Here is a 65741-nt window from a genome sequence, read left to right as displayed (position 1 = left end):
TGAGGTCAGGATAATGCGAGAAAAAACAAACAGGAGGAACTGCAGATCAAGGTATTTGAAGTGATCTGTGGATAACAAAGAAAATGAGCAGGTTGCAACTAATTAAAACAGTTTTTCAGAATAAGCAGCAAATTTAAGAAAATGTCCGGAGGGTTAGGGAACAGGTATGCAGTAGGTTGGTCCAGGAACAAAGATTTTTATTATATACAATCAATATATCCTACAGTGGAATTGCTGATAAGCCTGCAAATATTTTGTGTTTGGAATTAAAGAGGACCAGGCAACTAAAGGAGGAGGATCAAAATCTTTTAGTTTATGTATAATGAACTGCTGAATTAGTCTTGACAGTGCTCCCCTAGAAAATGCTGATTTAAGGAGGTGTTCTTATTTGGATATCAGAATCTCTTCTGCCTCATAGCAAAAACTGGAACATTTATAAAAATCTACCTTCAGTTCATCTTTCTACAACAATCACACAGAGGTTCACTGTTTGTTACATTCAAATGTTTGTTGTCCAGTATACTAACCATCTTCTTTGCGATTTTATCCATCTGGGTAGCTGCTATTTGTAATTAGTGAAAGGGTAGTCACCAGTAGATCATAGAGTGAAAGGTCCTATTTGCAGATTGGGAAGTGCAAAAGGTTAAATCCTTGCTTGGTGCAATCATTTCTCAAAGCGGATGTTGTCAGACATAACAGGTGTGAATATTAGCCTGAAGTTAGTGGGACCTAATGAAACAGCCACCACTGAAGAACAGATTGAATTGGCTTTAAGTAATGAATCAGATCATTGGTCCATTAAGCCTAGTATCATCTGCTCAGTGGTACTGTCTCTCCAAAGTGTCAGATAATTGTCTCCTCCAGTTCTACTGCATTAAAGCCTTTTAATACAAGGGTGAGGCATGTATGTCTTTCAGATGTTGGATTATAATTACCATTATTCTTGACAAACAGCTAGGGCTGATGTGAATCTGGAGTCCAACAACATCCCATCTGATGGACACAAGGTCCCCACTGAAGGTGCCAGGGACTGAGCCTGGGACCTCTGTATGCAACACATATGCTGTTATGCTGAACTATGGCACTTCTTGGCCTCCTTCTTGTTCTCATCTGAAATTCAGCATGGAGTTAACTTAGCTAGTATTTTTTTGTTTTAACTTACCTTGTTCTGTGCCTGTACAAAAAAACCCTCTACTGGATAGAGTTTTTCTCCCTATATGGTGCCACTAGTTAATTTATTTTATTGATGGGTACTAAAGATGGGTAATGGTAAAAGGTGCTGGGAACTGTAATTAAGCAGTATAGAATACTACAGGTTCACAATTCCTGGATAGCACAAGCAAAATAAAGACATCATTTCCTTTCTGTGGTTTCACCAAAGAAGGAAAAAGGGGTCACATGTCCAAAGGTTTGTTGAATTCTGCTGTATATAGATTTCTTCATTACCCATTCTATGTATACTCTTATAATTGCTTCCCAACCAATCAAGGAAGTTATGTAAATAGAGATTTGGGCACCACAGTGTAGTGAAAAATGTGACAGGAAAGTGGTTTTGATGACAGACATTTTAACTTTGTCTAGTTTCAAATTTATAGGGCTTTTGCTGATGATGGAAGGCCAGGGGCAGCTTCAACCCTTGACAAGCTAAATTTTATTTTATTTTTGATGCTGAGATTTGCACTTTTAAGAAAATATCTCCTTTCTCACCAAAATGAATAGAACATAGACATCGAGGAAACAGTTTGCTCTGAAGAAACTGAATTCTTTATTTATTATTATCTTTTTAGTCTGCTACTAAGAATGTTAGGAACACTCTAACAGGAAAACCAGGTGTGTACCAGATATTTAAACTGAGTTTAAGATGATTTGTCATTGTAACAAAACATAAAAACATAATTACTTTGTATTTTTTATTTATGATTACAAATTGTTATGTAAAATACTTTTTTTTTCCGTTATAGAAACATATATTTATTTTGTTACTGAATTTTTATCCTGCTTTAATGGGGGGGGGGGATCTCCTGTGACTTTATTCCCAGAACAACAGCAAGCCTTTCAGGTAGATTGAACTGAGAACTAACAGCTGAAAGTCACCCAGTATGACAGGAGACCTGAACCCAATTTTCTTTGGTCTGGCCCCTAAACTCCCGCAGTATGTGTGTATGATAAAAGCATACAGTGTATGTACTTATGGAATAATACAGCTACTAGCTCAATCATCATTGAGTTTAAATAATGTCATTGCAGCCAGTACTAAAAAAGAGATAAAATATGAAAATATTGACATGCTGACATGAAGTGGGTATATCAGAATACATGTGTTTGTGATATTTACATATTAATCCATTTCTGAAGGAGAGCATTATTTGCTTTTACATTTGTTGCTTAGATACCCATGTTGCAGAATGCATCAACTTAGAAGAGGCATTCCAACTTACATATATATAAAAAAATATGAATGATGTTTCTGATTGTGCATGCCCTCCATATTTTTGTAAGTACTTCTGAAAATCTCATGTTAAAGGTTCATTTTTTAAAAATGTCGATCAATGAGAAAGTTTCAAATTACTTATTCAAATTAATAAACTAGAATTCCTGTTGTGTTTAATTCTTGGTTGGTAGATAGGCAGATGAATAACCAAGCCACTATGTATCAAAACACAGAAAATAAATATTGAAATATACATTTCTATACTTGTTGTATGCTTAAAAATTCCCACATGCCAACAAATACATATATAAATAAATGAAAATAAGGAAAGAAAAGAGTTGATCAAATGAGAACAATGACATGTGGGGTGCTTATATACTTCAAGCATCCATTGCCAAGAGATACTAAATGCTCACACTCTCTCTGTGCGTATCTCTCTCACAGCACTAAAATACCCAGATATTTTATACTGGTATTGATTGTTTATTGTTATCATGCTATATTATTAAGCAAACATGAGAAAATATCCTTAGAAAACACCTCTATGTTCACTGCACACCCATGTACTGTACAAAATGTTAAACGAGTCTTCTTCAATTTGCAGGAAAAGTTTCTTACCATTTGCAGAGGAAACATATTTTCTTTGCCAAAATATAGCTGAACATTCCCAAGAACAGCTGGGATGACATTTTTTAGGAGGTTTCAATAATACTATGCCCCTGCTGTTTTTTCCTTTTCTTTATCACTGATTTCCTTTTCTTCCCTGTAGACAGAAATTTAATTTTAGCCCATTTCCTTGGTAGAAAAGTTACTTTATCAAAATACAACATTAATACTAAGCTGCACTCTCTTACCCAGTGCAGCGTTTTAAAGAACTTAATGGCTTCTCCATATTTTTAATGGCTCCAATATTATGCAGCTAATAAACAATTTCAGAATTAAGTTGCCACAATTAGGAATCAGAAGCAGGTGGCCCAATAATGTTGCTTTTTCATTTCATTTATTAGAAGGACGTGGCGGCGGAAGAAAACTCCCGCCCCCACCTCGCCCAAATAAACAATGTAGAGGTTCAGTTGTTTCATCAGCTCTGTGGTAAGAGGGGCTCGGCAATTCGCACTTCCCCCGTGGATTCCAGTCAACTTCATGCCCGCTTTTCCTTTTCTGAGTCTGCAAAGCTTCTTTGCAGCCATCCCAAATGTTGAGGAGATACTTTTATTTCAGATTTACCAGCACAAATGTGGACTTCAGCTATTAGATGCCACTCACAATCCCTGTTTTGTCATTTCTAAATATAAAAACAAAAACAGGAGCAGATGGGTTGTATTTTCCCTGTTAGGTGATCCCTGAGGTAGGTGTCTAAGTTATATATAATGCAGACACACACATGCACATACACGCCTGTGTGTACCTTAAAATCTTGCAAAGTGCTATAAAACAGCACAGAGACATTCCTCTAGTTTGCTTGTTTCTGCGCTTTTCAGTCCCTTTGCCTCTTTGAAAAAGAAGATGTTAAGCTGAAGCTGCAGTTGTCCCCAGGTTCAGTGTTACGAACGAGGCAGTAAGCAAGGAAATATGACCTATAAATGCATCGCTTATATAAGGAGAAATTGTTGTTCTCAAGAACAGGGAAACGCGCAACACGCCTCTCGTTCTCTTTCCCTGAGCGGTACATCCATTCTTTCCGCGAGCAGGGCAGGAAACTGCTGTGGCCCTGGCACGCCCTCTAGCGGTCCGAGGCTCAGCAACATGGCTCTAGGTCCAGGCGCAATTCCTGAGAATTAAGAGTCAGGTGGAAAAGCTGGGCGTCCTTGAGAGAAATTCCGGACTTTATATATAAGAGGAAAGCATTCATGCTCTCCTGCGGTCCCATGGGTAGACCTAAACTGCTTTAAAAATCCGTCTTTTCTTTAGTTTTAAGAACTATCCATTGTTGCAACATTTCTTTTCCTTTGTGAGTTTCCTTTGCTTTTAAAAACTCATTGTAACCTTATTTTTGGCACACGTTACAGCAGAGATTCAAACTGTGGGCCATGACTTTGGGAGGTCAGGGTAACTTAGAAGAGGACCCACAACATGGGTTTAAACTGATCAGTCTTGCACAGAAAAAGTGGGAGTGCAGTCAAAAGACACTCCTGTTTTGCTTGGGTTAGACTCAGTGGGTCCTGGAGTGAGTTTTGAGAGATGGCTAAGTCCGCAAGCCAATGATCCACCAATCATAGTAGTGCCAGTTAGTGACTTTTGGTTTAATAGGTAGTAGTAGATTATTTTAAACATCGCACCTTTCACAGTGAAAAAAGGTTTTATGGGGTGGGGGGGGGAGGAAAAGGGGAAACAGGACAAGAAATCCAGCAATGTTTTTTTGGCACCTCTCAATGTGAGGGATGCAAAAAAGGCTTTTAGGGGCTCCATGTGAAGCTGAGCCTCAAGTTGTACTCTCCTATTATATCAGTGTTGTCCCAGAAGTTCTGAACACTTCCCATACTCTGTACACAAAATGAGACTTACTGCTCAGGAAGTAGGCAGAACATCATAGGAGTGCTTGGTAAATGTCATCTTGAATACCTGGTATTTGTGATGTGTATGTAAGATCAATATATGATTGAAGGCACACTCTTTCTTGCTTTGTCCTGTACTAATGATAATTGTAATACTTGCAAATTTGCAAAAGAGTGACTCAGTTTTTCAAAGCCTCTAGAGAAAACTTTCATCATTCATATCACTGATATCTGTTAAGAGTTGTGTCTGTAGGATGTGATCCAATGCCATTCTTTTTGTTGCTCCATTTTTCCTAATATTTCTTATTACGATCTTTTTCAGCCCAGTCTTCCCCTTTTCCTAGGCTTGTTTCACACACAATGGCTGGACTGAATGCTTTGTATTAAATCATAACTGTTACTTAACCAAAATTTAGTGAATGAACTGGGTTTGCAAAGCACACTAAGTTATGCATTAAAAGTAACTATCTTATTCTGGGTCAAGGGATACAATCTGCTTTTGAGCAGTGTCTTGTGGACTGCAACTAAAAACATAGGCTGATACAAAGAAGTGGGCAAGAACAGTCATTATGTTTAATACAATCTAATTTAATGATACATTGTTTTAATAAAATAGAACAGTGTTTCTCAACCTTAGCAACTTTAAGATATGTGGACGTCAACTTTCAGAAATCCCATGCTGCCTGGGGAATTCTGGGAGTTGAAGTCCACATATCTTAAAGTTGCTAAGGTTGAGAAACACTGAAATAGAATAATGTGAAATGGATGCAAAACACTGAAGGAGTGCTTTGAGCAGAGCAATTTTCTCTACTGTGGTGCATTCCAGATGTAATGCCCAGTCCCACAGCCAATATTAGTGCTGGATGGGCATGCTGGCAATTGTGCTACCAGTCTGGGGGTGGGGCAGGGCACCAGACTGGGAATGCTAATCTGAAGGAATGTAGATAATGTCAATGCTACATTACACTAAATTGTCCTCTTCAGTTGAATCGATAGTGATTGAAAGGCATATCACCATTCCAATAGTAAACTATGAGAACACAAGGGATAGCAACAAATAAAGAGGAAAAATAGTATTTGGGATAAGAAGGGGTTCAAAAGATGGGAAAAATAGTTTGGTGTAAATCTGAGTCTTGTTATTTTTTTGTCAATTTGCATGGCAGAGTTTTACACCAATGGATATGTGTGTAGTGCATGGGGAATGTTTTTTTTACTAAAACTCCTGGCATACCTTCTCTGGACAGTTTATTTCTGAACCCGTATAAGGTGGCTGATTTTTTCCTTTTCCTTTCATAATAAAATTGCCATGTATACTCAGTGCAGCAGGGGACCTGTGCAAAGGCTGTTTCCATGGTCTTCCTAGGCAGACCGTGCAACTATACACTGTGTGATCAGTTTGTCATTCCAGGAAGTGCTGCAAAGGAGAAATAGTCTGTTCAGAGAATTCTACACTTGGCATTTTTCTTTTCACTTTTGCTGTGAAAAGAAAAGCCCAAGTGCCTCTACCATATTGTGTTGGATTTTCTTTCTTTCTTTCTTTCTTTCTTTCTTTCTTTCTTTCTTTCTTTCTTTCTTTCTTTCTTTCTTTCTTTCTTTCTCTCTCTCTCTCTCTCTTTCCTTTCTTCCTTTCTTCCCTCCCTCCCTCCCTCCTTCCCCTCCCCCCCCCTCTCTTGCAAGATGAACATTAGCTGGACTGATCCCTCCTACTGTTCATCCTGTCATGAATCTGCTACAAGTGAAAACCAAATCTGCTCTCAGCAGGATCTTTGGCAAACTTTTCTATATCCCTATCAGGAGATGGAATTGACAGAAAGACAATTGTGTTGGTACATTAGTTAAGTATGTGACTGCTAGGTGTATAGGGCCTACACAAATACACATATAATATGATATGATGGGTTGGACCCCACTGGTTCTAAATCCATTACCACAACACTGCTGGACCACAATGTCTGCGAAGAGCCACTTTAATAATGCTGCCACCACTTTTTTCCAGAGAAATCCCTCTCTATCCTGGTTTATTTGGAAGGAAGAAAGCAATAATCCTCCTTTCATCAGTATCCTGACTGGAGGGTAGAAAAATGTGCAAAAGGCTTTCCTCAGAATTAGTATCAGTGATTCCTTAAATATTCAATTGTTTATTATGAACATCAAGGTTAAAGAACTAGAAGGGATTTAAAAAGACACAAAGAAGAAGAAAGAAATGATGACTTCTGGACAGGTTGATTCAACTGCTGGTTCTCTGGCCAGAATTCCTCCCTCCCTCGCACTCTCTCTCTCCCACACACACATACAAGAGAACATAGATGTCTGCAGCTAGCCACAATGGTGTAGTGCCACAAGACAGACTCCACCGTTCATACTTGCATCGTGACATCACACCCAAGCATGTAATAGGCAAAGCATGGGTGCCTGTTTCATCATTTTCCCCTTTTCCCTCCTTCCTGTGGATGCACGTGATAACAAACGTCCCACAGCTCAACTTAAAAGAAAATCATTCTAATCCACACCAGCTTTACCAGCCCTTAATTCTCTGGGCCATTCCTAAGTCTCCAACCAGGATCTCAATGGGTTGAGGCATCTTTTCTTACCTGGCTTTCTGCCAGCCTCAAGACAGGAACCTACTCCCTCTTTTTTTTAAAATCCCATCTGAGAGGAAAACTTCATGCTCCTGATCCATTCCTTGGCATTTGATTTTCCTGGGTTTCACTTGTCTCATCTCACTACTGGACTGATAGCTGAGCTTGTTTTTCCTCAACTATTTCAGTAGCTGAATCATTTGGAATGGGATTTCTTCCTATTCACTTTGTAGAACTGATGTGTAAATAAGTATTGTATACTAGTAAAGTGTATTGAATTGAGATGAGAGAGAGAGAGATCAATGAATTAAGGAAGAAATTTTCCAAAAAGCAAATAATCCGCAAATTTGTACAGGACCCATTTTTTAAACATAAGCAGTCAAGTTGTGAAAGCTTTCAGATAGATGACTTCTCCTACTCCAAATCTTCAAGCCATTCTATAACTGCTTGTCTTTTCCTCTTAAATGGAAATCTAGGGAGGAAAAAAGAGAGGAAATATAATGGTGCTTCAAAAGGCATGTAACATCTGGATCTACCATAAAACTCCATGAATGAGGCAGAGCACCTGCATCAGAAACACTTTATTTAGAAAATCCCATGGCTCTTTTCACGTACTATACTATGTCATGCTGTAATCTGTTTAGTTTTGGCTTAGTGTGTTGTGTGAACCTATTCATTGTGGTTTCCAAACTGTGGTAGATAATTTACCATCCATAATTGCAGAATTGTGGCTTATTCAAGAAGCCATTGTTAACAAATTAGGGCTACCTAGTGCAATGCATGAATCCAACTTGCATTTCCATACATGTATCCCACCTGAGCTCAAGTGATCTGCAAAATATAAGTTTTATGCACATCTTATTCATTACACTATGAATCATGGGTGGATACTCAACGTCTGTCAGAGTGCAATGGTTGACTATGTGCCCATCTTTTCTCCCCACAGTTCTAGCATTCACAGACTTTCGTGTTTTAGCACTTATATATTACTGAAGCTGGATCAACACCTAAATATTTAACAAAAGGAAATGAGGTTATTGTGCCAGCTGCAAAATAAGTTCTTGCAGGAGAACATCAGATATATTACAAAAGAAGAAATATTTCCAGTGTTCCTTACAGTTAATGCTGGATTGCCTGTTCTTGTGATGTGGAGCTCAAGAGCCTTCATTAAGTCAGGAGAGCAGTAAGTGCCATATTCACATATTACTTCTGTGCAGCTTTATATCTTGGCAGAAGCATTTCACACTCCTTTTAAAAGTACATTATTATTTTTGCTGCTTGCTAAAATAGACTCATATACAATATAACATGTTTATATGGTAGCAATTACACCAATTCAACACTTTTAAGAATTGAAATTAGATTCCAGATCACTCCAGAATGGTTTCAAATGGATATGCCTACTTTTCAGAACAAGTTAAGGGTCCTCTCCTCTCCTCTCCTCTCCTCTCCTCTCCTCTCCTCTCCTCTCCTCTCCTCTCCTCTCCTCTCCTCTCCTCTCCTCTCCTCTCCTCTCCTCTCCTCTCCTCTCCTCTCCTCTCCTTTCCTTTCCTTTCCTTTCCTTTCCTTTCCTTTCCTTTCCTTTCCTTTCCTTTCCTTTCCTTTCCTTTCCTTTCCTTTCCTTTCCTCTTGATGTCTGCAATTTGATTATTAGCAGAGAAAAAAGCACAGATGGAAGTGATATTTAAATTTCAGCTATGTGTTGATATTACTTGGGGGATGACAAAAATGTTTAGGGGACCATTTTTGTAATATTGCCAGTTCTGTTTATTTATCCCATGTCAAAAATGCAATAGAAATTGTTAAAAAAATGGTAGCGTGAACGTTCCCCAATTCTTTAAGGAAATATTAACTACTGTGCTACAAGCTAGTTAATGTATTGTGAAACTATCCAGCTACTTTACATCAGAGGAACTGCCTTTGCAAAACCTTTTCTTAAAAACAGAACTTATATGAAGGGTTGCACCAATTGCATTCCAGTTTCTGAATGATACCAGGAATATCTCAGTTGGCTCTGGCCCATTTCTTTGCTGTACCTCATTCCACACTTGTGGAAGAACTGGGTATCTTAATCTATAGCAATCGGGCTACCTCCTCCAATTAGATTTTAGATCAGGCTTGGAAGATCACACTAACTCCCCCCCAAAAAAGCCCCAGAAAATAGTTCAGTTCATTGCAAGTCAATATTGGGGCAATGCGGATATCATCATGTCTCCCAACGATGATGTCATTGGGAATGTAATGGATTCTGATTCCTCTTGCAGCTCCATTTGTCTTGCCATAGAAGTGGGGGAAGTGCATTTGCCCATGATCCTGGTACTTGGTTCACAGCCATATTGTATGTTAGGTTCCAAAAAAGGAAAGGCATGAGAATTATCTTGCTCTTCTGGGATGACACTAAGCCCTCTCACTTACTCACCTACTTCCGAGGCCCTAATGCTATCCTTGTATTCAAAGTGAGCCTTAAAAACCACAGGAATGTGAAATTTATTTATAATACCCCTAAATGAACAATTATAGTATACGACAAGCACATGAATTGTCAAAGTGCACTTACTGAAGAACTTTAAATGTCTCAGTGCATTAATTTGTACATCAGACATAATGTGCTCGGCCTTCATGTGTGTGAACCCAAGCACTGTGGTTTGAAAACCTTAGTTTATGGCTTAGCTTCCACTTGCTGCGTAGAAAAGGAGATGAAATTTGCATACATTCATCTGGTATTCATCCTGTTTTCTAGGAGATAATATAATAATACTGCACTATTTCAAAATGCTTGCTTCTTTCTGTTTAGTGGGATTGGTGTCTGAAGTCCACTTCTACAGGCCCTACTAGGGATATAGTAATTGGATGTGATTAGCTAACCATTCATCTTCATTTTCTGGATCACATGCATTCCTGGTTGGCATACATTCTTTGTGATTTAATAGATCCAGGTTTAGAGTGAACTCAGGTAAATCAGTGGGATCTGGTTGTGACTAATAGAAGATCCACTGATTTCAGTGAATTTACTCTAAGCATAACTAAGTTTGAATCCAACCAAAAGAAAGTCTACCCTGAGTCATCTTAATTTATTACAACTTAATAAAATGAATAAATAAGAACCATGTGCCTAAGTAATTATTTGTCATTGCAGGTAATACCTCATCAATCAGTTAGAAAGTTCTAAAGGGAACAAATATTATTTCCTATAGCATAATCTGGTGAATAATTCTCTTTGCATCTTCTTCCTTAAATCTCTTTTTTAATCTAATTAAAAAGGGCTGGATATTTACTTTCAAGAAAAAAGAAAGCTGAACATTTTAGAAAAGACCTGGAATATTCCAGAAGAGAATACGACCCGCTTCTGCAAATAACATGTAAACAGGACAAATATCTTCCTTCAAAAAAGAGGCTGGACATCAATCTCCAGTCTGTTCAGTGCCCAGCCTCTTTTGTGGGGAATGGCTGGAGTGCCAACAAGCACAGTTGCTGGTGTGAGAGGGGACATCTGTCTACAGAGAAATCTGGAGTGGGATGACAAAATTATTTCCTGGAAGCCACCAAAATGGTCATCAGATTGTAGTAACGTCTTCCTATTACTAGCTTGGTTCTGCTGCGACCCATTGCCCTATCAAAGGAGGAAAAGATCTACTCCTCTGAAAAGTGTAGTGTAGTATGTAATGTAGTAATTTATGTTTATTTTTATTTTGCTAACAGGGGAAGCAATCTTTTCATTGACAGATGGATAGCTGTGTCAACAGTTTTTTGCTTCTATATTTTTTCATGTATTGTGAAGTGTAGGGCATACGTAAATATGTAAAAAGATCCTGGACCATAAATTTCACTATTCAAATACACAAACACCAACAAAAATCCTGGCATGCAAATCCTTGTTTTGGATGTGAATTCTATTGTACCCCTTGTGGTTTGTGATCTCAGGGATATCCTAATCATTCTTGAGATCCTTTCAGAAGCTATTAATAGTTGGTATCCTGAACCAAGAATTCCTTACTAAAGAATGCATTTCAGATTTTAACAGGAAGTAAAATCTTGATTTAATTTATATATTTCTTCCCAGCCCACTCCCTGGGTGTGTGTGTGTATTCGTGTCTGATTTCAAAACAACGTTAAAAATAGCAGAATAATAATTACACACACACTTTTCAGTTGCTCAGAGCTAGAGGCACAGCAAGATCCAAAATTCCTAAGGCCCACATTTAAAGAAAGCACATTTTAAAGCTGTTCTCACAGCCAAAAACAACTGAATTATATTAAGCTTAGCTGTTGTGTTAACTAAATCAGGGCAGTTGGCAAACTATAGTTTATAGCTTAGCATTGTAGCTGCTGCTTTAACGCAGAACCCATCCTGAGCTGGACTTCTGAGAAACTAGAACTTCTTTCATACACCCAGATATGTAACAGATTGACAGTCTCCTGAAAGGTGCAGTACATTTTAAACAAACAAACAAACAATACCCCTACCCTATCCCCAAAAGCACAAGGCAACAGTGGGGATGTATTACATCCCACCTTTGCCTGGCTGCTTGATCTTCCCTTCTGGGTCAGATCTCCCTCATCCGGCCCCCCTGATCCTGTCCACTCTCCTCTTCGCTTCTTAGGTCGGACCCTCTCCCACTTGATTCACTGGTGATTTACAGCCTCTTTCCCTCCATTGCTGGAGCACTGCTGACTGATATTCCCGATTCCCTTGCATCCCCAGCTGCCTCTCTCGTTTACTGCAGCAGGGAGGGGAACCCTGGCTGGACGATGTGATGCGGAGAGGAAGGAAGAGCCTTGTGCTTTCTTTTCCACCTCTTTCTTGCTCGGAAATAGTTTCTCTTTGGTGAGAGAACAGGCCACCCTGCCTATTGTTTAATTCCCCTTATCTTCTTAGGCTTCCCCCTTCTAGGCTAACCTTTACAAGTTGTTCTTTTTCCTAGCCATGACGTCAGGCTAAACTTATTCCACCCCATTCTGCTACACTGTCCAGAGTCAAAGATGTCATCTCTCCTGACCCTGGGGGCCGAAAACCTAGAACACATTAACTGTAAATAGAACAGAGCTAGTTTGAGACTTGGCAGAATTAATTTTAATTTTTTTTCTTTCCTAGAGCTTCCTACTTCTCCTTCTGTTTTTTGTTTGTTTGTTTGCTTTCAAGACTAGTGGTATACCATTTCATCATTTTCCAGTCAGCTGAGGTTAGAACAGTAACTGGTGTTACTTTGAGCTTATTCGCAGTGCCTGGTTGCCCCATTGCCAGAACAGGTCAGCAACCAGGCTTTGAGGGCAGGAACAAATGATATTGCTCTTTACTCACCTCCCTCACATCACAAATGCAACCTCTGAGCACATTCTCAAGTACTGTTTTCCCCTTACATCACTTCAAGTGTTGTGGTCCCTTTGGCTTGGTGTGCTCTACAAGGCTAACCTCAACTGACTGGAAAATGAGGAAAGTATATAAGAGGCAGTCACTTTAGTGTCTAGAAAGGGATTTTTGAAGAACGGGTTGCATGTCAGTGATAGAGCACATGTTTGGGCTTCAGGGGATTTTGTATTTCCAGTCAGAACACAAACATATTTTTTTTCTAGAACCCTGGAGAGCTATGATCAGACAATCAATCTAGGCAAATCTCGAACAAGATGGGCCAATGGCTTGGCTAGGAATACAACTGCTTCCTATTGAGCTAAATGGGATACATAAAGTTCTTGGTAATCTTTGCAGTGCCACCCATTTATAGGGCAAAGATGCTGATACTTCCCAATCATCTTAGCATTTCTGAAGGGAAGCATCATTTTTTTTGTCAGTTCTCATTTTTGTAACGCAATATCAATCTTTTCATCTTGGTGTTTTAGATGGGTTGGGATGGGGGGGACTGTATTGTAATTCTGTCAAAAAAAATGAAACATTTCATGATGTGATTGGCAGGTTGATTACAATAGCGCATGTGATTAAACCCTTGGTGTTCTCCTGGAATGAATGAGAGGATGTCAGTGGTGATTAACTAAGCATGTGTGTATCTGAGTGAGCTTGTACTTTAAGTTTCTGAGTTTGGATAACCTGTGCACACATACTAGTAGGACACCTGTGGAGGAGCCTTGCAGAGGTTTCATGTTTATCTGAAAAAGAAAAAAATAAAGACGCCAAGAAACAAATCTGGTAATTAGAGAATCAGGAATTCAATGAAATGAGCATTAAGTAAGAATACTTTATTTACATGTGATATAAATTATTATGGGTGAAAATAGAATAACACAAGATTACCTGCAGGCTATACTTGAGGGTAGGGGAAAGCAAAGTATTGGTGTTTGTCCCAGGCCAGTCTGTTTTTCAAAGATTTCAATAGGATGCACCCACATGGATGTTTTTTATGTGGTTAGACATCCAGTTGTGACACATTCAAGCTGTGAGGTTTTAGTTCCTCTAAAACTGGGAGGCCACAAGCATGTGTTGCTGGAGGTGGCTGGCTGTTGTCACATTTTCACTGCAACTCTAGCTACCAAGTCCAAATGGGTAAATAGAAACAAGACAAAAAAGAAAGATAACTTGGAGAGAAATACTTTAATCTTAGACTCTCAATGTGGAAGCCCGGGATACCAACAACCTTATAAATTCTTTCCTTGGCATATTAAAAAAGTGAGAGTGCAGCATACTGAAAGCAAAACACCAGGCTTTAGTATTCACTTCATTTCCAAGAATAGCATAGGGCTCCAGTCAAAAATGAAGCATAGCTATAGCCCACTGCTTTGCTGGGAAATGAGGGAAAAGCTAAACAAAGATGATAGGTAGTGGTTAGCAGGTAACATTTTGGGGCAGTAATTTTTTTATGGTCTGGTGGCAGCCATTTTGTGAAGTGGTCAGCCCCCTCCACAGTTGCTTGCCTATGTACGGAATGGTTGCCGTGTTCTCAATATTCCAAATGTTGAATGTCTGAGAAGCTTTCTTGCATTGAAATCAAGGCAAATACATTCCGTTCTTCAAGTAGAGTTACAGATGAATGATTAACTCAAAAATAATTTGATCATTTAAAGAATAATTACAAGGATGCAGGTTTTTTGGGCCTCTTAAGTGGCTAAAGTAATGTTTATTATACAAAGATTAAAAAAACGAACCTCCTCGCTGTATTGTGCTAGTCCTAATTATCTCAAGGAATCAGTCTTTGACCAGCAAAACTTTAGCACCATAAGCCAAATTCAGTCCATTCAAGAGCCTTATATCCTGTTGGCTCTAACAGGTAGTACATGATTTTTTTAAAAAATAGTTTGTATAAAGAATACTGCTTGCATTAATATAGTGATGTGTAGAGGTATACTAATGGCCCCAAGAAGTTTTTGAAACCTTCATAATGTGTTTTAATCACTGGCTGGAGATCAAACACCGTCTTGTGATTTTATACAACATGGGCAGCTTCTAGGACTGCCTTACATGAAAACCAGTCAGTGACAAAATTGGTAGATATAGCAAAGCATTTGCAATAAAAGCATTTTATGTATCTTGTTCAAAGCATGTTAGTGCCTTTTAGATCACTGATTGAACTGTAGATAGTATGAAGTGGAACCTTTTAATACCAAAATAAATTTCCAGAGAAAAAATTCCATTATAAGAAAAAAGTGTTTTTGCTGCACTGGGATAGATAATAATTCTTTCATATGTAATGGGATTCATGAAATATTTGATAATAAACAACTCGTTTGTACTTCCACAGCGTGTCTGTATTGCTTGTGTGGGACTGTAGAAGATACATGTGGGTGCCTTTTTCAAGATGATTAGAGGAAATGACTAATGATGGGGCAGATAAGAGAATAAGAAACCAAAGTAATCAAGGCAAATCTGGAGCAGTAACCAAAGCAAGCAAAACACCTTCCAAAGTCACTCCTCCACCCTTTAATTTGGATTCATTTCACCAACTTCACCTAGAGGGTGTGTCTGTTGGACTTGCTGTGCTTAAAGCCAACTTAGCCACCAACATAGATGGCTTTTGCTATAAACATGGAATTTCTAATCAGAAATACCATCCCCAATCTTCCAGCCTTCCTGTTCCCATTTCCTTTTAGCTGGCACTTCTTTTCTTGAGGTAGGAGAAGGAAAGCCCTGGGAAGATAAGGGGACAGAGGGGGCTGATTGGATGTGCTGCTGTTTAAGGCAAGGGTTTTGATGGGAGAGAGGGAGAGAGGCCTAAAGCAAGCAATGGGAAGACTGGTATGCAAGCTAGCGCAGAGGCTGTACGGAGGAGGGAGAAAGAGGGGTGCGATACATCGACTACTCACTCCATAAAACCCCCATGGATTTTATTTTGGCTGAAAACAGTTCTGACAAACTGCAATCCCATCTGGAATGTTTTGGCAGAACTTCTAAAAGAGAAAGTGTTTGTAATATCTTCAGAACAATATACGTTTTCCATTTCATGCACATGGTTATTTCAAACCAATTTCTAAACTTGTAATACTTAAAAAAGAACATCCAGTTGATACTTTTGAATGGAATCATTCATCTTCTGGTATCAGAAGGAAAATGTGATTTGGACTAGTGCCATTGTAAAATGTTGTAAATATACGACAGCAATTGCCCTGTTTCTTCCCTGCTTGTATAAACGTGCATAGAAACAAAGGTTGTGGTCCTGGAGCATCACTAGCTGAGCACTTAACTAGTTCAAGGGTTTGTTTGCTTTTTGTTGACTTGCCTTTTTGCAGTACTGTATGGCAGACTACAGTCCCAGGAATTTCCCCTTTTAAGAGTGGCCTGCAGGGATCAGTCTTGGATCCTATTTTGTTACCCTTTATAGTCTTTCATGAGTGCCCTAATTCATGATCAGGGTTTTCAGTTCAGTGTTGTACTGATGATACTCAGGTCTTTGGTTTTTGTGGTCCTTATGATAATGCATGGTCAACTGTGAAGGAATGTCTTATTAGAATTTTGTCTTGGATGTCTTCTCATCACTTCAACTTGAATAAGGTATGTGGCTTTATCGGTAGTTTTCCGGCAGATGTTGCTGATTCCTTTCTTCATTACCCGACTCTAATCTAGAATAGGGTTGTTCTGGACCTTCAACATTATTCTCCTGTTTTGTTACTTCCCAGGACTCTTTAATGGCTCCCAGTTTAAGCTACTGGTCGTTATATTTATTGCCCTCTGGTTGTAACACCTCCAGTGTCTGTCCTTATTGCTTCCTACATATTCTTCTGCACAGACTCTTCTGTTTCTGATTCCAGGATTGGGGTCTCCAGCTCTGGGCTTTTAGGGAACTGGCCCTGTGATGTGGAATCAGCTCCCTCCTCACCTCTGTGAAGGTTTGATGGCCTTTAAAAGGTGTTTCAAGATCTTTTTATTTAATGAGGAGGTTAGTGCAGGGTTTGGTTATTTTATCTACCACTGTATCATTAATTTTGGTAGTTTTCAGATTGCATTTATTTTATATTAATTATGATTGCACATGCACTCTACAATATCATAAAGTATTTCTTTAAATAGATATGGATATTTTTGTTGATTTAAGTTGTAAATATTGGCTTTACTGGATTTGTTAAGGTGTGAACTAATTTTATTGGAATTTTGTACCTAGTATGTTTTTCTGTTGTAGGAATTCAGGCATTGTGACTTACAGTTTACTATGTTGAACAACCTACCCAACTGTGCTTAATTCAATAAACCATAGCTTATTGGCATCCGTGAAATAGTGATGAAAGAATGTGGAGACCTGGAATGTCTTACTGAGAACTGGGTGGGCAGCAATGGGGATGTAGCCTTATCAGAAATATGCTTAGCTGGGTTTCAGTTCCTGTAACACCAAGGCTGGGGAGAAGAGATTGTTATGATGGTGCATGAGACTTTAGCAGTTGTAGAGAGTACTGCACAGGAGATAATTGGATATGTGTATTTGTGCATGAAACAGGGCTGTTCAGACAAGCTATGGCTGCTGCCTAGCTGCCTCCTAACAGGCCTCCATGAGTCCTGATTCTCAATTCAGGGCTAGTATTTGAGTTCCCAAGACTTCTAGTTTTCAGTGGTTTCAACCTCCTTGCCATGGAGGAGGGATCCAGTGTAGCTTGTGTGTTTACGGCTCCCAAAGCAACGATGGGCTTATAATAAGTAATAGTGTCTCAACTCATGTGGGAAGATCTGGTCTTTACTTCAGAGCAGAAGCAAAGGACCTGAAAATGAAGGACATTATGATCATTCTTTTGCCATGGTCAGTTCACTCCCTCATCAAATTGCAGATAATGAATAACCTGGACCTCTGAAAGGGTGGAGAACCAATTATAATGGTCCATCCCAGGTACCGTTATAAAATGTAATAGCAGTAATACAACAGTACACTAAGAAACAACCACAACATACAAACCCATACCAAAAGACTTTCCCCTCATCACTAGTATATTCCCAAGTCTCTCTGGAAAACCCAGGTTTCAATGACTTTCAGAAAAACAAACAGGGTGGGAATGAATCTAATCTCAGATAGAATGCTGTTCCAAAGAAGGGGGCAGCAACAGAAAGGCTTTTCTCTGTGTTTCTTGAGGAAGACATTCTGCCGCCATCACTCTAAGTCAGTGTTGTCCAAACTTGGCCACTTTAAGATGAGTGGACTTCAACTCCCATGCTGGCTGGGGAATTCTGGGAGTTGAAGTCCACTCATCTTAAAGTGGCCAAGTTTGGACAACACTGCTCTAAGTGCTTCATTTCCTTGGCTACTCAGTAAACCAAGGACCATTCTCATCCCTGAGAGAGTATATGGGGACTGGACTAAGGCAGCAAGCTTTCTCCATGGTAGTCTCCACATTGTGGAACGCTCTTCACCCAGAGTTACTCATGGCCCCTTCTGTAAACAACTTAGCTGTTTTGTTTCTGTGTGTCTTCAGCCTCAGGTGATTAAAAGATGGTGTCTATCCATAAAATTAGAAGTGCTGTGTTTACATAATACGCTATACTCTATAAGCAAATCATATTACAGCTCAATGTGATGGCATGGTTTATACAATATAGTAAGACTAAGATTAGGTTTCCTACAACATATTGAACTAGAAACTACTCAATTCCATTTTAGCCAGATCAAGAGTGTTGTGCAAATGCAGCCACGGCATCTGGTTTCCTATATTATGCTAAGCCACATTTATTTCACTTATTTGTTAACAGTATTTATAACCAGCCCTGATCCCAAAGGACTCTGGACAGCATGAAAGTACAAAGACAAAATTATAAAATTAACAGTACAAATGTCCAAGCTAATATCCATAATACAGTATTTTAAACCTCTGTCTACTGTACCTTGCTGGTTTCATATTGGAGAGAGATGCACATAAAATAATTTTCCTACTTAATCTTGCCTCCACACACAGAAGCTCCTTAGCTCTGGAGATTTTTTCATAGTTTTTGCACCAAGGCTATTTAGAGGATATCTTCAAGTTTAAATATAAACATTTGTTAGGGTCTTATAGAAATTACATGTAGGCACCTTTTGATATAAATTGCAGAAATGGGGTATTGCAACAGCAGGATTTTTAAAATTGTTTTTCAGTAAACTAATTCAGGACCAGCTTTGCTGGATGACACTAAAGCAGTATCTTGTGCATTGACATATCACTTTACTGTGAAATGTAACTGAAAGTTCATAACAACTCTCATCTTAGCACTAGATATTTTGAAGATGCAGTATCCTGAAGCGTATATTTAGCCAGCTGATAGCAAAAAGCATGTCTTCTAAGCATATTTACTTACAAAAAAGGCCCACTATGCCCATTGGAACTTTTTCCTTAATAGGAGTCTGTATTTAGGAAAGCTAAATTTGTTGCAAACTATGTTGACTTCAAAAATAAGATTGCAACTCTATTGTGCATCTATGAATAAGCCCCATTAAATTAAGAGGGAATTTATTTTTTAAGATGATAGAGCTGAACTTAGTTACTTGATAATTGATTGCTTCCTATTACTTATTTAGTATTAACCCAAAATATTTTGTAAAAAAGAAACATCTAATATTACACGCTAACAAGACTCACCTAGTACAATCATAATCATGGTTGTTAAAAGACAACATATTTCAGTTCTACATCCTGAAAAAAAAACACCCTATGCAATTTTCAAAAAAAATAATTTAACTGTTAAACCTACATCCTGTCTTCCCACCAAAAAACTGTATTCCTGGGGCAGAACAATAAGGTAAATACAATGCAATCTAAGAATACAAGTAAATAAACCCACTTTAAAACACCAAGAAAAATACAGGGGTAATTCACCTGTCAATTTTTCTGAACAGTTAATAAAAATCTGGCGTTAATAGAAAATGATTGGTACACGACGCTTCCAGGTATAACGAATTCATTAATTAGTGTAAAGTATCATTTTATTTCGCTTATTGTTACGTTGTTCACACACCAGATTTAAAAAGAAGGGGAACTAAGGTCGCGGCAATACAGAGCGAAAATGGAGGAACAGAGTTTAAATTGCCAGGAACAAACTCTTCTGAAAATAATGGGATTTACATCTGACTACGCCAAGGAACAAGAATCAGTTAATTCGCGGGCTGAAAGTAAGATGAAGCTATACAACGGAAATAAACGTATGAAATCAGTGTGAAGTTATCACTCGAGCTTGCACTGGAACAAACCCAGGAGCCGGCTTGTTTTATCTAAAAGCCGAGCCTTTCGGGTCGAGCGCGCCGGCGGCAACTCCAGAGACGCGCCTAAAACCTCTTCCTCGCCAGCCACGCGGGACGCCGCTCCCGCGCTCAGCGGAGCCGAACTTACGGCTCCCGCTGCCAAGCTGAAGCCACGCCCACTTTTTGGCGCGCTCCGGCGGAGCCCGCCCTCCGCCTTGAAAATTACAGCGCCGGGCTCCGATAGGAAAGCGGAAGCTTTCTCTGCGCGGCAACTCCGAACTTCCGCTCTCCTATTTCCGGTGAGAAGCGAAGACCTCAGTTTTGGTGGTGGCCGCGTTCAAGCTCTGACCTGGTGTGACCTCTTTTACCAGAGTCCGCTTGGCTGACGAGGTATGGCCCTGAAGCGCGCTCTCTCGCTGCGGCTCTGAGGGGCGAGAATTGCATCGCTTTCCCCCCTAGGATGAGAGCTAGGGAGGCCAAGCAATGCGCTCCCGCCGTGCCCCATTTTCTTTGCCCCCTAGGCGGATCTTACTACTTTCCCTTTCCTCCTACAGCCCCTCTTGCTGCTTGGGAGCCCTTTTTAGGAGGCGTTGGCCACAGAAGAATCTTGCGTGTTTCCTTTCTTCCCTCCTTAGCTGTGGATGTCGGTGTGAAAATAGTGAGTTAGCAATATAATTGAAATAGCTATAGGTTAGTTTTTTCGCGATCTGGTGCGTCTTTCGTCGCATCCTTCTACTGGCTGTACTTCGTTGGGCGGGCTGATAGTCGATCTAGTCCTAACTGGGTGCAGCTCGCACGACCCCTAGCTCAGCTTTGCTAGGTGGTAGTATAACAGTTGGAAGATCCCAGATTGGGAAAAACTGCCACAAACATTTTTGTTTTCTCCAGTTTTGTAAATGGTGATCCCTTATTAAAATAAAGCAAGGTGGGCAGCCTTTTGATGCAAAGGGCAACATGAAACATTTTGGGGGAAGCTAAAGGCATCAATGTGAGTAGGGTTACAGTACAAGGGTGCATGGGCTGGTTGTGGGGGGAATCCCACCTGAAGTTAGTGACAAACTCTGCCATTAGTTTCCAACAGTGATGGCTAGAATTCTTAGGTCGGTGCAGAGAGACTGACTGTAGGTTGGCTGAAGTAAAAGTGAAGCCAACTTTTCCTCCTTTTTTAGGTGGGGAGGTGGTATGTCCTCTGTTCAGTGAGGTATCTTGATATTTTCAGGTATGCAGTCCTTTTCTTTTCAAGCCTGTTTGCCAGAAGGGAGCTGAAATAAGTAACAGTTTGTGATGTATTAGAGAACCATCAAATGAAGAAGGACATAAATAATTGGGGCATTCTGTAGAAACAGTGTGGTTGGAAACATTTAATAGGAAAAAGCTGTAAAGAAAGTGGGAGAGAAGAAAAAATAATAATGGCAACAGCAATGAAGCTCATAACCCTATTATGGACCAGCTAAATAATTGTTAGTTTAGTTATTACCAATGATGATGATCAGAAGTGTTTCTTGGTATGAGAAATGCCAAATATCTCTCTCTAGTGATATTCAACTATTAAAGGTGCTAAAGTTTGTTTACTCTTAAGCCTGCCTCATGCTGTTCAGGGTCTTAACATTTATCTTAAGAACCATCTGTCTAACAACCAGGGCTCTACTGATATCTCCTATCACATATGCAGGGAATTGTAGGTAGTGTCTGGAAGATACAGGATTGGTGAAAGCTGAACTAGGTCCTGAAACATCCCCCCACCAAAAAAAGTCTGTATGTCTACTGCATTGCTGATTTTTCCCTGTTTACATAAAATGTGCTTTTTAGAGATATTTTCAAGTGATATAAAGTGGCCCATAGAATTTATTTGAAGCTGCTGTGACTTTTCTTTCCTATTTGTATTATATTAATTATCCCATACAGCATTAAAATATATCAGTTAATTATGAAAGCTGTCTTGAATGTTTTATAGAAACACCATTTTTATTATCATTTTACTAAAATCATGTTGAACCTTGTAGTTTGGGTACTGCAAGAAGTTGGGGACAGGATCAGTAGTGTGGTTTATTTTATGCCACCTCAAGATAACTGTAGGTGGCTTAAATATTGTGGTTAAAACAACATAGGAATTGTTTTAAAAAGACAAGCAAAAGAAGAGAAAGCTAAGAGAAGACATGGTGGACTGCTATCTGCTGGTCTTCCAGTACTTGAAGGGATGTCACAGGGAAGAAGGTGTGGGTTATTTCCATAGCGCCTGATGCTAAGCCAAGGTGGAAGCTAACAGAGAGACATCCAAATTTGAAATAAGGAGGAATTTCCTGACTGTGAGAGCTGTTAAGCAGTGGAACAACCTGCCACCTGAAATTGTAGGTGCTCCATCAGTGAAGAAGATTGGACAGCCATTTGTCTGGGCTACAATTATCTTTTTCTATATGGATTCTACCCATGAAAGATGCTAAAGAGGACTCAATTAGCCAGCTATACAAAACCTTTACTTATTGATGCCTATATATTTTTTAAATTCTGTGAAGCATACCTTTTCTAGACACAAGAGAATGAGTAACCTAGTGTCATTATTATGTTAATTTTCAGGTAAGCAAAATAACACCCTAAATATGTAGACATGTGCATAGGAAAGAGGGACTATGTACCTAATGGAGAAAGATGGAGTTCCACCTATCTTTTCTGCTTTTTCTTTGTTAACTCTCCTAAGCAAGCATTAATAGGTTTACAGTGTTTATGAATCAAGTTAATGTCATCTCATCTAAGTGATACTATCCTATGACAGTAGGGTATTTCTGTTTTAAGATACCAATAAGTGAATAGAGTATGTAGTTCGTTATATACTCCCTTTTTGTTGAACAGTTTCAAAGCAGTGTTGAGATCTTTATCTAGCTAAAGGATAAGGTCAGTTTGATTTGGCAGGCTTGGTGCACTCTGGGTTTCATCGATTAATCAATACCACCTATTGGGACCCCAGAAGCGCGCCTTCTCTGTAGTAGCACCTGCCCTCTGGAATGAGGTTCCTCCCAAGATTTGAACAGCTCCCACCTTATTGGTATTTCGAAAGGCTCTTAAGATCTGGCTTTTTGCCCAGGCCTTTGATAAGGACAATTGATGCCCCTTTCTTTTCCTTATTACCATCAAGGTCTGTTTCCTCTGCTATCTCTGCTCTTTTGCTTTGTGTTGTTTTGTGTTTTTGTATTGTTCCTTGTTTTAAATGTTTTTAACAATTTGTAAACCATCCATAGTTGCTGAGTCAGGCAGCTTATAAATTCAACAAATTGTATTAAGACTATAATTATTATTACAAATTCTTACATTTTTGGGGCAATGTATCATCTTCATCAGCCCAAATCAATTCACTGCAGGAAGGACTCTTCATCTACTTTCCAATTTCACCTGTGCACCACAGGTTTTAACAGTTAACACCTTCAAATTGCATTGCATCATTTCTCCAGCATTTCTTTGGGTGTTTTATGGTTTTCTTTTTAATGCCAATTGATATCCAATCAAGGATTGTTGTGTCCTGCTTTGATCTGTTCATTGTGCAATATGGTTAGCCCATTGCATTTCTGAGGAAATTGTTTAATTGGTGTATACTGTCTGTGCTGACATACAGTTGTGAAACTTGGGCATTAAATGCAAAAGCAGTACAGAAGTTGAAAGTTACACAAAGAAGCACGGAATGGCAAATGTTTAACATAATGTGATATGACAAAAAAAAATGGCTCTGCCGAGAAAATGAAGTCTGAGCAATGTATGTTTGCACCCTTCAGATGTTGTTGAATTCTTGCTCTCATCAACCTATTTAATATAACTAATGGTGAGAGATGGTGGAAGTACCAATTCAACATTAAGAGGCCTCTGTGTTGCACAGCCCCTCTTTTAGTAGTAAGAATGGTTACTATTGCAATGAATAATATTAGAACAGAAAAAAAACTTGATCTTTTTGAATGATGAATGATTCTGCCAAATATTAGGAAGTCTTGCTATTTATGATGAGTAATTTGCTTTTCATACTTATCAGAAATGCTAGTATGAAACATTATGAATTCTGGAAAGCAAAGCTCATCTGCCTGCCTGATTGTATATGATTGAACTGAGACTGTCAGCCATACTTTGGAAGAGTTGGTATTGCATGTTAATGGCAATAGTAGGGGTAAAACTCATCACTGACTCTCAGCTTAAAAGATTCAACTAAAAAATGGCAAAGTGGAAGCAATGATGAGGGAAGACAGTTTTTGCTAATTTCTCCTTTGTATGAGAAATGCCTCAATTGAAAGGCACATCAAAATAAAGAAAAGTTGTTGTAAAAGAAGAGTATAATTTGTGAGATTTTCTTTTTTTTTAGACATTGAAAAAAGAGAAAGTAAACACTACTTTTGTGATATAGCTTATACCAAGGTAGGTAATCTGTGGTCTGTGGTCCTCTAGGTATGGCTGAATTACAATTCTCAGTAGCTGTAGCCAGAATAGCTAATATTGAAGGCTACAAGTTCTCCGTCTTAGTAATGGTCCTGTGGACATGCCCCTCTTTTAACTTTTACAGAAATGTAATTACTTGCCAGAATATGAATGATTACGGTAAGAGAGATTAGTAAGAATATATGTTATTTTCAAACTGCAAAGCCTTTATTGCACTTCATATAGGAAGTAAAATAATACTGTTTGTATTTTGATCAATTTTGTCCCAGAAGAAGAATTCGGTACTGAAAATCATCAGAGTTCTAGGATCAGAACTTTTTTGGTGCTAATTTTAGTCCTTATGTTTTGTAGAACAGGGTATGTTGACAAATGGAAAAAGGCAATAGAGACCTTATAGATCTAAAAATAAGTCATTTATCCTATTACTAATTACTTTGTTTTTTAAATTTTCTTTAGTGAACATGCCTAATATCAAAAAGTCAGCAGGAAAAAAAGGTCCAAGAAAACGGAAACTTGCAGAAGAATTTCCTCCTGGAGAAGTTTTTACTGACCTTTTAAAGAAAAAATGGAAGCTTGGTCCAGTTATAGGCAAAGGTGGTTTTGGCTGTCTGTATCTTGGTAAGAAGAATATTGCCAAGATTGCTAAAATGTAGGAAGCAGTATATATTTATTTTAGAATGTATATTCTTAACACATATGCGTAAGCCATGTGAATAGTAAATGGATATAATTTCCTAGAGAAGAAGTATTTTGTTGTTTGAACATACTCAGCTAATAGGGTTGCTGGGAGAAGAACCTCATCTCTTTCTTTCTCAGCATTTAGTCTACAGATCGCAGCTTCTTTGCTTCCTGTAGCAATACAGAAGCAGTGACCTTGAGAAGGAAGGGGGATAAGACTTTATCTTTTTCCCATTCAACAATTATATTTGTAGGAAGCTTGCTATGCTGTTGTATAGCACTCCTCAAGGTTCTACAGCTCTAGTCAGCAATTGACAAGCAGTTGCGGTAGACTGCATGGTTAACATGCTGTGGAAATGATGGCCACAGGCCTAATAGTGTTCTTTGGATTTTGCCATTCAGCTGATTGGTAGGTTGATGAGAGGAGTGCAGGGTTGGTGACAGCTTCTGGTGGACTGAATAGAAAGCAGTTCAGGGTGTTCCTGATTCTACTGCTTATCCTGATTTTCTTCATTACCTTCATGCTCCCCTTACAAGAGAGGCTGTTCTATGTATGCTGGGCCTTTGTTTGTGGCACAATACTTTTTGTTGGTATTTTATCCAGTGATGCTGTCAGTAGGATGGACTCTTCTAACAGAACGGGTTCCCCCTAATAGTGTTCTTTGGATTTTGCCATTCAGCTGATTGGTAGGTTGATGAGAGGAGTGCAGGGTTGGTGACAGCTTCTGGTGGACTGAATAGAAAGCAGTTCAGGGTGTTCCTGATTCTACGGCTTATCCTGATTTTCTTCATTACCTTCATGCTCCCCTTACAAGAGAGGCTGTTCTATGTATGCTGGGCCTTTGTTTGTGGCACAATACTTTTTGTTGGTATTTTATCCAGTGATGCTGTCAGTAGGATGGACTCTTCTAACAGAACGAGTTCCCCCTCATCCTTTGTTGTCTGCTGCAACAAACAAACAAATAAGATTCGGGGGGCAAGGTGACTATGGGCTGACTGCTAATTATAAATCTCTGTTATAGATGTTGCTGCCATGTTCCTATTAGGACTTGGTGCTTATCCTCTTGATCTTTAGGAAGGGCTTTGTTGCTTCAGCTCACCCACCAATATCACTGAATGTTCCACTGATGGAACATTTAAATTGGCTTTCCTTGGAAGTTTTTCAGAGGTACCAGGCTGGTTGCTCTTGAAGCAGAATACTGTGCTTGATTGACTGTGGTCAGGTTTGGCAAGTTAGTTCTTACAGTTTTTAAAAATGGAATGCAATGTTGATCATTTACATGCAAAATTGAAATATTAAATGCAAAATTTATCACTCTGTATTATTGTTGGGGTATTTGTGATATGGAGGTGGACTTGTGCAAAGAATACATAAGGCTCCACCATAAAATATTCTTACATATACTCATGAACTTGTATTTGGCTTTCATCCAGTTATTCAATATTTGTTGGTTATGTAAAAATTGCTACTGAGATATTAAGACAGTTTTCAATCCTATTGATAAAAACTACTTATATTTCAACAGCTGATGTTAATTCATCTGAATCAGTTACCAGTGATGCACCCTATGTTATAAAAGTGGTAAGTTTATTTAATTATCCACTCATTCAATGTTGGTGTTGCCTGACTCCAGACCAACTCTGGAAATAATTTCTTTCTTTTGAAATAGTCTGCATTTGAAAGATGAAATGGAAAAGGCAGAGTTTTCCACTTACAGGTTTGTGAAATTCTAGAGAGAAAATCCTCAGGCAACCAGTATAGTACAAATTGTTTAAGATTAAAATACATTTTAGTTTAATTTAAGCTTCTATGCTACTATCAACATTTTTAATAAAAATAACAAATACCATTGTTATCTTGCTGAAATAATGTTTAATTTTCTATGTATTGCTTGGATTTGGTTTTGAATAGTGGAATAACATATGTGCTTTACATTGTTTTTTTTGAGGTGTTCAAAAATTACATAGGAAATGAATTTTCAGTAAAGTTGGAACAGACTGAATCTGGAATCTAGGCCTATAGTTTGTGTATATTTCTGTATGGCAGTCAATGTACATTTTGGTTTTTATTTTACAACTAATTTCAGTTATGAGCTATTTTACTTTAGGCATCTGGGCTAGAGGAGCAGAACCTGTTATCATTGTAGCCCCATGAATTTTGTCTTTGGAAAATTACAGGGCCTAAGAAAGGTGGGCATGGGCATCTAAGGCATTTGGAGCTGCAGTGTGCTACAGAACCTTTGAACTATTAAAAATCATTCTGATCATGAATTCATTAATAGCAGGAATTGAGATCAATAGCAGGAATTGAGATCATGCAGCGCTTCCCATATAGCTGGTGATAGTGCATGCAGGATGCCTCAAAGAAGTTGGGCCACGTCCTGTGCCCATTTTCCTCTCATCTGCCTTTTATTGCCCCCTTTTATATTCTCATTATCCAGTATGGATGAGTGAGCAGATAGGATCACGATTTCCGGTCCCCTAATTTTGATATTCTGAACACTTTGATGATATGAGGGAAGCCTATTGATTAAAAAAAGCTAAATTATAGAGTGCAATCTAGTTTGCTGAAAATATTATTGCTTGATGTTAGTGTCAGGTGGATTTGCCTTTTTCTGGCTATTTTCTACATACAATATGGAGTTATAACTGCTATTAATCAATTCTAATTATGTTAGTAAAAATAGCCTATATGTCACATTTTTTTACTGTTAAATGTATTGAAAAGCATTAATGCATAATGATTCATATTGGTGATGTACATGCAGTGGAAAAGGTTGCTGATATAAATATATAGATTAGTACTTTGTGGTATAATTTAGAATTTAGATATAGTAATAAATTGTATTTATACATGAATAGACACCTTAAAAAAGTATCTCTTGGAGATGGTGACATTTGACACCAGCTATACAGAATAGGCTTAAATATGTAGATATTTAAGTCTGTCCTGGATCAAGATTACGGTCACTTAAGTCAGGGTCCTCTGAATAACCAGGACACACTGGTTGTCCATGACCAAAACTCTTAATGGTTCTGTGAAAACAAGTAAAACTATTGATTTTGATATAACCCACTATATTATTTTGGTTTACTTAAAATGTGATACCAATTTAAAAAATGAGACAATCAGAAAAAAAATGCATAAGCCATGTAAACCAACAGGTTTCATGTTATTCACTTCTATGGCAGGTTGCTTTATGCAAAAATTTGTTTCCATTCATGCCAAGGACACTCTATTTTTTTCCTATTAAGAATTGTTCTGATTAAAACATCTACTATATGTATAGGAGAAGTCATAAGTAACTATTATATCCCATAATTTATGCAAGATCCCAAGTCCGTTCCCTAATTGGGAAGAACTCTATCTGAGATCCTAGAGAGGTGTTGCTAGGCAGAATAGACAGCACAGTGCTAGATAGACCACTAGCTTGACCTGGTATGAGACAACCAGGCAAATTTATGTTAGAAAAGGCACTGGCTTACAAATAAATTTTCTCTGAGCCAACACAAATTGTTGAAAAGTTATATGCTAATATATTTAGTATATTAATTATTATTCAGATACTGAAAATGAGAGTGCTCTGGAAAGTTTTTTGTGGCTGCTTCAAAGCCTTTCCCAAGTTGTCTCTGCATGTATGTGCATAGACAGCTGCTTTGCTTTGTTCACAGTGCCTGCAGAAGTACAACCTTGGAAAGTTCATAAAACAACTGTGGTAAGCCTTCTGGAGGAGGCTGATGCCTCAGTACTAGATGGGTTGCTTTGCTTGGGCCCTTCAAATGCTTTATCCAGCTGTAACTGAACATTATTTAGGTTTTCAGATCCCATATTAATACATCTTAATATAAACATTTTTACTGTGATATATAGAAATGTTTCATTTTTAAATTAGTTATCTTTTTCCCAATTATATAACAAACATCAAGAAATTGAATTACAAGGAAGAAAGATTAAGTGATTAAGATAACAGTTTTTATAGGACAATAGAAGAATGTTTTATAGTATTAGCAAAATCTTTGCTTGAGAGGAGTAAATCAAGTTTGAAACATTGCATTTATTTATAAATGATATTTAAAGGAACCCAGTGACAATGGACCACTCTTTACTGAGTTAAGTTTCTACATGCGAGCTGCTAAACCAGAACTAAGTAAGTAACATAATTCACTTTTATTCAATAAAACAATCATTTTTAAGTATAAGAAAATATGAGAAAGATATAGTAACGTATTATCTATTGAGTTACAGCAGCTACTACTGTAATTCATAGAGGATTCCAAATAGTTATTTTAAGAAACTATGTTTCTTTATAATGATGCAGTATTGGATATTTATTGGAAGCATTTTTTATAAACTGGATCTAACACTCTTGTTCTTTTTTAATACTAGAAGTTTGAAGCTGCTTGAAAAATGGGGAGGGAATAATAAGCAACTGTATTTAAATGATATGCTAAACATGCTAAGACAACATTTGTTGCCCTTTTGCTCATGCAGAATGAGTTTGTTGTATTTAAATTGCTAAAAATATAGAAGGAATGGTAAGGATAAAATGCATAAACGTTAAAGAAAATGCATTCCATCTAAACTTTTCAATTCCATTAATTTTAGTGAGAGAGAGGGTCTCTGTTTAAAAAAATATATCTACATCTACCTCTTTTGGTCTTATTTAATATTTAATAGGCAGCAATAATAGACAGTTTTCTATCTTACTTGGTAACAAGTTGCTTAGTGAAAATGGTAACTGCATATTGAAAATTTATTTATTTTCAGTTAAGAAATGGATTTCTTCTCACAAACTGAAATATTTAGGCGTACCAAAGTATTGGGGTTCTGGCTTGCATCAAAAGAATGGCAAAAGGTATAAACCATTTGTTATTTTAGAATATAAAAGTTTTTTATAGTTTAACTTCCATTAATTCCTATTTTACAAACTCTATAATATTTCTTAAAATGAATCTTAGCAATAATGTCAAGTGAGGGCCTTTGTCATTTAACTTTATCATGATCAGTATATTGAGGAATTGGCACATGAAAAAAATACATATGTGTGAAGTTAAATCTACAGGGATTCTTATATACATTTTATTGGAGAACTTGGAAATATGCACTATGGTCAATATTAAGTGAATCTTAAGCAATTTTATGCTGTTCTTTGAATTTAATGAATGTCTTTGGTAGTTCTCAGGAAATATGAGATAGGATGTTGAAATCTTCCAGGTTAGCTTTATTCCATCAGAATAAAACTAGATATGTTTAAAGTGTTCAGACCAAGTAGTAGGAAGTCAACACCAGCTGCTGTCCTCTTGCTTTTCACCCCATAGGCAGAACAGAGTAAATAGGTAGTAGTCGATTCTACCAACTAAATTACAAAAATATTTGGCCAAAGGGATAATCGAAAATACCTTGCTAGATAAGTGGAGTAACAAAAAACTAACAAAAAATTGGCCAGCATTAAACAAATTCAGACCATTAAGAAAATGTCATACAGGAGATGTGCTAATTGAAAGGGATGTTAATGAGAGTAACTCTTCTCTTTGTCTTGCAGTTTGGTGGCTGTGAGGCATTAAGGATTTGTTTAAAGAAACTGAAAAGACCTCTTTTCTCTCCATTAAAAACTTTTTTTATATATATAACAAGTTATTTAGTGAGTGAAAACAGGTGTTTTGATTGTTTCCTAAGTTAGGGGAGGCTATTTAGATGAGATCCTGCTCTAAGTCCCACAGAAGTATGGCACAGAGGTTTAGTTAATTAGAGCAGCACAGATTCTGCATCTCCTTCAACCAGGAGACACACTTGTTCCCTTCTCTGCTAAACTTCAGAAATTTGTGTTTAGTGTTAGTTGAATTGCTTTCCTGATCTGATTTCATTTGTTCCTGCATACTTTCCTGAACTTGTAGAAAATACAGAAGGGGTTGTTTAGTAATTTTCAGTAGTTTTAAAATTTCTCTGTTTCTTTTGTATGTCATTGTACTGCCAGATGGTAGCACCTAGTCAGCCTTTGTCATCTTAAAAGCTAAGCAGGGTCAAGCCTGCTTAGTATGTAGATGGGAGACCATTAAGAAATACCAGGCATGGAAATTAGACAGGGAAGTCAAAAAAGACCTGGAAGAAGTTAATGACAAACCATTGTTTGCTGTCGTTGCTAAGAAAACTCCATGTCTATATAGTTCCCAAGAGTTGAATACTATTTTTTATATGACATTACAGAGTTTTGAATTTCAACTTTCAACTTTAAATTTATTTTTTGAAATCAGTTATAGATTTATGGTGATGGACAGACTTGGGAAAGATCTTCAGAAGATATTTGAGGAACAAGGAAAGCAGTTTTCACACAAAACAGTGTTACAGTTGGGATTGAGAATAGTAAGTTAACATTTTTTTATGTTAATACTAATCTATAATAAGTAGAGACCCCTGCTAGATGAATGTAATATTGTTGAAGGTTTTTTTCTGAAATTATTCTGTGCTGTGCTTTTTTAGCTTGATGTTTTGGAATATGTTCATGAACATGAATATGTGCATGGAGACATCAAGGCCTCAAATCTTCTCCTGGGCTACAAGGTTCCAAATCAGGTAACTTTCAGTCTTTTCTTCCTTCAGTGTTTAACCTATTGTTTTAAAGAAAATGGAACTGCTGTGAACCTCAGCAGAAATCTTGCCTTTATGAATGTGTACGGTGTTAATATTTCTGCTTGACATTTATATCTAGTTAATGTTGTACATTTTTTATTCACTTTGCTGGCAGTTGATCAAATTGGCTATTCTGCCCTGAATAATATTCAAGAGAATGCTTGCAATACAAAATGAATTTCAAATAGCTGTTTGGGGGTGGAAGTTTAAAATTATATAGTACACCAGTGAATTACGTTTGCTTGTCTGCTTTGTCAATTTTTTATTTCCTTTGTTTAAAGAATCCATCAAGCATAAGTGTTCTGTTACTTGAAAACCTGATTTCTTAACATATTAGTTCAAATCAAATGGTTTACAGAAATATCTCTAGCTGTCTATTATTGTTGTTGTTGTTATTATTATTTAGTAGTAGTAGCCATCATTAGCAAATGCACAATTTCCAGGTTCAGGTACTTTTCTTGAGGTGAACAAGTGAATTGTAGTACTTTTAATGGAGTTCATCTGTTTTTGAAAATGAATCCATAGAACTTATTCATCCACAAGTGCTTTTGCTTGTTTACTTTACACACTCCCATATGAATTTACAGAACCATTGAGAGAGTCACTTTGTCTCTTCCTTTGGCAAGAAGTCCAAGAGTCACTGGATGGCTGTACTGCTTTTACTCAAGCAGGGATGCCAGTAAAAGAAGATCAGCCCCTAGATTCATCTGGATAAAATGGTCTATTTGTTTACCACATTATTTTAGGCATTATGAGACTGATTCATCTCCCCCTCGCTTTAAATTTTTTGTTGTTGTTTCTAAACTTGAGGTCAAAGTTTTTGTCTTATGTCCACAGTTTTTTATCAACATTGCATGAATTGTAGATAAAGAGCACTATTTTGGAAGATGAGAATTATCTAAAAATGAAAATAATTTTATAAATCAAAGTGGGGAAATATTGACTGGGTTGAAATGGGATAGCAGAATTTCTGTACTAAACAACATATACAAGTGCATATATTGCATGCCCTAAAGACAAACTTTTAGTTGCTTAAACTGACACTATTTGCATTGAAAACAAGGAATTATTCATAGCAGGAGCTCACTCTTCAAAGGCACCTTGCCAATCTTAATTACAAGATATCTGAAAATGCAAATATTCTCAGGATCATTGACTTATTTCTTATACGGGTAGTCCCCAGTCTAAGAACAAGTTCTGTTCCCAAAGTCTATCCTTAAGTTGAATTTGTATGTAAGCTGGGACAGTTTTATTGTATAATGCTGTATAAGTAGTGTTGTGTAATTAACTTGAATCATTACATGTGGGCATCAGTGTCTTCACAGACATCTGTCTTGGCACTAGCTGAACCCCTTAGTTCATCTGACTTAATTTTTTACATTTTTCTAATGAAAGTAAAATGGAAGCTGGCATAGTGCAAAGCAAAAACATTGACAGTTATTCCCAGTGGGAATAAAACCTAGTGTTTTGTGTAGAAATTTGCCCATAGGCTCAGAATAGGCACATTAGACAGAATTCTGGGGGAAATGGCTTCCTGGTTAATGGTAGTTTGTGGCTGGCTAACCTTATGATTGATGAAAAGACATCACCCCTTCTTACATGGTAACTTTTCTGTAAGTACCCATAACATGCTCAGTAAATTCCAGGGGTGCCCATCAACCCAGAAATTTTAGCAGCCCCTGGTCTAAGAGATTTTTCTGTAAGCACAAACTGAATCTTCCCTAGTTTTTTACTTCCTATATTAATTTCTAGTTATCCAGATTTGGAGCCAGGGAATGAATTTACTTACTTATTTGATTCCAGAATGACTCCAGGTGGTTTAGACTTTAAAACTAGAAAACACTAAAGAGAAAATTCTGTGGTCTAGACAACCACACCCCATAAAAACATAACCAACAGGCTCCACGAGCACCCTAGCCCAAGGCCTCAGAGAACAGCCAAGTTTTTAAGCCTTTCAAAATATCAGGGTGGGAGCTACACAAATCTCTCAGGGGATATCACTCCGGAGGGCAGGCACTGCAGCAGAGAAGGCACACTTCCTGGGTCCTGATTGATGGAGTTGTTTGAGTGAGGGGGCACCAACCCTGTCGAATCTTACTGGATGGGCAGAAACCATGGGAGATAGGTGGTCCCTCAGATAACCTGTTCCTATGCCATGAAGGGCTTTATAGCCAGCACTTTAAATTGGAAAGGAAAGAGGATAAGGCTGGTACTGACTTTTCAGTTTCTGTAACAGTTTGTGAGTCTTAGATGTAAATGAAATAGGGACTGGTGGTAAAAGCAGCATGAGGCTTCAGGTGGGAATTGAAAGCATTCACTGTTATATTGAGCCTTGGTTATTAAAAATAATTCTGAATTAGGTTTGTGCTGGTAATACGATGTTTAGAATCACCATCTACGCCCCTGAGACAATTTGTTCTACATCTGTTCAATCAGGAACTGGTTAATTTTAAGCCAGGTTGCAGGTAATATTTTACTACGTGGTTCTTTTAGCACCAATATTAGATTAATGTTATTGGATTGCAGGTAGATTTACTTTAGTGTGTTTGGGTGTCCTGTTAAATTTAATAATATAATGTTTTGCTTTTATTGGAGTATATGGAATGAATGATTAGGCTTTTAATATTAGGAAGAATCCTTGAACTAAAAGAGAATGCACGCTTACATTTGAATGTAATTTCCTGACAATAACAATATAATGAGAACTTGTCAGTATTATATAAATAAAGGACAATTTTGGATACGGTTGTTTTTAATTCTTGGATTAAGTTAAATTTGTTGTGCTTGACATTTACATAGGTATACTTGGTAGATTATGGTCTTGCTTTTCGATACTCTCCAGAAGGCAATCACAAGGAATACAAAGAAAACCCCAAACGGTGTCATGATGGAACCCTTGAGTTTACTAGTATTGACGCACACAAGGGAGTGGGTAAGATTGTTTTTGTTTTTTGTTTTTATGTGTATTCCTTCTTCTGACAAATATAAGGTAACAAAGTTGAATTATTGACCTAAATAATTCTACTTACATCTAAAAATACATAGATGGAGGGGCAAAACAGTGAATAATAGAGTACAGATAGTCCTTGCTTACTGACCACTTGTTCAGCGACCATTCAAAGTTGCGACAGTGCTGAATGAGTGGTACTTATGACTGGTCCTCAAAGTTCTGGCCATCGCAGCACCTCTGTGGTTACGTGATTACGATTTGGGTGCTTGGTAACTGGCTTGCATTTATGATGGTTGCAGTTTCCCATGGACAGTTGCAGTTTCTTGCACCCCACTGAATGACCACACCCAGTAGTTTCATGTAGATGTTAAAGAAGAGTGGTGAGAGACCTGAGACACCCTATGCTGCAGGGGCCCAGGGCTCAACCTGTCTCCCCCCACAACACTGACTAGAACCAGCAATGGAGAAAGGTGGAAAATCACTACAAAATAGTGCCTCCCGCTCCCAATTCCCAGAGCCAGTCCAGAAGGATACGATGGTTGATGGTATCGAAAACTGCCAAGAGATCCATGATTGTACCACATCTGTCCAAAGCCCTCCAAAGGTCATCCCCAAGTGCGGCCAATGCTATCTCAGGACTGTACCTAGGTTTGAACCCAGATTGAAAAGGCCTAGATAATCCACTTCATCCAGGTCCCTCTGTGGCTGAGCGCCAGCCACCCTCTCAACAACCTTGTCTAAAAAGGGAAGGTTGGAGACTGTACAAAAGTTGGTCAACATTGTTGGGTCCAAGGATAGCCTTTTACGATGGCCTCTGATTCATGATATAGGATGGCCTCTTAAGAATGTGTTTGATTCATGATACAGCATGGGATCTGCATTAGAAGAAAAATGTACTACTAGACATTAACACTGTAAGCTCTTACGTAACTTCGATAGCTTTCAGTCAAAGCCTCAATCATCTTTCACTCCATTACAAATTTCATTTTTTACATACTGGACTACTTTTCCCTGTGGTCTTAAATCTACAGCCAGAGATACTGTTATGGCAATCTGGGACTCTTCATTTTAGTGAAACTGAAATTATAATCCATACTGAATGTTCTGTCTTTATAGGCCTGTAACTAATAATACAGTGCAATATACTTGACATCTTTTCCTAAATGAAACCCTCTTAATCATCTTTAAGAGGCCTAGTGGTATTAAGTTAATTATTCCTTTTGTTCTTTAATGACACTTTTTATAACTATCAATTTTTGTCTTCATTATGAATTTAGCACTTTTTTTTTTTTATTTAGCTCCATCAAGGCGTGGTGACTTGGAAATTTTGGGTTATTGTATGATCTGCTGGCTTAGTGGTAAACTGCCTTGGGAAGATAATCTGAAAAATCCAGATTATGTCAAAGAGTCAAAAATCAGGTAAATTTAACATATTTAACAACAACAACAATACTCTTGGATGTACTCAAACTGCTCAAAATATATGTGCTTAGGTGAGACTAAGTATCACATTTTCATCTTACAAATCCAGGTGCTAAGGTGAGACAGGCTTGACAGGTTTAACTGAAATTGAATTATTGGACAGAAGTTGGATGACATTCTTGTTTCAGCTATGCAGTTAGATATTAGAGTACTGCAATTCCAATACTGATTGATTGATTGGATTTATATACCACCTTTCCTTCTGGAACTGAAGATGGTGTACATAGTCTTCTATTCATTTTCCTATAACAACAACTCCCTATAACTGGGATAGGTTGATCTCAGAAGGAGCAATTGACCCGAAGTCAGCCAGTGAGCCTTTATGATTGAGGGTAGAGCTGAGTCTTACAAGAAGGGACAAAAATGCCTAACGTGAAGGAAAAAGAAGAGGTAAACAAACAAAAGAATACACGTTGAATTGGTACAACAGAATTTTCCATAGTTGATATTACACTTGCTATTGAAATTTAGGGATATTATTATTATATTACCTGCACACAATATTTAGGGATAATATTATATATTACCCGCACACAACTGATTTTTGTACTGTTTCAAAAATCAGTACAATACTGTGGTCTGAGATAAAGCCAGAAACAATAAAACTAGAAATACCATAAAGTCTTAATGCTGAAAATTATTGTATTTTCTTACGTGGTATATGCTTTTTGCTGTCCTCACTCTCCAATGCTTATTTTACACCAGTTTGCAACAGAATTCTAATATGAACAGAAGTATAATTGTTTATTAAGTATATGCTATTTTTACTAACTGCTGAATCCAGTAGGCCTTAAATAAACAGTATTCCTTTGACAGCTAGAAACATGACAAGTGAACATGGTCCTAGCTTTCTTAACCTATTGTGCAGTCTTCCACATATAGTCTCCATAAAGCCAAATGCCAATGTCATCTTAGTTTGCTAATCATTGTTCTATTTATCCAAAACAAGATGTCATATTAGATACTGACTTCCCTAACATTCCCATCAGAAACATAATAAAACAGCATTTCTATACTTCTAACATTTTAATTCTCAGAATGTTTTCAGTCCATGTTACTAACAATATTCATAGCAGGATGACTGTAGCATATTCAATAGTGAAATATAATTTTAAAAAGCTAGGATAGCTTCATTACTGCTGTCATTAATGTATGTGTGGTTGTGTGTATATATGTATTATAGATATGAAAGGGGTCAAAATCTAGCAAAAAACTATTGATCTGTTAAACATAATTTGGCATCCTCTTTCTTCTCTTAGGAATACAGATAACATTTCAGGATTCATGAGTAAATGTTTCACTAAAGAAGATAAACCAGGTAGGAAGAGTCAGATTAAATTAGTTCATCAAATGAATGTATTTGCTTAATGTAAAGAAAGAAGAAATTGAGGAATCCGCTGAAACAAAATTGACCAATGTCTTTTTTGGGAGTATTTGAATAAATTGTCCAAAGAAGTTGCATTTGACAAGAAGAATTTAAAAAAACAAAAACATGCCTAATATTTGTGGATGATACAGAACATCCTGGAAACATACTTTTTCTCACCTCCTTTGCAATATACTTTATTTGAGGTTTTAGAGAAAGTAGAAAGGAAAAGCAACAGAATCTGCCAACAGTGTCTGTTTCACCAGCACTCTGATGCCATGGTGATCTATGAGTTTGCAGGTTTTCTTATTGCACAGAGAAGAGTCATAAATGAAACTAAATCTCATGAAATTGAGTAAAGATCATTTGGTTGTTAGGAAATAATTTTCTTTTCAGAAAAAAAAGATCAATAAAAAAATCTGACTAAATTTATTGAAAATTCCTCTTTAAATCTATTTGCTGACCTTGTTTATTTTTAAAAGTATATCAACTACCATTAAATATAGTTCTGTTTTAAGGTTTACTTTAGTTATTTATGCTACTGTAATTATTTTCATTTTCAGGTGTTGTCAAAAAATTAAGGAAGAAATTGTTAACGGTGGGATGTCTTTATCCAGATTCTCCAGTCATACTAGGTCTTCCTAATGTGTATATTGCACCTGTAAACCAAATTCACATTTTATGTCTACTATGGAATTTAAGATTATTTCTCTGAAATTGAAATATTCCTGAATAAAACGAGACTAGAAAGCCTAAGTGACTGGCTCAGGTCTGTATTCTAGGTTGGATCCTGACAAATATGGGAGAAGATGCCCTCCTTACTTGATGGACCCATCCACTCCAATTTTTTTTCTAAAGATGTGGAATTGTCAGGAAAGCTCTCCTTCTTGGCTCTTCTGTGGTATTTACCTGGATCTAACCTATTACACTGAGTATCCCAAGCAGATCTTTATGTATTTTATAGATTTTGTTTCCAGACACAAAGTAGTTTCTATGAGCAGAGAAGAAAATGTTTTTATTATCATATTTGGATAAGAGCTATGACTGTGTAGTAGTATCTTATAGATACTGTATCACTATATTGGCACATTAGAATATAATTCAATTAACTTGGACTTTTAATTGCTCCCTTTAGATGAAGTAGCCAGGTATATGGAAAAAGTGATGGCTCTGTCCTATACTGAAAAACCACCATATCAGGAGTTACGAGAAATATTTCTTCAAGGTCTGCAGGACATTGGTCACAAAGATGATGGAATACTGGATTTTGAAGTTTCACTGAATGGTGATGTTCCAGCAAAGCCTGAGCTTAAGGTCTTTTTAATTCAGATTTGTATTTAATGTCTCTTGTTTTCAGTTGAAATAAGAATGAATGGTGTTGGAAATGGGTATCACATAGGTTAAATCGGGACTGGAAAGGGAAAGAAAAAACATATGCATGAGATTTGGCTGTGCCAAAGGCTTGTTTAATTTTCCTGTGGCTGCCTGCAATCCAAAGAACTAGTTCAAGTGTGGTTGAGAGGTTGCACAAGTCTCTGAGGTTCTTCTTTGCTTCTATTATTTTAAATTTTGGGAGAGCTCTATACCATATCATAAGCTGCTTTTGAAATACCATCCCACTCAGCAAGACTACTTGTCACAAAATTTTCTTAAGAATTCTCTTCTCTTTTCTTTACATAAAAATATGTAAAAGGACTTTTTTGAATATTAAAAAAAAACATTTGCCCTAAAACTATTAAATATAACACAGCATAGTGCATGTAATTTGTGTGCAGTATCTAATTGTGTGGGTAATTAGTTGTTTAGTTATCATTGCTGAGAAATAGAAATTACAATAAAATCTTCAAATGATTGCATTTAAACTAAGCTTTCAAATGATTTGATAGTGATATCCATACATTTTACATATTAACATTTTAGCCATGTATTTTGTACTGGATATCAGGATTAATTGATCAGTCTAATTATTAAATATAATATGCTTCATGGACAGTGATAAAATAATGTAACTGATTTTGAGTTTGTAAATACTGGACACTCTTGAAATGATAAATCTCTTTGTATAATATCTTTTTGGTCACATCAGATAGATAAAATACTGCTGCACAATGAATATAGGTCATTATTTTTAAAATTAAGGCATTAAAAACACTGATTTAATGCCCCAAGTAAAATTTCATCTACTTTAAATATATATCAGCCTGATGGCTAGTACTTGGCCAATTTATTAGTTTTTATTATTCATAGAGAGGGAGATCTACAGTAAATATGTTTATTAACATAGATGTCATTAAATGATTTTTATTATTTAATATGAAATTATTTGGAATGAAAAATGCTTCTGTGTAAACTCACGAAGCAATTTCCTTACTAGTAGTGTAGTTGTATCACAAAAGCTTGTCATAAGGATCATGGGCCATGATGCTCACTAATATACTCAAAATTGTGCCTGATGTAACCTATCTGCATAATCATTGGATTCTTAATCATTCAATTTAAGTATGCCTTAACAGAAAATTTAAAGGTGACATGAAATAAAAAGGAAATAAGAAGCTGTGATACATATACACACACATATATGGAACAATATTTCAAGAAGTAAATAGGTTTGATTAGCATAAATTGAACAACAGTGGAAGAGTTGAATATTTCTAAAAAATGTATTAAAATATTGAATGTATAATTGAATATGCAACCTCATTGGCCTGAGTTGCTGTGATTATGCATATTAGAGCTGTATGTTGAATATTATGATGTTGCACTGCTATGTTATTCCTGTCATGTGATTCTGCCAATTTTCTACAAAATACTTAAATTATGTTGCTAGCTGCTCAGAGCATATCCCATGATTTTGTCTTCAGTGTAAACTAGCATATTTAGCCCTGGGCTGAATCAGTGTTGGCTTTTCAAAATGCCTACATCTGCCAAGAATTAATCTTGGCTTGTGACTTCTCATTTCCTTTGTTTTTAATGATATAGATTGTTAGCCAATTAATGTTTAATTAATTGAAACTATAAATTGTGGTGAATAATTGTTCTTGCTAGTTTTGATAATAGAATTGATCTTTTCTTGTAAGTGAATTAAATTATAGGTGTTGGTCAACATTCTTCCCCAGTCCTTTGTGCCGAATGAAGAAATCTCATTAAAAAAAATTCTGAATTTAAACATATGTTCATAGATAACCCTCAGTGTTGATAATCTTTCAAAAAATATTCTGATACACAGTTCAGTGAAACATCCAAACTTTGTTAATTTAACCAATTAATTTATTAATGACTCAGCTCTATTCTCTCTTGAATGTTTCCATTGGTTTGATTGAATCTAGCTGGAACTCACCTATTTGTTATGACAGTTTATCCAGTAGGAAATACATACATACATACATACATACATACATATACATACACACCCATAACTTAAGCTTTCTGTAAGTTCAGAATGCTTTTCTAATATCTAGGGAACTAGGGTTCACATCCCACTCAACCATGAAGTTCACCATTATACAGATAGAAAATGAAACTTTTGGGGAAGTGTATTTCATGATAAGAGCAGCAATATCAAGTAGGCACTTTGTCCCAGTAACGAGCTCTTATGGTTTGGTTAATAGGATGCTGAAAGAAGGATTTTTTTTTAAAAAAGAATCAGGTTGTGTAGATGGTATATAGTCACATCTTTCAAGAATTCTGCTCCCAAGTTATGAAGAACATTAACATCTAAAAAGCTGCATTTTCGATGAAGGCAGAAAATAAACTAGAAGTTGGCAAAGTATAGATGTAAAGTGATGATAATCCCTGTTTTTGTTAATGGTGTTAGAAAGCAAGGAGTACCTTGTGAGCCTAATGGGATTGCAGTTCTGCAATTAAATGAATAGAATTTCTTTTTCAAACGAAAATTTGAATTACAAAGGATCTAGCTGGTAACATGAGCCCTCTTAAGCATCCCAAGGAACTTGCAGCTTGCTTCCTATCCTTACTTTACACTTTTGACTCTCTGTATTTTTGGTTAGCATGTGAAGTGAAGAAATAGAAATGGTTGTCTTAATATGGTTCCAAGGTCCAACTTGATAGATTTTGTGTATAGCTCAGAATTGAGGTTTCTGTTTCTACTGTGTCAGTTTAATTGTGCTTTGCAGAAGAAAAATCCTAATCTTGAAACATTTGTCTAGTTTATAATTGGAAAAGAGACTCAGATTAATAGAAATAGGATAGGATTCTGAAGAATAAGTTCCTAATATATAAAACTTAACTCTCTTTACAATGATGCTGAAATAGTAAAAACCTACCTTGGGTAACATGAATGCTCCTCTTCAAATGAGGCAGGCGATTACAAAGGTAGATAAAAAGGACTGATAAGACTTGTAGCGCTTCATTAGAAATAATTATTTTGACTATTCTGACGACTCCAAGGGTTTGCTCCTTAAATCTATTGTGAACCCATAAAGACTTGCACAACAGTTCCCTGGTTTGTTTACACACTCTTTTTCTCACCTGAACAAATGTCTCTTCCCTTCCCTTCCATTTTTGGAGAAGATCTTATGTAAGCTTTATGTACATAGCATCATTTTTCAAACTAGTTGGTTCTAAACAAACAATAGCTAGATTTGAAGAAAAGGGTAGAAGGGTATAAGCTTAAAGGATACTCATGCTCTGAACTCAATAAGGGATTGGGTAGATTACCATATTCCTTAGTCCTCAGACAAGTATAAGATGAACTATCCTTTCTTCCAAAAACAAGTTCCTGTGGAACATTATATTTCTCATCTGTATACAGCTGCAGTCCTATACATACCTGCTAAGGAATAAACTCCAGTAGTGACATTTTTAAATTATGCATAGGATTGCACAATACATTTCTCAGTTTCAATATTGGCTAAGAATCTATTTCAAGTTGAACCTCAAAACCAGATTCTGTTGAGGATATATGATGCCATATCATAATGGCTAGTAAATTGTGAAAGAGTAGAAACAGTTGCTGCCCAGCTAATTGAAATTGGTTACACAGGGAGTTATTCATCTCCTCTGTTGTACATTTTAAGTGATTCTAGTTCTGGGATTTATTAATGAGAGAGCATTCCCTACTAGGCTTAAATTTAATTCACTTTCATATGAAATGGATGATGTTACTGTAACATTTATGTTTGTTCAGTTAACTTCTGCCAAAAGAGAAGTTACCCTCATTTTCGTGCAGTGAAAACATCCATTATTGAGCCTGTAAACTACTCAAGCCATGGGATATGCTTAGTGATGAGCCCATTGATGACATTTGATAACAGCTAGAAAACATTTGAACTGAAATAAATATGAATTAGTGATTCATAGTTTGCTGTGCATCCTGCATCAGGCTTGAGTGTTGTCTCTGTCAGAATGATACATGACTTCTCTTGCCATGTAACTCATCTGCATCAAGATTAAGAATGTGCCGTTTGTTGTAATGAGCTTGGAAACAGTTTTTGGGTGTGGAAAGTATTGGGCAGCTGCTTTTACAATAAGTCTTTAAAAAAGCACAACTCTATTCCATTTAGCCAGGAAGAATGCATTTGTATCCTGTGTACAAAAGCAATACAGTGGTGAAATATTCCTTCTTAATTTTGGTCAGAACGAACAAAAGTGTCTGTGTTTATTCCTGCCTAATGCATCACAAATCTGCTGACATGCTAACCTTGGAGTTTTGGTTGGTGTTAATCGGGCCTGTGCACTGGCAAGAAAGATGTACCTAATGCACTCCATCAGTGCAGCTTGCATATGGAAGTTCTCACAGGGGAGCTGCCCTGTGCCAGCTGAGGGTTACCTGCCCACTGCAGTTATTGTATGTAATTATCGAACCAATCTGTTCAGCCCAGCAGGGTTTAGATGGTAATCATGAAGCAACACTTTGGAAAGATGTAATGCACTCTCCCCTTTTCTCATCAGCTATATAAGCTTGTAACCACTTCAGCAGCTATTTCAGTATGGATACACTTTTATCAAACTTACCAAAAAAGTGAGTGGAAGTTTAGCAATTATTTTTATGCTGGTAGGCTAAGATATGAGCCTTGGAAAAACATTCTGGCTTCTTAACATTCATAGTAAAAAAAAGAGGGGAAAATATACATAGTTCCAGTTTCTTTTAAAATATGTTGTCCTCTGTGCAGCATTTATAATGGGTATAACCTGATGCATCTCTGGTTGAGAAGCAGTTCTTGCTGTAAGGGAATAACAGCAACATTTTAACCAAATAAGGCTGAAAGCTTTTAGAAATCTCTTCTAAAATAAATAAATGAATCCCAGTAACAATCAGCATTTTATTTATATTCTTTTCTAATTGGAATACTTTCAAACTGTATTAAAAATCAGTATGTCTTTTATTTAAATGTAATTTAGGTTACTATAACTGGGTCCAGAGGTTAAGGAAGGGAGGCTGACAACGGTGGCTGCTTGAAATTCAACTTTTCAGGGTTCATAAGCTGTAGCTTAAATTTTAATCTTAAATATTAAGAAATGAATATTTCCAGTTGTTGTGATTTTTGTATGATTTCCCATAATTCTGCACTAATTATATATTAATCTCTATTCTTTTTAAAATAATTTCAAAATAATACTGAAATATGCATTGTCTTAGCACTACATTTCACTATTCTGAAACAATGTGAAATATAGCAGATACCTAAATTCCTACAGAAATGTTTGTAAAAGGCTGAATTTCTCGGGCAACCTTAGCTGAGAGTGTCTACAAGCTGTACAAATCAAGTATACTTCCACAGTCTTGAACATTAGCAACTTTAAAATAAAATTTCAAAATAGAAAGCAAACTGCTTAGGCAATGCAAGAAGTAAATTTTGTAATGCATTTATAAGAAATATTGTCTGGAAGTAACCCACGCTCATGTGCTGTTGCATTATTTGCAGATTGTATCTGATTACTGTAAACTACAGTCTTGTTGCTGAACAGACTAAAATGGATTCATGCAAGAACTGTACAAAATAAGATATTGAAAATCATAGCATACCTAAGATAAAATGCTTTTTCTGTTAAAAGCTTTTTGAGTTAATTACTCAGAGGATAGGAAACTTTGATAGAGAAATATGGTTAGCAGTTTTATGTGTGGCATTATCATTTGTTGTTTAACTTGTCTGTGTGCATTTTTCTGTTTTGATTTGGACGATAGACAAAAAGAAAATTAGTTGCTGCATCAGAGGCAGCCACTGCTGATGAGGACAATGCCGAAATAGCTGTTGATGGTGTGAAAAATACCAAAAAAAGAAAACATGCATCACCCAGTAAGTCAAACATTCTTATTAGAATTTGTCATTGATCTATCACTGTAGAAAAATTCAAAGATGTTTAAATTCCGTGACCACTTTGTTGGGTAACTTGGAAAAAGAAAGATTGTCAGCTATCTGCCAGCAGCAAATGCGAAATATATTTATTGCTCATCATATAAAACTGATGACAGTTAGTTGATGAAAGTTGTTGGCGGTGGTTCCCTGCCCCTTTTCCCACCATTTATTTTCCTTTCTGTTTTCATTTTTATCCTCACCTATCTTGTCCAATTCACTGTCAGGAAGTGCTGACTCCCCATGACCAATTCATCACAGCAGGTTGCAGCCAGAGGCTAGCAGCAGCAACAGAAGTCATTTGCAAAAGTGAGTGCAGTTATGTTAAGAAAAGGGAGTTATCCAGATAAACTATAAAATCTTGGTAGTGTTTTGGCATAATCTGTAGTTTATGACCAGCAGATGCACATCAGCAGGACTACTGCAAGGAAGGCTTGCCAGTTCTTTTAGCAGGAAATGCCAGGAATTAGTTTGGACCTCACACATTTGCTGCCTGTGAGTTATAGCTTGTCTCCAAAAGGCCCTGTGGCAGATGGTATCATTTCCAAGTTAGGACTGTGCAAAGCATCAAAGGATTGTTTCGCTTCGAAAGAAACCTCAATCAAGGCGCCCTTTCGAGGCAGTTCTGTGAAATGTAGTGGCACCTGGTATACATCAAAACAACCACTTCAAAGGCCTACAAAGGTTTTCATGCCCAGAAGACATTTGGATCGGCAGTTCCAGCCTACTTCAATGTTTCTGTTAAAGATGTTGAAGCAGAGTGTCCTGCTTTCTTGAGTTAAGGCTGATCTTGAATTGTATTGCTTCTTTGATCTGACTGAGTTGGCTTCACAAAATGAAGTTGTACTGCTTTGGATAACAAATATTACTGGCATTTTTATTTTTATTTATTTAAAACATTCATAGCCAACCTGCTATTCAGAGGATCTTGTGGTAAGTTACAATCTATAAGGAAGCAAGGAAAAATAGTAATCCAAGTTAAATAACTAAAGCCAAGTTATGCCAAATGATATTGAAAGGCAGAATATGTCAGCATGAACCTGGCCTCAAGGGGAAGGGCATTACATACCCACCACTACTATCACTCTTCCTCCAGGTCTTAACATTTGAGCATTTAAATACCGGGAGATATGCTCTTTCAAGTATCAGTACTAATCACTCAAAGGCATTGAATATCCTTACAGGTAGTCCTCACTTAACAACCATTTGTTCAGTGACCATTCAAAGTTACGGCAGTGCTGAATAAATGGTAGTTATAGCCACTCCCTGAAGTTATGGCCATTTCAGCACCCCTGCAGTCATGCGATCAAAATTTGGGTACTCGGCAGCCTGCCCACGCAGCCACAGGGGTGCTTTAACTCCCCCACCAGCCTATCTCTGCCCTTTTGGCCGCCTTACACGCCGGCCCTGCCACCCTGTGTTCTGCTGCCCCTGCTGCCCCCAGGTGGCCTTCACTGTCTTCCTGCTGCTGACGAGGTGCACCTAGCCTGGCCCTTCACGAGGCAGCTGTTGGCCGCACCAGACCTTCTTCCTGAGCCTATGCATGCTCTTGTCCAAGTTGCATGCAGCCTTCTCGCGAGGCTTTCAAACTGGACAAGGGCTGCACGCAATTTGAAAGCATATGGCCGTGTCCAAATCACCAGTGGACCCGTGGACACATGGACAAGGCCATGTGTGGCCTCGGGAAGAAGTCCTGGTGTGGTCAGCAGCTGCCTCACGAGGAGCCAGGCAAGGTGCGCCTCATCAACAGTGGGAGAAAGAAGATGGCGAAGGTCAGTTGAGGGTGGCAGGGCCAGCAGAGCGCAGGGCCAGTGGAATGCAGCGCGGCAAGGTCAGTGGAGGACAGGGCTCATAGTGGCGGCAGGCACAGGGCTGCCCAAAGGGCAGAGATGGGGGGATGGAGTTGAAGAGGAGGCAGTCGCTTATCTTACTGAGGTCGGGGCTGGGAGGGACCAAGCTGGAATGGCTTGGATCAGTGTGGGTCCTCACATAACAACTGGATGGGATTCAGTTAATGACAGCAACTGGGACTGCGGGGATTGCTGTCACTAAGCAATGCAGTCACATGGTGTCGTGCTTCACAGCCTCATTGCTTAGCAGTGGAAGTTCCAGTCCCAATTACCTGAGGACTACCTGTAGTAAAATTAGTAACGTCTGACTGCTAACATGTTGTTATTAGATTTTTATCCTGCCTTTTTTATATATAAGTCAAGGCGGTGAACATACCTAATATTCCTGCCTCCCCATAATATCCCTGTGAGGTTGGGCTGAGAGAGAGTGACTGGCCCAAAGTCACTCAGCCAGTTTTCATGCTAAGGGAGGCCTAGCACTCTCAGTCTCCTGGTTTCTAGGCCAGCACCTGGACCACTTAGCCAAACTGGCTCTCGTATTAGGCAGGCAGTGCAATCATTTTAGGTTCAGCATTATATAATGTCTATGTGGCAGCTGTGTTCTGCACTAGTATAGCAAAGCTGCATACGTTCTCCTTCAGGGAGAGTGCAAACTCATTCAGAATTTGAGAGCAGAATCCTACTCCTAGTCAATTCAGTGTCTTCTTAGGATTCATCATCAGTTTACTGGCCATCCACTGGCTCATTAGGGTATCCAGCACCTGCATTGTTTTACCTGACTGGGTGTTAACATACTGGTGGTACTTAGTCCCAGACCCCAGTGAACTCATTGAGTTGTTTCATAAAGATGTTGAACAACAAGGATGACCAAATGGATCACTGTGGCATCCCACGGTTTAGCAGTCATGAGGCCAAGTGGAAACACCTGAAAGCCATCCTCTGGAGTTGATCATAGCTAAGAGTGCAATCAGTGAAGAAAAGTGCCTCCTACTCCAGTCCCAGAGAGTCAGCTCAGCAGTCAAATCCACCACATTTGGGTGGATAGTTCTAAAATACTTTTAGATGGAAGTTCATTTTAGGAGGGGCTATACCACTGTTTCTTTCAAGACATGGAAATTACCCCTAGTGTAATGAGAAATTTATCACACCCTGGATGCACCCCATCAGTCCTCCTTTGCTCGATCTTAATAGTCAATCTTGGGCCATATATTATCAAGGCATTATTACATCCTCAAAGCCCACCTGAGGAATAACTGTCTAATGGTTTTGGTCACAGGCATATAAGGAAACTGCAGAGGTGTTATTTGAACATGGTTCTAATTTAGGAGAGTCTGATTATATTCTGGAATTACATATGAAACACAGATCTCATAGCAGGCAAGATGAGAGGCCTGTGAATTTTAGTGATTGTTAAAATGAGTTAGATACTGAGAAAATACAAGCATTATTAGTGCTCATTAATGTATTTTCTGAATCAGCCCTTTAATCCAATTTCCTATTAGAGATCTGGAAAATAGTGGCTTTATGTATGTGTTAAGAATGTACCTCAAATTCTTTAAAGTCACATTTAAGAAAAATCTCCCTACCTTAGCTACAAGTAAAATGTATGTTTTTCTATTTACTTAACATCAGTAACATACTGTACATGGAAAACTAGATACTTCTGACTAGATGCAGAGTTCATGTAAGGATAGAGAATTAAACTGAAATATTTCAACATTGCTTCAAGCTGGATTATATTTCTTTCAGTATGTGTATCTTCCTCTCAATTTCAAGGCTGGTAGTTTACGTGGATGCATGGGAAGCACACTCTTGTTGTTGTGGCTATAGACAAATGTTCCCTATGCTTCCATTTGGGCAATCAGACTGAAAGCACAACTGTGTACTTCATTTTCCACATCAGTTGCTGGATGTAAGACTTAAAACTTGAGTATGAGCAAGGAAAGTCAGGAGGTGAGGATGAGCAACTCCACTTGTTTCTGTCTTCATAATCATTTTTTCCTCGAGATTATTTGTCCCTTCAAGAACTTTATTTTGTTGGAGCCAGAGAAAGTTGGCTAGATATTTACTGCCGATAGGTTGCCAGTTCACTGTTCCAATCAAATATTAACTTCAATTCAATATGTTTATTGTTTTGATTGCCGGTCATAACAGATAAGATAAAACCTACATAAAAGTGGCCAAACATTAATAAAATACGTTAAAATGTGCAAAAATCAGTAAGAATATTAAACATTATTATTACATCAGATAAAATAATGAAGAAATATTAGGAACTTTTTTTACAATCATCTCTCTGCTTAGCAGCAGCCCATGCAAAGCTTGCTAACCTCCATAGCATTGTCTCCTTGTCTAAATTCATTAAATATTCAATTTTATATGACTCAGGCCAAAATGATTTTTCTATCAAAAGGGGGTCCAAAAATTTTCCACATGCAGAAATAGGGCAGTACAATAAACATTGTATAAAAACTTCCATAATTTCCTTGGAATGTGGGCAGAAGCACATATTATATAGGATATTAAGAAATTGGTCCTCTCTAGTTGCTGACACCTTTTGCTGGAACCGTAGTCTCGTGAGTGCCTCTCAGGAGGATGGCACTGTAACAACATACCTCAAATAATGTTGGGATTCAATTTTAGTTTTAAGTGCATACCAAGAGGCAATTTTATTTTGTGATAGTTTTAACAAATTTCTTTAGGCGAAGATTTCCAACACCCTGCTTTAAAATAACAGATTATCATTTGCGTTACTTAAATTTAAAAAGGATGCTGGAGAAAAACCAAAGGTATATATGCGATTGGATAAGAATGTAAACCAACTGGTGCAAAAGTAGTGGAGAAATTCATTTGCTCCAGGAGGCACAATCAAATATAGTTTGTGTGGCTTGGGAAACCATTTCTGTGAACTTTACTACTATACATTATATGAGAGTCAGTAGTGTCCTGAATTTGATACGGATTGTAAAGTGTTAGTAAATTCTTGCGGATTTCATTTTTTTAACTTAGTCATACAAAGTGGTTTGATTACATTCAGATTTTCTGTGAACCATCTTTTTAATAATGAAATTGTCTTTATTCATAATAACTATAGAGATGGGAGCCACCAAACCCAAATTACAGAAGATCTCGCCAAAACCAAGAAAAACTTGAAACCAAGGAAGAGATTTCAGAAGTAAAAAAAACAAAACAAAACAGAATATGAGTTTCCTACTTGCACTGAGTAGTGATTTTTTTCTTTTAGATTTTACCTTATTGTAGTAGCAATTGGCTTTCCCCCCTTTTGTATGTGTATTTAAACAGTAGACTCTTGCAATATAGTGCTGGCTTGGAAAAGTAAAGATTTTAAATCTTATGTATAGAATGTATAGTTTAGTATCATTAACAAAAGTTTCAAAGTGTTTAAATGGCATTTTTTTGCACATTCTTGCATTCAGTCAATTTCTATAAACTTGAATAAAAATGAAATAATGTCTGTGTAAAATAAATCTTGAATATTTAATTATATATTGTTGGTGGCATGTGTATGTGTGTCTAATCACAGTCTATGACATGGCATTTGGGTCAAACCTATACTAAGTTTTTTATAGTCTAAAAAACTAATAAAAAGAAACAACCAAATCAAAAATTGACTGGAGGCAGATAAACAGGAAGAATGCATTAGTTCAAACTTATATACTTTGGCTTAACTGGAATAGGATATCAGTTTTCCCAATGCTTACTTGAAAATTTGAGATTTGAGCAATGGGTTGGTAGAAGAGAAATAGATGCACAGAGGCCCTGGGAGGCAGTTCTAAGCCTATGGATTAGCAAGGGAAAAACTCATAAATAATTTTAAGGAACAGAAGGCAGTTGGATGGGAAAATGTATTAGAACTAGATGAATGGAAATCATAAGGGAATTTTGGGATATAAGAGAGATCCAGGGGAATATGATTTTGAAGGTAAAGACCAGGAAGGTTGTCTACCCACAGAGAAGCTCCAAGACCAAGCAAATGTGTTTCCTAGGAATTCTGATGCTTTAAAGAAGCAAGGAGAGAGTGGAAAAGCATATGACAAGTTTTAAAAATATTGCAATAAACCTGTGTTTTTGAGATGGGGGGGAGAAGGGGTGGCAGCTCTTGGGAGTCCTGATTTGAATGCAAAGTCCCTTACACAAAGAAAGAGCTTTCCTTATAGCCCGCATTTACTGCTCTTGATGACTCCAGTTGTGTGTAAATATTAGAAAACAGCAGGGTCCTGCATTCCAAGAATTACTTGAGCACTGCCATGAAGACAAGAGTCCTTACCGGTATTGTAGTCATATTCCCAAGCTCTCCTGCTGTTTCTAATCTGTGCACGCAGCCATGAAAAAACTGGACTGACATTTACAGGCACAGCAGGGAGACACTTGAGTCAGGGAATATTAAAGACAACGCTACATACTTGGGATTTTTTCCTTGTCCGTTTTCATAGTGGTCACCATACATGAGAAATGTTCACGGGAGAGCTAGTTTGCTCTTCAACTGATGGTGTAATGAGAGTATTGATAATGAATCGTTCAACAGTTCTTTTAGTGGCAAGCATTCAGCAGATCCTTGTTTACTCCCCTACTCCCTCTAATCTAAAATATCTGCAGGGAGAATCCAATTTAATTATAGGCATAGTTTTGTTTCTTCTTGATTTTTTTAACCACATTCAAACCTGCTTGCTTTATAGTTGTATTTCCTTCACTTGTATTGACTCTTAACAATTATTAAAATAGAGAGATAAATACATACAGATATATGGTGAGATACAAACTGAGTAATTTTGCATGCACACACACACACACACATGCACACAAACACAATTTAGTGTTTGTATATAATAAATTCATATTCACTTTGTGCTGCCTCCTTTAAGTGATAAGCTAAAATGATTTCCTAAACCAAGTTTGAATGACCTGCCAGATTTGACATGCCATAACACCAATAATACAATTAGAATTGGCGGAGGATGGGCGGGTGGGGGAGAAGGTTGTGTATTGTCTGGTTGACTTCTCAGTTAAAAGTTTTATCTCCTCTTGAGAATAAGACTAGACAGACTGTCATTTGCTATTACTTACTCTGCTTAGCATTATCACCATAGCTCTCTCTTCCTTCCTCTTCTTTTTTGTAATTAGCTATCTAAGTTGGCTCTTAAATTTTAATAGCCAATTGAAGCTACGTTTTAGCCAAGTTCTATATCTAAATTGTATTCAGTCCATTAAGAAAGTTGGTTAAAAGGCTATTAAAGCAAAAAGCCAATATATGGCAGTTAGCAGTTATGTTTGCAACACTAGCAATGGCAGCCTTCAGTGGTGTTTTCAAAAAGAATGTGTTCCATGTTGCTTTGAAAATGTTCAAAGAATTACCAAACCAGGGCGGCAATTTTGTCGATGTTCATTTGGGAATAAGCCCCTTTGAATATAAAATTGCATGTTAGTTTAGGAAATCCAATAACTATGCATGAGATCCTAGCTTCTCAGCTTTTAGTTTAGTTAGTTTTTTTAACCAGATTATTTCCTCTAGTTTATCTGTTTAATGGAAATGGTTAGCAAAAACATCTGAAGCATCTTCTGGTGGAACTGTAATCTTTCAGTGATTCGTTTATAAAATATCCTGCCAGACACCATTTTAAGATGAGAAGGGAAACATATAATGCCAACGTGTGGGTGGTGAATACCACTTCTAAGTGAAGGCTTTAGCCACAGATATAACACCTTCCCATCACTTTAGTTGCTTGGGTTTAGTTCAGTGGGAAATCTTTTGAACTATGCATGAAGCTCTTCAACACATGGATCTCAGTTCTTAGTTTGGGACGGATTTGCAAGTTGTTCTGAAGATCAATTCTTTTAAAAGAAGCGGAAGGGGACCCTTAACTCTCTGAATGTCAAGTCCAATTACTCCAAGCCAGCAGAACAAAGTCAAACAATATCCAAAGGACCAAAAATAAATGCCATATTTCTACCCAATGGCTTGGTAAAATAGATTCATTAAGACAGAATTACTAATTCAGTTGTTTTGGCTAGTACAAATGCAAGAACTCTGGGAAAACTTACAAGGACCTTTATGTGCAATTTTTTTCTTAAAATCATAATGACTTATGATGCTGCTTCCCATCAACACTCCAAAATATAAAGGCCCTGGTTTCCGTTATATATAAATCACTCTCTGTTTTATTCCTGGAATGCTGGAAAACTCCAAATTGTGTACGTGACCAAATTACATCATGTGTTCCCATCACTTTAAAATTCCACCTGCAAAAATGCACGTTGTAAAGTAGGTCACAGAAGTCAACTACTAAAATGAAATCATTGCGGACTAACAGAAGACTGGCAAATGACAAAGCTGCAATTAACTGAATTTCCATAGCATTGCTTGCCTGCTGCTGCTAGTAAGACTGGAGTGTCATTTGAAATAGGCAGTATTCTGGTCTGATGTTAGCATATTGCTTTGTTGCGCCTTGTGCCACCGATTGTGAAGTGCCAGGAATCATTTGGGAATGTCTATTCCTGATAGTTTTAAATTCTGCAATCAAGCTTTAAACTGTGCAATTGGCTTCAAGTATGATATACTGATAGGGAGTAATTCCCTCAGCTGCCAATAGATGCATCTGAAAACTCCAGGGACTTCTCATTTGAATTAAAACTTCAGCTGGAGTTCACACATGATATCTGAGAGGACTGTGCAAAGTCTTAAGCAGAGGAGCTGCAAGTCTGAAATAGTGGTCCTAAACCACCATTTTAAAATCTGGTGCCCTCCAGATAATTGGAAATACAAATTCTACAATTTCCAATCACTAGCCAGCAGCTATACTGGCTAAGACTTCTGGCAGATGTATTGTCTTAAATATCTGTAGGGCGCTATGTACACTCTTGCATGATAGCAGTTGAATCAAAGTTGAATCAAAGGTTAAAGATTAGACAAACTGGAGGAAGATAATTATCTGATTATTTATCATAGGCTACCTTGTGCAAAAATGAGGAACCCATAGCCTTTTAAATGTTACTGAACTAAAACTCCCAATAGCCTCAACCAGCATGGCCAATGTTGAGGAATGTAGGAATCAGAGCAACTTCTGGAGAGGTAGATGGTGCTGTCTGCACTTGGGAGTAAGTCTCACTGAATTCAGTGGACTAAATTTCTGCATAGTCATGCTTAGAATTGCACTACCAACTTTTTTCGTGGTGCAATCAACAGGAACAGTAGGATTCAATGCTCTCCCTTAAGGAACATTAAGTGTACACCCCCAAATCTAGCAGCTTAAATGTATAGCTCTATATGCTCACATGTGTTTTTTTTAATGGCATGCACACTTCACAGTCAAGGCTATGTAGAGACTAGTCTTGGAGCATGGATGGGATGATCCACACCTCTTCTTTGGACTTTCTCTTTCAGGTTTGAAATCTACCACCTCTTTAGATACATCTGCAAATTTTTCCTTTAAACCATCTTCTGATCTCTTGATCAAATTATTTAGGCTTCTGATTTTCATAAAGAAAATTGAGGTGAGGGAGGAGAATGGTCATGCCCTAAGATTTCCATGAATCCTACACATATTCATAAATGCAAAGCTGTTACAGGTAGTCTTCCTTTAGTGACCACAATTGGGACCGGCAACTCAATCTTTAAGCAAAGTGGTTGCTAAGTGAAACTGTGACTGTGCTTATGATCTTCCTTCAGCTTTCCTTTGCTTTACAGACCTTTGCGAAGGTTGTAAATGTGAGGATTAATCACAAAATTACTTTTTCATAACTGTCGTAACTGCAAACAGTTGATAAATGAGGCTAAGTGAGGACTACCTGTAATGCTTTGGGATTGGTTAGTTGGTTTTTGGTTTTGTAAGACTTTACAGCTTCAACCTAGGCATATTCCTTTGGAAATAAGTCCCACTGAATTAAATAGGAATTACTCTCAGAAGTTGCACGCTAAAGACCAGATTTAAGCCAACTCCATTATGGTGCTTTGGAGCACAGATTAATGTAACTTGGGATATTTTGGATGCAAAAAACTGCCTCTGTTCTGAGCCATTTTGGGAAGCCTGGACGATTACATGTTGGGGGATGTTGTAGAGACTTTGGGGTGCAACCTTGCAATCCACAGTAACCAATTTTTAATATTCCCTCCATAATAGAAAAAAAAAAAGTGGGGGAGGGATACTGATTTACTACAGATAGGAACCACAGAAAGAACTGTCCCTGGTAAATAAAGACTATATCAATACACAATTTGTCCTCAGTCCATGAGGTAAAGTGGGTTATAAAATATTAATTCATGTTTAAATGGAAACAGAAATTGCCACACTGTGATATACCAGGACAGAAGAGTATGTTGTTACATTTCTACACTTTCAGCCATTTGGTTTCTTCTCCAATATGATCGTGGCTCCAGTAAGTTCATTTGTTTGGGCAAAAAGAAAATGAAAACATTCAAGATACTCAATGTATTACGAAAAATATAAACTATAACCAACAATATTGAGCATAATAGCAGATAAAGGCCCAATGGTTTCTAGTTGTTTATACAAGTTAGGTTTCAAATGGAAAGTGCTTTGTTCATAATGCTAATAAAATAGCTGCATTTCATTTCCTTTTTCTTTCTTTTTGAGAAATAAATATTATGCTACATTGCTTCAAATTGCAGGGAAAAAATTAGATTGCTGGCAAATAGCTTCCACTAGATGCAGCTGGAAAGGGAACAGCAATACCCAGCATTTCTAGATCTATCAACATTGAATGTAACCTCTGCAAGTGTATATGCCGTGCTGCTGGGCAGGAGGTAATCAAGCCGAATAATTGCTATGCATGGCAAAGTGTTCCATCTTTACCTTTCCATTGCTTTTCATGGCAGAGGAGGATAATGAAGTCGACCTTGTTGTCATTGGCCTGTCTTTTATTATGTGATTTTTTTCTTAATCTTAAATATTGTTTTGTATGAAAACATTCTGCTGTTTGTGGCAGAAGCAAGCGTTGATGCACATCATACAAATCTACTCTGCCTGCAGGGTTCAAGAGATTCTGCTACAAGGCCAACAAGAGCTTTAGATAACTATAACACGCTTGGTGTGGGACTGCCCTAAAAAAACATTTAGCTAGTGCAAAAGGTTGCTCTCTGATGACCAACAGGACTAGGCCAGAGCATATGGTTCTGTTTTTGCCTAATCTGTACCAGTTGCTTGTTTCTGGGTTCTGTTTTGAGCTATAAATACCTTGAAATACTTTAAAGACCTTATAATTAGTTTCATTTAGTAACCTGGCAGTTGCATTTGGGACTAATTTAAATTTTTGATCTATTCTTCAAAGGCAGCCCTATACCTAGGCAGTTGTTGTAAAGGTTATCAGAGCTCCTACCCAGCTGGAAATAGGAACATCCTTGGCTTCTGGACCACCTTCCATAGGACAGGGATGAGCAAGCTACTAAGGGCTGGTGCTTCAGGGATATCACTGCGGTGAGATTTAATAGATGTGTTAAATGTGAGTGAGAGTCCTCTGGGAGGCAAACTGCTTCCAGTCCTACCAAAAATCTGAAAATCACGCTGTTGATATGGTTAATTTTTTGTAATTTCAGGCCATTTTGGAGGACTTCTGGGGAGGTTTCAAGGGTGGGAATGGTTTGCTTCCTAGTGGGTGGCTGGGTGGGGAGGAAATCAGAGGCAGCTTAAAATATACAATCTTGCCACTAAATGTTAGCAGCATAATCTCCAGGTGCTGGGTGTTCTGTCCACACAGTGGTGGGCTATGAGTTGCTCAGCCCAGCTTTAGGAACAGATTGCACATTCTCTCCGGATAGATGAACCACCAGAAAGGAGGGCCTCAGTTTGTCAGAACTTAGCTTCCATTATTGGCTGAGCAGTACTACTGGTTCTGGAGATGTTTTTATGAAAACTGATGGAGTTACATATCAGACTGATAATTTGGAGGCTTCAGGTATTTTTAAACAAGTTCTTCCAAGTGTTCACTTTACAAATGGAGGTAGGAGCAGAGACATTTCCTGAGGGCCTTTTCCCTTTTATTTTCCTGAAAGATTGAGAAAAAGAAATCTTTCCTAATAGTTTTATTTTAACTGACATATAAAATAGTTACCATATAAAAGAAGTTGGCCTGTATTTGGAAATGCTTACAACAAATCAAGCACTAAATTGACAGGTAAAATAATACAGCTTGCCTCAATATAGGGAAACCTTCAGTTTGTAGAAGTCCATGAAAAAGATAAAATGCTAAAAAAAAAAAATCAGAAAAAATAGAAATTATTAAGAGTTATGGTTCAAAAATGGAGACTGATTACACAGTGTTTCAGATGGCGTAATGTATATTCAGAATCTCGTCTCCCTCCCCAATCCTACCTGCTTTTTTCAGCTTCGTTAAAAAGGAAAGGAAAGGAAAGGAAAGGAAAGGAAACAGTGCTTTTTGTATCTTGTTAAGGAGTAGAAAACAAAAGTCACAGTACAAAATGTTGTTTGTTTAAATACAGTGTGGATTATTTTTCTCTTTTAATTAGTATTTTTTCCTGTTTTCAATGTTAACATTCATAGTAAACAGATAAAAATAACAATATGTTATATTATTTAGAATTAAGCTATAACAGAAATTAAACAGTTTTCAATTTGAATTCACTCAATCCACAAAACATTGTCTAAATCAAATGTAGACACTGAGAATAACAAATACATAGAATATTTTATACAGTAACAAGTGACTTTATATGAGAAATATTTAAAATTAAATATGTCATGTTTTCCACCAAATTTCCAGATATTTTTCTATAAAAAAAACCCAACCCAACCCAAACCCGGAAAAGTGTTTCTTCCCCATTTCTTCCAAATGTATGAAAATGTTATGTCTCTCAGATGAAGGAAGGCCATTTTACCTCTACTGTGCCTTGCTGGTTTCCCTGGGTACAGATAAGAGAAGCCCCTGCTCATAAAGTCAAATCATTCTTGAGGCTCCTTTGCAGACCTCTGGCAGTTGGAGCAGAAATGACCAATATCACTCAACAGCTTCTTTTGCAATGACTTTGGTTCAGGCTCCTGGTCTCTGGAATGGGGTTATTTATCTATTTATTTATTTATTTATTCGGCTTGTATGCCGCCCATCTCCCCCACGGGTGACTCTGGGCGGCTCACAATAAAAAAGAAGAAATACAGTTCTCTCCAAGATGGCTAAAAACTATAAATAATTTAAAAACATATTAAAAATACCCTAAAAAACCTCCTCTAATTTTGGCCCTGTAAAAATCTGTAAGATGCTGGGGGGGGGGGGCAACCCATCATCCCACCAGCCATCTCCACAGGTGCGGGCCCCCCTCTGGCCCCCAGGCCTTCTGGCAAAGCCAGGATTTAATACCTTTCCTGAAGGCCATGAGGGAGGGGGCACACCGGACCTCAGGAGGCAGGATGTTCCATAGGGCAGGTGCTGCAGCAGAAAAGGCTCTCTGCCTAGACCCCACCAATCGAAATTCCCTGACCGGTGGGGTCTGCAACCTGTCCCTTCTGCTGGACCGAATGGGACGGGCTGAAGTGACCAGGGCGAGGCGGTTCCTCAGATAACCTGGTCCCGTGCCATGAAGGGCTTTAAAGGTGATGACCAACACCTTGAATTGGACCCGGAAACAAACTGGTAACCAATGCAGCTCGCGCAACAGCAGTGTTATATGTGCCCTCCTAGGGGCATTAAGAACTGTCCGCGCCGCCGCATTCTGCACCAGGTGTAGCTTCCGGATACTCTTCAAGGGTAGCCCCATGTAGAGTGCATTACAGTAGTCCAACCCAGAGGTGACCAGGGCATGAGTGACTGTGCAGAGGTCTCCCTGATCCAGGAAGGGGCGTAACTGCCGCACGACATGAAGTCGTGCAAAGGCCCTCCTGGCCATGACTGCCACCTGCTCTTCAAGCAAGAGTCGTGAGTCCAGGAGAACCCCCAAATTACGCACCGGGTCTGTCTGGGGTAGTGCAACCCCGTCAAGAACCAAAGATGACAAAGTCCTAGATCTTGAGGCTCCCCGAATCCACAGCCACTCCGTCTTACCAGGGTTCAGCTGAAGCCTGTGGTCCCCCATCCAGGCCCCCACAGCCTCCAGGCACCACGAAAGGGTGAAGGGTTTCCCATTGAATCAATGGGGCTATATTTTTAATTAGGATTGATTAGTCTTATATCCCACATTTTCTTCAGGAGTAAGAAGGGGATCTCCATTTTATCTTCACAACAAGAGATGGGAGGTTGAGCTGAAAGAAAATGACTGGTTCATGATTATTAGATGTGATCCCACAGAACATAAAGTTATCATAATTTATTAAGATATATACTGATAGTGGCAAGAGTCAACGTGGCACAACACTGGAAAAGAGAAACCTTGTCATCAGTAAAGGACAACTTTTTGCTTGCATGTTTTACTTAACCAATAAAAAAGAAGAGATGTTAAAAAAACCCCAAAACAAATGCAATAGATTTTTAGATTACATCCTTTTCAACAAGAAATAATATTTTAGAAATGACTTCATTGTGTTTATGTTGTTAGATAGAGTTAAATTAATGCTTTATTTAAATATATTGTTCCAATTCGGTAAGAAGCAATTACATGCATTAACTCAACTTTGGGATTCAATATTTTCAGTTCTGGATAAAGAAAATGGACTTAGAGTCAAAAGACTTACCGTTCAGCCTTGAAAAGACAAACATATGGGTCCAACTATTCAGTGGCTTTCAGAATTGGTTAATTCAGATCAGCTATGAATGACTGTAATGAATTATGGCTTCAATTTATTGATGTCTCTAAATATATATCTTGTATGCTTTTGTTTCTTTCAGCTTTTTCCCCCTTCTTTTATAATTGTTGTATTCATTTTTTTTTGTATTTAGTAAATATAAAGCACTCAAAAAAACACAACAGGGGCTCCACAAATACTCTGATGATTTCCCATTTGTCCTGATCCACATATTCTTGCTTGCAAAAAGAGGCTATAAGTTGCTATGCCTGATAATTTATATTTCTTCTGAATTACAAAATAGATTGTTGGCATGGGATATGACTTAGAGCAGAAGAGACTAAGGTTAAGATTGGTATAGCCATCTTTCCAACAATGACCAGACCCAATCTCAAACAATTGCGTTGAACATAAATACTGTACTTTAAATAGATATTAATAGATGGTCCCTTTATGGGTTTATTAAGTCCTTTCTGAAAGCCATCTAAGTTTTGGTTGCTGCACTGAAATCAATTTAGCGTTGATCAAAATGTTGTGCAGCTGTTACATAAGTATGAGAAAACATTGTCCAATTTGAAGATTTAAAATAATGAAAAATCAGCATCACATCAAAATACTTTCAGCCAGGGCATCTTCATGGATGCAGCACCTGAATTCATTTCCATTATTCCAGGAGTTAATATTGATTTTTTTTTAAAAAAAAACCCTTGCTTAGGGCTATTAATTTGCTATGAACCAATCTATGCCCCAGTGACTTTTGCTTTGTCTTTTCACTGGACACAACAAGGGCATTTTGCTGGCCTCCCTTTCTGTTTTGTATTTCTTCTAAGAGATCCAGATGGAGCAACAAAATGGAATAGGCCCTGGTCCTCCATCTGTTGGGGGGAAATTGAATACAGAGTTTTATTGTTCTGTAAGTAGGAACAGATATAGCCTCTACATCAAGGCCAAGCTATATGCTATAAAATCTACTCTTTGAAGTCCTTCACTGGGCTGACCAATGACAGATGGTAAACTGGTACCACTTGATACTGGCTTAGGTCAAGTCGAAGTTCAAGATTAAAGTTAACAACAGCTTCCATTCAGCTGTCAAAAGAGTCATTCTATATATTGAATATCATCTAGCTATCTTTAGTACATCAGGTTAAAAAGGACATTTCAGCAGGTTTATTTGCTAGCTCTTTTCAATTTGAAGCTCTTGAATATGAAAATAATTGAAACATTTAAAAAAAAAAACCCTAATAAAGATTTTGATAGTAATGCTTGCATTTGTATCATTTCCTGTCTTCAGATACTAGTACGGTTGTGAAAAATCATATATCTCATGCCATAAGCCCTTAGCCAAAAATATTCATTTCATTTACTTTAATACTATGGATTTGATTCAATAGTGTATGTCCACCAGAAAAAATATCATCTGATCGCAAAATCAATTATTTTGCAGTTTTTTGCAAATGACTGGAAAACTCTCCAGTACAATTATGTGAGCTTGTGAGAACTGCAGTGGATTGGAAGGGAAAATCCCATTGGATGAATGAAAATGTATTCCCCTAACACCAAATGTGGGTCTCTCTTTGGATTGTATTTCACATAAACAAAAGTGGTATTCCTGCACTAAAATGTTTAACTGAATTTGAAAGGGCTTCTGTAGTTTAAAAAAAAAAAAAAAGATTAATCTCTGTCATATGACAAAAGTATCAACGCCCAAAATGTGTTCTACAGAGAAGAAGCAATACAGAATAAATTCTAGTGCTTCATGTTTTTGAATAAAATTTTAATATTATGAAATGGTCATAATAATATCGGGTTTCCTTGGTTTCGTTCATTGTTCCTTGCTTTCTGTATTATTGTTCTTTCTGTCGCTCTATTCTTCCAGGTTGACTAAAACCATCAGTCTTTTCCCAGTTCTGAAACTGTTCTTTTGGTGTTGCTTCTGTGAAAGCAGCTATGCCATTAAAATTGGTCTTCTGGGCAGAAACCTTTGAGCCCGATAGCCTAGGGGCCTCCAAAAACCACAGGCAGAGATAACAGAGGATAAAGGAAGTTGATTGGTTTCTTTATTTACAGCATTTATATGGCTGTCCAACTCAAACAAAGTGACTCTGGGCAGCATACAAAAAGTCAACTAGAAATGCAACCCCCAAAGAAAGCAACATAATACATTTTTTCAAAAGTATTTTGCAGATGTCCCTGGCATGTTATGAGTGCATAATGCTGTCCAGCTTGTAATTTTAATTTTCTCCAAATGTCACTAACTCCTTGCATGACTGATTTGGAAAAAAAAATCCAGCATAGGGAAGCTTAAATTAGATCATGACCAGAGAAAAAAGAGGTTTTAGTTCTTTGTTTCTGCCATCATTCCAGCTAGAATGAGGAGCAAGATATTGATATTATTTCAGACAAGAATTCCCTCTCCCAGACTGGGGACTCTTGTCAAGGTCACTCATGCCCAGGACACCTCACCTGCAGACTACTGGAATGTATTCTACCTGCGGGTGCCCTCGGAGACCGCTCAGAAGCCACAGCTGTTTCCAAATGCAGCAGCGTGAACAGTAACGATGTGTATGGCCATGTAACATCTCTGCTCTGTGAGCTGTGCTGGTTACCAGTGGACTTCTGGGTAAAATTCAGAGTGTTGGTTGGCAGCTACAAAGCCCTACCTGGCATTTTCTGCCTGGGTTGGTATGCTTTTGGTCCCATCTCTTAAGCGGTGCCATCTTATGGGATCAGGAGGCAGCTGTCTCTCTCATGGGGCCTGCCCTTTGGAATAGCATTTTCCCCCGAGCCCAGGCAGCCCCAATCCTGCTGTCCCTTGAGACAGCCTTGAAGGCCTGGCCTTTTATCCAGGCTCTTTGCTAGTATGAGATGGATATGATCATTTTTTATTTGGGGTTTTAAAGCATTGTTTTTCTCCATGTTTTACCCTTGTATGCTGCCCAGAGTCATTGGCAAATGGGTGGCCTTAGAAATTTTATATATATAACCAAGATTGAGGAAGACACATACCACCCATAAGGGGGAGAGGGGACACACACACACACACACACACACACTGTGTGTGTGTTTGTGTATGTGTGTGTGTGTGTGTATGTATATATATATTTCCCCTCTCCCCTTTATGGGTGGTATGTGTCTTCCTCAATCTCGGGTCCTCTACCAGAGGCCTGGGAGTTTGAAGGTTCTGTGCAGGATCTGAGCTGTTCCTAGCACTGCACTCTTCTGGACAGAGAGCTCTGATGTTGTTCCTGGGATCTGTTGGAGCCACTCTCCCAGCTTAGGAGTCACAGCCCCGAGTGCTCCTACCACCACTGGGACCACTTTGGCCTTTACTTTCCACATCCTCTCTATTTCCTCCTTCAGGCCCTGGTACTTCTCCAGTTTCTCATACTCCTTCTTCCTGATGTTGCTGTCACTTGGCACTGCTACATCTATCACTACTGCTGTCTTCTGGTCTTTGTCTACTACCACGATGTCTGGTTGATTGGCCAGTGCCTGCCTGTCTGTCTGGATCTGGAAGTCCCACAGGATCTTAGCCCTGTTATTCTCCATGACCTTCTGTGGAATCTCCCATCTGGACTTGGGAGGGTCTAGCCCATACACTGTGCAGATGTTCCTGTACACAATGCCAACTACTGTACTTGGTTGTGCTGTTCAGAGTATGCTGTTCCTGCCTGCATCTTGCACTCTGCCACTATGTGTTGGACTGTCTCTGAGGCCTCTCTGCACAATCTGTACCTTGGGTCCTGTCTAGTGTGGTAGACCCCTGGTTCTATGGATCTGGTACTTAGTGCCTGTTCTTGTGCTGCTATGATCAGTGCCTCAGTGCTGTCTTTTAGTCCAGCCCTTTCCAGCCACTGGTAGGATTTCCCAGTGTCAGCCACCTCAGCTATCTGTCAATGGTACATCCCATGCAGGGGGCTTGTCTTGCCATGGTACTTCCTCCACTTGAACTTCCTCCCATCTCTGCTGCTGCCTCAGGCATTCTGTCAGCAGCTCATCTTTGGGTGCCATCTTAGTGATGTACTCCTGGATGCTCTGGGTTATATATATATAGTATTAACAATGAAAGGAACACTTAGATTGGTGCTAGTGGGAACTTCCATTGCAAATAGCTGAGTCTCTGATTTGAATCAATGTTGTGCTGCAGGGAACATATTACTGTAAAGCCTCCCTGCTTCATGACATCTTTCTTTTATCCTCTACATAGTTTATTTATAAAAGAAAACTATCAGCCAGGCCAGGACAGCAGATACCAGATCCCTTCTTGTTGCCAACCTTTTCTCCCAAATCAGAACATTCTTGCTTGAAAAGCCCCCAGAGAAAGATGTCATAGGATGGGCTGGGCTAGGTTGGATCTGTTGCATGCTCCTTTTCTGCCTGGAGGGGGAATCAAGACATGAACTTAAATGGTTTAGATATTTTCTCATATTGCATGCAATGGGAGGAGTAGAAAGAAAAAAAAATCCATTGATTTTTGTATAATTTATAATTGTTCACTCAATCTTCCCAGTCAAACACTATCACCTTAGTCTTTATACATTAATTTTTAACAGCTTCTTTGCCTTTTTCTGAAAAAGCATGATTTCAGATATTGACAAAGAACACATTTCAATAATCCAGTGCTTCCATCATGTGTAGATTTCTCCTTTCAATATGGTTTCAAAATTATTTTGGCCCACATCCCATGACCAGAAATATCCATCACTGTTGCAAATGTTCATATCCTGAAGTTATTGCTGAGAAGAACATCTGCCCCTTAGCCAAAGAATGATTTTTGTAAACTCATGTTTATAATCCTGTGAATTTCAGACTCACATGCAACCAGAATAGGACAAGCCTGGATGCTTTGAATTAGCCAAAGTTAACAACTAACTCAAAAAACCATTTATTTCAATGGTTTTATTCTTAAATAAGACCAAATCTGAATTCTACCCTCAAAGTTTAAAATGTGTGGAAAAATTCAGAAACAAAGTTCCATTGCCAACTGAAGGTTGTTGGGCGCCAGAAGAACCTATCTGAGAACAGCACTCTTCAGTTGGGATGCCACTACCTAAAAGGCATTTTCTACTACTAATGACAAATAACTGCATTTTGCTGGGAAGAGACATGTAGAGAAGGATGTTCAAAGTCAGTATAATAATTTGAGATTTCCCTTATGTGCCAAGCTCTTGAAACCAAGACTGGACTATGACCTCAAGCATGTCAATAAGATGTGGACTCTAATAATTTCAATAGGTGAAACCCTAAAGTGAACAATGAGCCATTTCATCTTAAGCCAGTTCCAGAATAATAGGAATGGAGAAAATGTTTGCTTTCAAATACCAGAAGAGTCTGGTAGTACTTTTTCAAACAAACCCATTTTATTAAAAGGCAAAAAGTGTCACAAACTACGTCGCTACATCTGATGAAATAAGCTGTAGTTCACAAAAACATATGCCTTTTAATAAAATTTGTTCGTCTGAAAAGGTGCTACCAGACTCCTGGTTTTTGGCTTCCACAGACTAGCACAGCTCTCTTCCTACAATGCTTTCAAATACCTGTTTTAAATGGTTTGCTTGTGAACTTCTTTCTCTTAAGTTCCAAGCACCCTCAAATGCTTTCCATACTCAATTAGCTTTTAATGTCATATTTTATTTTTGAAGGGTTAGATGATGCAGTTCACTTCAGTGAAATTTACTTAAATGCCCTCAAATCAATGAATATAACCATTCCTTAAACTGTAAGTAATAGATGCATATAAAAATTAAGAAACCCATTGTGCTTCGGATAAATTACATTCAAATTAGCTCTTATTATAAATGGGCTAGAAAATGGATTTTTTAACTCTGGCTGGCCGAAGAGCCAACATTTGTCTCTAGTTCATTTGTTTAAATATATTCAGGCCAGATTGAAATCCATATTGCTTGACATTAATTGAGTACTGAAGCGTCAGTGTACTCAAGTTTCATAAACCACTGATGACTGAGTTTTTACAGGCTTGATTTAAAAATATACCATCCCTTTTGTAGGAGAATAATGTTCAGTTTATAAAGTCATTTTCAGACCCCACCATTAAATGCCATACATCTTAATAGAATGAATTTAAACATGACATTTGTACTATTGCAGTGACATCTTGTTTGCTAAGAAAATTATATTTTTCTCCATTTGATAATGTATTTTTACAGAGCCTTCTGTGCTACCCTAAGTAAACATGCTTCTCTTTTCCAAGAAGACTTGAACTCAAAAATAAGCCAACTGCAACATACAGACAAAAATTCACTGAAGTTTTGCAGTACAGATCTGGGAA

The 65741-nt window shown here is 37.8% G+C and overlaps 1 protein-coding gene across 2 annotated transcripts; it reads left to right on the top strand.

The window, feature by feature from the left end:
* Positions 1–20306: 20306 nt before the first annotated feature.
* VRK1 (VRK serine/threonine kinase 1) lies at positions 20307–50258 on the top strand. Of its 2 annotated transcripts, none has more exons than XM_007423419.4 (13): positions 20307–20464; positions 24941–25102; positions 26689–26744; positions 29241–29310; positions 29931–30018; positions 31415–31523; positions 31641–31733; positions 34590–34722; positions 36039–36159; positions 37482–37540; positions 38724–38902; positions 44733–44844; positions 49846–50258. In XM_007423419.4, the coding sequence occupies exons 2-13, from the start codon at positions 24946–24948 to the stop codon at positions 49902–49904; spliced, it is 1236 nt and encodes a 411-aa protein (XP_007423481.1). In that variant the 5' UTR covers positions 20307–20464; positions 24941–24945; the 3' UTR covers positions 49905–50258. The 2 variants fall into 2 exon arrangements, with proteins under 2 accessions (XP_007423481.1, XP_088005994.1); XM_088149868.1 differs by lacking the exon at positions 20307–20464 and adding an exon at positions 20561–20732.
* Positions 50259–65741: the final 15483 nt, after the last annotated feature.

The sequence above is a fragment of the Python bivittatus genome, unplaced genomic scaffold (genome assembly GCF_059951505.1).
Source record: "Python bivittatus isolate LINGU-HERP-01145 unplaced genomic scaffold, Pbiv_v1 ctg000580_np1212, whole genome shotgun sequence".
NCBI lineage: Eukaryota > Metazoa > Chordata > Lepidosauria > Squamata > Pythonidae > Python > Python bivittatus.
Note: the sequence above shows the minus strand (reverse complement) of the source record. Positions and strands in the feature narration are given on the sequence as shown.

What these genes read in the sequence shown, in the direction of transcription:
- VRK1 (XM_088149868.1), top strand. An exon ending in AGCTGCTAAACCAGAACTAA is followed by an intron (nt 29,311 to 29,930) that starts GTAAGTAACATA and finishes ATTTATTTTCAG; the next exon opens with TTAAGAAATGGATTTCTTCT. An exon ending in CATCAAAAGAATGGCAAAAG is followed by an intron (nt 30,019 to 31,414) that starts GTATAAACCATT and finishes TTTTGAAATCAG; the next exon opens with TTATAGATTTATGGTGATGG.